Consider the following 68,104-nt stretch of genomic DNA (forward strand, 5'->3'; position numbering starts at 1 on the left):
AATTAAAGGCTTTTGTAGGAGATATCGCTGGTACGGAAGCGTATTAGTGCTACCAAACGCAATAAAATAATTCTATTTGCCTACATATAATCTTGGAAAAACCAACTTTCATCTTGGTAAAATCAACTTTAATGTTGGAAAAATCAACTTTAATCTTGGTATAATCAACTTTAATGTTGGAAAAATCAACTTTAATCTTGGTATAATCAACTTTAATGTTGAAAAAATCAACTTTAATCTTGGAAAAATCAACAACCTTTAATATATTGATTAACAAACCAAATTTTAGATAGAAATATCAAACAGTGTTTAAATAATACACGTTACATTAATATAATAATTAACAAAATAGTTGCCGTATTATACGCTGTTAGTCAAGGTAATGTCTGCCTCGGCCTGTGTGTCTAACTTAATATCTTCCTTCTAGAAATACAAATGGAATTTGAAATGCATTAATACTTGTATGATCTTGTACAAATAAAATTACATTTTACTTTCGTCATCGTTATCGTTCATCATCACAATCATCATCATCGCCGTCGTCGTCATCATCACAATCATCATCATCATCGTCGTCGTCGTTATCATCACAATCATCGTCGTCGTCGTCATCATCATCATCACAATCATCATCGTCGTCGTCGTCATCATCATCATCACAATCATCGTCGTCGTCGTCATCATCATCATCACAATCATCATCGTCGTCGTCGTCATCATCATCATCACAATCATCATCGTCGTCGTCGTCGTCATCATCATCATCACAATCATCATCATCGTCGTCATCATCATCATCATTATATAAATAAATTTATTATAGTCATCATTATTGCCTTATCTTTGGTTACGAACGTCATTAAAATCGTAATCATCATTATTATTTAATTCATTGGAGACGACTGTTCCGTTTACAACATACTTCGTTTATTTTTAATACCCTAATTGTGTATTATGTGAAAAATCGTGTGCTAGGGTGTCGTTAAACATTCGTTCATTCCTTCAGTTAGCGAGGAGAGTGCCTATCATACATGATTACCAGAGATTTAAGACATAGAGAGAAAAACCACCTCGCTGGTACTCTCTGTCAGGTTCTTAAAGGGCCAGATTTTGTGTCTTAACACTCACGAACGAACGAGAGACTTCGGGCTATTTTTCATCTTTGACAAACCATAAATATTTTTTTCGCTGAAACTTATTTCAACACCAATCTATTTGGACCACAAAGCGATCTCCTTGCGGTGGCAGGGAGTGCAAACTGAGGCCGAAATGTTAGAGTTACGGAGATAAGAAGGTTAAATGTACTGAATTCCGAACAGAAACCAAATATTGCTCGCTCGAAGTGTTGACATAGCGGCGCGAGTAGCCGCGAATCCCCGAGTGCTGATTGCCAAGGAAAGTATTATTGCTATACACATCAACAAAAGACAATGGTGGCCATCCGTCACAAAGTGTAATAAATTTCTCCAGGTGGGATTGAAGTTTACCAGGCCTCGATGGTCTAGTGGTTAAGCCATCGGGACTTAAGGCTGGTAGGTATTGGGTTCGTCACCCAGTACTGGGTCCAATGCAGAGCGAGTTTAACGACTACGTGTGTAGGTGAAAGATAAAATATATAGGTTTACCAGCGTCGATGGTCTAGTGGTTAAGCTATTGCGACTTAAGGCTGGTCGGTACTGGGTTCGTCACCAGGTACCGGGTCTTACGCAGATAGAGTTTAACGACTCAGTGGGTAATGTATAAGGCCCCAACACCGATTTCTCTCTTACTAACCACTACCCCACTGTCTTTGACAGATAGCTGAGATGTGAGTCCATGACAGCGTGCTTGAATCTTAATTGGATGTAAGCAAAAAAATAGTTATAATTGGTATTGAAATTTCATCGGTCTCGATAGACCAATGGATATGTCAACAGCTTTAAAATGAAAACGTTTTAAATTACACTTGAGAGAGAGAGAGAGAGAGAGACAGAGAGAGAGAGAGAGAGAGAGAGAGAGAGAGAGAGAGAGAGAGAGAGAGAGAGAGAGAGAGAGAGAGAGAGAGAGAGAGAGAGAGTTCAAAGTTTGTTTTGTTTAACGACATTTTGTAATTCTGACACGGTCATCAGAAGAAACCCGTTACATTTTTCTTAATGCAGAAAGGGATCTTTTATATCCACTTTCCCACAGATAGGAAAGTACATACCATGGCCTTTGATCAGTTGATGTGCACTGGTTGAAACGAGAAAAAAAACCAATCAGTTTAATAGATCCACCGAGGTGGTTCGATTCTGCGACGCAAGCACCTCAAGCGAGCACTTAACGGACAGCTAAATCCTATCCCCAGCGAGAGAGAGAGAGAGAGAGAGAGAGAGAGAGAGAGAGAGAGAGAGAGAGAGAGAGAGAGAGAGAGAGAGAGAGAGAGAGAGAGAGAGAGAGAGAGAGAGACAGACAGACAGACAGACAGACAGACAGACATGCATGAGAGGCAGAGGTTGCTAAGAGAAATCTGATATGCAGGAGAGGGAGAGGTTGCAAAGAAATCTGCTGTCGCCATATAGGATATTCATATATATATATTAAAAAAAAAAAAAACCCCCAAAGCATCTCTTAATTGATAGCGGTTTACCATTGAGCTACAGTAAAACCCATGTCTACGACGACCTTTGCCGTATACTTTCTAGAAATAGCTCACCTCCACCCCTGGCGATTATCTGGTTTCTTCCATATGGAGTTCGCGAGAGTGAATGAGCGAAGGAAGTTGCTGTCGACACATACGATACTCCTTTCAGTGGGGGTATTTTATAACCACCTAATCTGTACTGGTTAAAATAAGGCATGGCCTTTTTTTTCAAACAGAAGATTAACATCTAGAGTTATTTACTGATTTTTTTATGAATTTTTTTTTTTTGGGGGGGGGGGGGGGGGGTGGGGGTGGTAGGGTTTTTTTTTTTTTTTTTATTGTTTGTGTTTATTTATTTATTTATTTATTATTATTATTATTATTATTATTATTATTATTTTCAATGTTATTTTTAAAACGTTTTTATTAAAAATATTTTGGTGGGTGGGGGTAGAAGTGTGTATTAATTGTAAGGTATATTATGTATTACCTGTACTTGTGTCAAATAAAAAGAAATTGCGCTACCAAAAAAAAATCTAATACAAAATCGAAACCCTACCAAATATTTATATGACACCTTTGAGTTTAAACACTACACGCGATATTGGCTGGCACTCATCACATTTACGGTCAACCTGACCTTGTACTGAAAACAGAAGCTCAGTTCTCGCATCAACGTGAATCCTCGAGATTATAATCTGTGTTTATAATAGTATAATGAGATCGCAAACACAGATCGACGACGTCATAAAGCACACCCCCACGATGAAGCACAGAATAATACATCATCCATGTAATAAAGAATCTTATCAGTCTCAAAAATAGAACTAATTAAACAGAACCTATCCGAAAATAACTAATGGGAGAAAAACCCTCAATGCATTGTAATATACATGCCTAACGGTATCTAGTTAACAGCGCAGTATTTACCTTTAAATAATTAGTCTGGCGTCGGTACGTGTTTGCTGGGGGTTTTTTTTATACGCTAAAACCAAATTGCCGCTATGTCAGCCAGCACCTGTGTATGTAAAAATGAAGGTGAACATACGGTTCGTGGACCAAAAATGTTAACATTACTGCATCAAATCTGTGTATGTTTACCCCCGAAAACGTCATACCATCATAAAAGTCATGTTTACACGTTATTTTGCTATATATTGTATTTATAGGCTCACACCATCAGTTTTATACCATACAAGTAGATTTAAATCACATACATATTTAGATATGACCCCGGGGTGGTGTTACAGTTGCCGCCATCTTGAATTCAAGATGGCCGACATTATTACGATGAAAAAATGCCAACAATAGATTTATTCATGTAAGGTACGCAAAGAAGCTAAAAAATAAATAAATACATTTTACAAAATGTAGCAAAGAATGAGCAAATTATACAAGTCCAGATTAGTGACACTAACTTCCGGCGCAGCACAAATGAAAGGTTTCACATCATATTACTCCGCGTCGAAGTGATATACTGTTTTGTCGTAGGATTTTCGAAACAAAATTCTTAAACGTTAAAAAAAAAAATTCTTTTGAAATAGTCGCAAGGCCGCCTGATTTAACCCCCCCCCCCCCCCCCCCCCCCCCCCCCCCCCCCCCACGCCCTCCTCGAATGCAACAAAATGCATCTATTAAAATATCGATGGAGTTAAAAATGGCCTGGTTTAGGATCGATCGCCGTCGGTGGGCCCATTGGGCTATTTCTCGTTCTAACCAGTGCACCACGACTGGTATATAAAAGGCCGTGGTATGTGCTATCCTGTCTTTAGGATGGTGCATACAAAAGATCCCTTGCTACTAATGGAAAAATGTAGCGGGTTTCCTATGTAAGACTAAGACTATATGTCAGAATTACCAAATGTTTGACATCCAATAGCCGATGATTAATAAATTAATGTGCTCTAGTGGTGTTGTTAAACGAAACTAACTTTAACTATGAAAACAACGGGTCGGCAAAGTGATATTTGCGCATTAAGTGGAATTTCTAGGCTCTAGGTTTGAAGACAGCTGGGCCTATTGTTTCTTGGATGCATTGTCACCGTCGTCATCATTAATATCATCATCATTATTACCTACATCATCACTATCGTCATCATGGAAACAATGGGGATGGAAAGCGATATCTGCTTATCAAGCGGACTTTCTTGTCTCTAGGTTTGAAGGCGGTTGGGCATATTGTTGCTTCGTTGAATCGTCGTCACCACCACACCGTCGTCGTCATAGTCGTCGTCGCCTTCATCATCATCATCGTCACTACCGTAATCATTATCATCGCCATCATGAAAACAGCGGGTCGGCAAAGTGATCTTTGCGCATTCAGCGGAATTTCTAGGCTCTAGGTACGAAGACAGCTTGACGTATTGTTGCTTGTATGCATCGTCATCATCATCATCATCATCATCATCGTCATCATCATCGTCGTCATCATCATCATCGTCACCATCATCATCGTCGTCACCATCACCATCATCGTCATCATCATCATCATCATCATCGTCATCATCACCCCTTAGAGTATAAACACTGTACGCGATATTGGCTGGCAGTCATCACATTTACGGTCAACCTGACCTTGTACTGAAAACAGAAGCTCAGTTCTCGCATCAACGTGAATTCTCGAGATTATAATCTGTGTTTTTATCATTACAACGGGGACTAGTATATGAGATCGCAAACACAGATCGATGACGTTATAAAGCATACCCCCGCGAAGAAGCACAGAATAATACATCATCCATGTAATAAAGAATCTTATCAGTCTCAAAAATAGAACTAATTAAACAGAACCCATCCGAAAATAACTAATGGGGAAAAAACCCTCAATGCATTGTAATATACATGCCTAACGGTATCTAGTTAACAGCGCAGTATTTACCTTTAAATAATTAGTACGTGTTTGCTGGGTTTTTTTTTTTTTACGCTAAAACCAAATTGTCGCTATGTCAGCCAGCACCTGTGTGTGTAAAAATGAAGGTGAACATACGGTTCGTGGACCGACAATTTTAACATTACTGCATCAAATCTGTTTATTTTTACCCCCGAATACATCATACCACCATAAATGTTACACGTTATTTTGCTATATATGGTCTTTATAGGCTCATGCCATCAGTTTTATACCATACAAGTAGATTTAAATCACACACATATTTAGATATGACCCCGGGGTGGTGTTACAATTGCCGCCATCTTGAATTTAAGATGGCCGACATTATTACGATGAAAAAATGCCAACAATGGATTTATTCATATAAGGGATGCAAAGAAGCCAAAACAATATATATTACTCCGCGTCGAGGTGATATACAGTTTTGTTGTAGGATTTTCGAAACAAAATTCTTAAACGTTGAAACTTTTTTATTTCTTTAGAAAACCATTGACTATAGGGAAAATAGTCCCAAGGCCGCCTGATTTAAACTAGAAACAAAAACTAAAAAAAAAAGACTGCATGGTGTCGTTAATCTTGTTCCAAATATAAAATCGACAAATACACATAAACATTTATCATTTTTTCCTTAAAATATCGTCGTCACCACCACATCGTCGTCGTCGTCGTCATCGTCATCGTCGCCTTCATCATCATCATCGTCGTCACTACCGTAATCATTACCATCGCCATCATGAAAACAGTGGGTCGGCAAAGTGATCTTTGCGCATTAAGCGGAATTTCTAGGCTCTAGGTTTGAAGACAGCTTGACGTATTGTTGCTTGTATGCATTGTCACCGTCGTCACAATCATCGTCGTCGTCATCATCATCATCATCATCATCATCATCTTCTTCTTCTTCATCGTCATCATCACCATCATCATCATCGTCATCATAACCATCATCGTCATCATAACCATCATCGTCATCATCATCATCATCATCATCATCGGCATCATCATCATCATTATTACTGACATCATCGCCATCGCCATCGCCATCATGACAACAACGAGATTGGAAAGAAAGATCTAGGCATCAAGTGGAATTTCTAGTCTCTAGGTTCGAAGACAGTTGGGCCTATTGTTGTTTGGTTGCATCGTCACCGTCGTCATCACCACCATGACCATCATCATCGTCGTCATCGTCGTCATCATCGTCAACATCATCACAATCGTTATCATCACCATCACCATCATGGAACTAAATGGGCGGGAAAGCGATCGCTCTGAATCTAGCGGAATTTACAGGTTACAGGTATGAAGACAGTTGGGCCTATTGTTGCCTGGTTGGAATTTGGAACTACAGATTTGTTTGTACAGACAAGAACAATAAGAGGCAAGGATTCTTTGTTGGAAGCACGTTGGAGCCAACAATAGGCTGGAACTGCACGTCTAGCAGCACCGTGAAAGGGATACGCTTTTGCTGCAAGAAACCAATATATCGGAGAATGTCAGTTTTAACGTTGAACTCTTTACATCTTACTCGCAAACGTCAAAACATTTCAACTTTATCACGTCGCAGTGATATGATATTTAACCCCCTGTAGTATGTAAACATAATTTGTATATACACACTGTGCATATACAACGTAACTTGGATGTTCAATGACAGAACAAAGGCTCTCGGATGTCACTTGGTATTTTATATATTTATAGACGTCTGAAGATGCCAGCAACTAAAGGGGAGCAGTAATGTATTAATTTGTCTTGCAGCTGGGTGTATGGATAACCTTTAGAGTTAGACACACACAGCCCTCAGGGGCCGAGGGTGGAGTAATAAAAACAAATAGGGGTACAGTAACGAAGGTCTTCTCGTATTAGATACAATGAGGACTTTTGAAATAATTATAAAATGTATTTTGGGCTACCCTTTCTGATCCCCTATCTTCTAGACACTGCCATGGATATCTTACTTTAATTTATTACACACCAGTGTAAGATATTGCTCATGTCATAACAATCACTCAATATCTAATTAGTGTAATATTGGCGTGACGTGAGCGTGACGTAGATCACTTGCTGACCCAATTCTTAGAAAAATAACGTACAGGAGGTTTTCTGAACATTTAATATATTCATGTAGGAGAATTACTGAACATTTAATATATTCATGTCGCAGTATTCCTGAACATTTAATATATTCATGTAGGAGCATTCCTGAACACTTAATATATTCATGTAGCAGTATTCCTGAACATTTAATATATTCATGTAGCAGCATTCCTGAACATTTAATATATTCATGTATGAGCATTCCTGAACATTTAATATATTCATATAGGAGCATTCCTGAACATTTAATATATTCATGTAGGAGAATTACTGAACATTTAATATATTCATGTAGGAGCATTTCTGAACATTTAATATATTCATGTGGGAGCATTCCTGTTTGACGTCATTTTTCTTATCATTGAACTCTAAAACTATTCTATGGATTCTCATCACTCAAAAAAACATTATTCTTAGGGGTCTAATCGTCATCAGTGTGATCCCACCCCTCCAAGAAAATTAACGTCTAAGGACGATGGGTATCATTGAGGCTAGAATGGCACAAACATTGTTGCTAGTCATTTTGGTGTTCATTGGTATTCATCAGAAAACTAAGCAGTGTCTGCGGAGATGTTCTCGATAGTTTAGGGATACTAGGGATCTTCCATATTTAGGGAGTTGCCGCGGGACGTCACGTTAACAAATCGTCAATATCAAGCGGGTACACATATGGAATCATTTGGAAATTCCAAGTTTAACATCCCAATACATATTTGAGTTAAGGCCAATCAGTGGAAGAACTATGCACAACCAATTAGGCGTTAACAAAGTACGACCATGACCGTGCATCAATACGCTGTTCTGTTACATCATGACAGACAGCGCACCAAGCATTGTGTAGACCTTACATCAGGTTCAGAAGGCAGGAGAGGATCACTATACTTTTAACAGATAAACAGTACATCTATGTGAAACACAATATTTTTAAATTTTAAAAATATACGTCTCACTGACATTTTAAAGATGCACAGGAACTTTATATATATATATATATATATAGTATTTGTGGTTCACCTTATTATTGTATAGTGCTCATCATATTAAAATGGAGCATAGTATATATACACACAGGTGATTATCGCTACTTCAAGTTTCACGCTAAACGGCGATCTTCAGGCGTGAAACTTGAAGTAGCGATACTCACCTAATATATATATATATATATATATATATATATATATATATATATATATATATATATACAACATTTGACATAAAGTTAGTCAAATATATATATATATATATATATGAAAAACAAAACAAAACCAAATTAAAAAATCAAACATTTTGCCATCTGGAATTTGAAATATTACCACTATTTACTTCGAGAGGGTCCTTTTACCTTAGTTGATAGGCAACACAATATGTCATTCAGTTCTAGTTAATAGGCAACACAATATGTCATTCAGTTCTAGTTGATAGGCAACACAATATGTCATTCAATTCTGGTTGCAAGAATCAACCCTGTTTTTACACCATTATTATGGAAGATGAACCTCGTTTCAACGTTGCATAATATAACCTAACAGTGAGATCGGTTCTGGTTTCAACAAAATAATATATAGAAAAGGGTATCCTTTTTCAGTGAAACTATTTTCGTATGAGACCCTCAGGTGCGATGATTCGTGAACTCCGTGTTTGTTCAAAAGACATCACATAAAAGGAAAATGAGCTCAACACTGACATAAATCGTGACGGAAGTGGCGGCTAATTTCCAAAGGAAAACACATCATGCTTTTACGGTGTAATTGCCACATACGTTAAGATAATTATATCCAAACAAAGCGCAACATAGCATAATTAGGTTATGGGGTGCTTATTATGGGAAACGGTCAAAGATCCGTGTTCTATTTAATGTTACGTCATTGTTGCTTCTTTTTCTTTTTTTTCTAATTAACCTTCCTCTTTTAACATTCATAAACAATTGTACATAGTGTAAAGCTGATTCTTTAATAATGTTTTATTTAACGACACACCCAACACATTTTATTTACGGTCATATGGCGTCGGACATATGGGTAAGGACCACACAGATATTGAGGGAGAAAACCCGCTGTCGCCACGTCATGGGCTACTCTTTTCGATTAGCAGCAAGGGATCTTTTATATGCACCACCCCACAGACAGGATAGCACATACCACGGTCTTTGATGTACCAGTCGTGGTGCACTGGCTCTGATTCTTTAGGTCAGGACTATAATTATGTATACGACATAAATCTAAAGATGTTATCGGAATTAATGACTGAAAGGATCATAGATGGATTGTTGGACGGATGGACGGACGGTTACATGGGTATCTAGCATGATTTTATAAGCTGAAATTTTAAATAGAAAGCAGTACACGGTATAGAAGTTTGCTTCAGGTAATACGAACGAAGACTGTCGTGAATTTCAAAATAATTGATCAACTTTTGTTTTCTTTTCTTTTTTGGTAAAGGTACATTGGATTAAAAAAAACAATGTTTTAAAGGACAAGGAAAAAACCCACTTCTGAGCCAGTATAAAAACTTTGTAATGTTAAACCATCTGATTATTGGAGTATTCTGATATATTTTAATGATAAAGTATCATAAAGAGCACGTGTGGGGAAAAAAAGAAATTTAATATTTTGATGTGACCTGAGCTACGCATTTTTTAAAGACCTATTTGTCATTCCAGATAGTGTTCCAAAAATTGTTTGGTTTCACTTGCTTAGAATAGAAAATAGTTTTTACTCACCCATTGCGAAGAACACCGTGGGTTTTTATTTTTTTTTTTTTTTTTTTTTTTGGGGGGGGGGGGTGTTTCGTGTTATCACACAGCATTATCATACATATATTTGGAGATCGATTTATTTAAAGAGGCTGATTGGCTGTTACATGGAGATGACTTAGATATCAAAGCCAAACAGTCCACTGCAATTTACACTACCAAAATAGATTTCTGCCTGTGGTGCACAAGAGCCGTAAATAAGGTTTAGCTGAAGCAGACCTGAGTTTCGAGTATGGTGGAAAAAACCCACCAACAGAATACTACACTTGTGACCATCGTTTTTCATTTCTCATACAACTCGTTTTCTCTTTTTAGATACGTTTCAAAACAACACGTAAGAAAACTATAGTAACTAATGGTGACTCATGTACTATCCTTAAACATAATACATAATAATATATACTAATATCTATTACTAGATGTCATACGTGCTTCGTATGGGAAAGTTTGGGTGAGGTGTGATGGACGTACGCTAGGTTTTCCTAAAATTTAGTTCAGGATATATATGGCCACCGTGTATAAAGCCACTTCTATGTTAACTGACAAAGATGCCGGCTTCCATTGAGGTTGTATTTATGGAATTCATCTTTGTACGCAATATTTAGCACGATGTGTGTACGATAGTCGACTGGACATGAAAAAATATATATATATCATTTCGAATTGTTGCATATGGGTAAGTATAAAAGAAGGCTATCAGCAGAGCAGATCAAAACCGAAGACGCCATCAGAACGATCAGAAACTGTTGAAAAAAGCCTTGCGTATTAGGCCTATATTATAGATAGTGGAAGATGGCACATTTAAATTATCTGTTGTCTTGCTAATTAGAAGAAAGTAATTGATGTAGAGGGATCGTGTTCGTCAGTTGTTTTTGTTTTTTTATACCGTGTTGGAATGCAGTATCATACATAACTGTTGATTTAACAAAATTGCTGAGGTGTCATTGAACAAACATTCCTTTCCTCTGTGAAATGTGCTGAACTATCTTGTTTGGAATAAGCACTATTGCAGCAGATCTCCAGCCGATCTACAGCCGATCTAGATAAACCCAACATCTGTATAAATAGCCAATTTCCGATTCTTTTTTCACTCAGAACTTGCCCCCAGGCAATCTAGAGGGGAGGTATTATGATTCCCAGTTCCATTTTTGTTGGCTATGAAGCCAACTCGGTTACCGCCCCTTTATTATTATGAATATGACTAAGTGTTATATAAGACAATCACCTGTCAATCACTATAGATTTACTGTTATACATGTATATATAAACTGCAGAATTGGGATTTTTTGTGTGTTGCAAGTAGAAAACCTGAGATAACAGATAGTGTGGTGGGATATGGGAAACTTTGAAGACTGACGTCTGCCAATCTAACGCAGACACAGTGCGAACAAGAGCATCAAGTTAGTGATAATAGAGAGAGAGGGAGAGAGAGATATATCGGAAATCGTCTGCTCGTGTGGACAGAGATCGTCTGCGTGTGAAAGCGGTTCGCGGGAATCATGGGGATCCGAGCCGAGCTTCATCTGAAGAACTTCGGGTTGGACTACGATCAGCCCGTCAAGTTTGTCACTTCACAGGTAAGAGGAAGCGGGTTTCTTCTCCAGGCATGTGGGAACCGGGGTCAGATGGCAGGGACGTCTCTAGTGGGGACGGAGAGATATTACACGAAGGCGTGTGGGAAACGGAGTCAGTTGGTAGGGACGTATCTAGTGGGGACGGAAAAATATTACACAAACCACCCACCCACCCAGGCGTGTGGGAACCGGGGTCAGTTGGCAGGGATGTATCTAGTGGGGACGGAGAAATATTACATGTAATTCACTGATTTTTTTTTTTCTTCTCTTAATTAAAGAAAGAAAAAGAGATAGTTTAGTGTAAAACTCAAGTTTATTACTTCACATGTAAGAGGTAGCGGGTTTCTTCTCCAGATGTGTGGGAACCGGGGTCAGTTGGAAGGGACGTATCTAGTGGGGACGGAGAGATATTACCCCCGCCCCTTCCAATTAATTTTTTTTTAAATTTAAAAACGAAAACAGAAAGGGATATTTTAGTGCTAGAGAAGACCATGTGTGGAGGGTTTTGAGTCGGGGACAGGGGGTCATTCACACCACCATTTTCAAGAGTTCATTTACAACTGTCAAAAATACATTTAAAAGCACCTGCGATTAAACAGTAGTCTATCACTGCATGGGGAATGTAGCTCAGTGGTAGAACGCTCGCCTGAGATGCGATAGGTTTTAGGATCGATCGCCATCGGTGGAGTATTTTATTCCCGTTCCAGCCAGTGCCTCGTCATATGTACATCAAATGTTGCAGTGTGTACTGTCTATGGTCTATAGTCTTCTAATTTATTTGGGGGAGGGGGGTGGGACGTAGCTCAGTGGTACAGCTCTCGCTCGATGCGCGGTCGGCCTGGGATCGATCCCCGTCGGTGGGCCCATTGGGCTATTTCTCGTCACAGCCAATACACCACGACTGGTATATCAAAGGCCGTGGTATGTGCTATCCTATCTGTGGGATGGTGCATATAAAAGATCCCTTGCTGCTAATCGGAAAGAGTAGCCCATGAAGTGGCGACAGCGGGGTTCCTCTCTCAATATCTGTGTGGTCCTTAACCATATGTCTGACGCCATATAACCATATAATACAATGTGTTGAGTACGTCGTTAAATAAAACATTTATTTCTTTTTAATTTATTTTAGAAATTTGGGCTAGAAAAACCCCCCACGAAAAAAAAGACTGCTGTTGTATCGCAACGTTAATAGTTCTCTCGTATGAAATACGTACTAATCTGAATGGATCGATGGATGAATGAATGAATGAATGGATGTTTAACAACAATACATGCGAATGTTTAAAAACAATACATGCATATGTACTCTTGTATACCGGTATGTATGTTTAACATTTTATTTTATTATTTTTATTTGGGGACTATTCTTTTGTCGTCGGTGGTCTCATTGGGCTATTTCTTGTTCCAGCCAGTGCACCATGACTAGTATATCAAAGGTTGTGGTATGTGCTACCCTGTCTGTGGGATGGTGCATATAAAAGGTCCCTTTCTACTAATGGAAAAATGTAGCGGGTTTCCTGTCTAAGACTATATGTCAAAATGACCATGTTTGACACCCAATAGCCGATGATTAATATATCAATGTGCTCTAGTGGTGTCGTTAAACAAAACAAACAAACTACATATATGTTATTTCATAGAGATTATATGCATAGGGACATCGCAAGTACTACTAATAGCTGATGTCTGAGACAGAGATTTGTTTTTAATAATTAAAACTGACAATAGGTAATAAATACAAAGTGGTACAATAATGTAAACCATCGATCATCAAAGCCTTGAGTTGATAACGCTAATTCATTCCAGAAAGAATCTCCAAACTTTTCGTACCAGAGGCGGATCCTGAAATTTTAAAAGGGGAAGGGTTGGATGCAAGTGATAAGATCCAATATTAAATGGATTACCTAGTACAGAAGTTGCTGCAGTTCGTATTTTCTTGGGTGGGTGGGTGGGGGGGTGGGGGGGGGGCGGAGGCGGAGTCCCCCCTCTCTGTGTGTGTGTGTGTGTGTGTTTGTGTGTGTGTGTGTGTGTGTGTGGTAAATTGGAATTATTTAGATACTGTTCAGCACAAGAAAAATAAGAATACCTGTCTGCCCGTTTGTCTGTCTGTCTGACTGCCCCCCCCCCCCCCCCGGTCTCTCTCTCTCTCTCTCTCTCTCTCTCTCTCTCTCTCTCTCTCTCTCTCTCTCTCTCTCTCTCTCTCTCTCTCTCTCTCTCTCTCTCTCTCTCTCTCTCTCTCTCTCTCTCTCTCTCTCTGATAAATTATTGGAATTGTGTAATTACCGTTCAGCACATTTTACGTGACTTTGTATTTAATTTATTAATGGTGATTTTTATCGCTGCCGACAGCTTAGCGCACTAAATAAAACATTCTTTCCATATTTATGCTATCAAACAATGGGTATTTCGAGATGTTTTTTTTTTATCGAAACCTGCAGTGTTTACTTTGTTCCTTGTGGCAATAATTCACATGTCAAGTTGCTCTCGTCGAGTACATAGCTGACTGTGAAATCACGTTCGTTCATAGTGGTCTCATTTACGTGTAATCCGTGGACTAATGCTGTCAACGAATTTATAAACACAAGGAAAAGATAACCGGCCTCGGTGGCGTCGTGGTTAGGCCATCGGTCTACAGGCTGGTAGGTACTGGGTTCGGATCCCAGTCGAGGCATGGGAAGCGCAAATAAATTATCCCTTGCTGCCTGTCGTAAAAGAGTAGCCTATGTGGCGACAGCGAATTTCCTCTAAAAACCCCAGTGTCAGAATGACCATATGTTTGACGTCCAATAGCCGATGATAAGATAAAAATCAATGTGCTCTAGTGGCGTCGTTAAATAAAACAAACTTTACTTTACAAGAAAAAGATAATACATATATACATAATAATTTATGTAGGAAGCGAGGGGGTGGAGGTGGTGGTGGTGACAAGGGGGCATGTGCCTTCCCCCCCCCCCACACACACACACTTTGTAGCAGCAGCGATGGGTTTTTTTATATTTATTCATGCATACACCCACACATACACACACACACACACACACACACACACACACGTGCGTGCCCTCCCCCTTTTTGGCACCTTCCTATGCCCGTGTATGATATTATTACCTTTTCAATCCACGATCGAATACTAGTATATGTACCCAACGAAATATCGGTGTGTGTGTGTGTGTGTGTGTGTGTGTGTGTGTGTGTGTTTTGTTTGTTTTGTTTTTGTTTGTTTGTTGTTGTTGTTGGTGTTGTTTTCTTTGTGGGGTGTTTTTTGTTTGTTTGTTGTTTTTTGGAGTGGGGGTAATCTTTATAAAGCAAAGACTCGAAAATTTAAACCCAATAAACTAAAGACTTTTAGTGCCTCAAGACTAATATACAAACGGCCGTGGTATGTGGTGTCCTGTCTGTGTGAAAAGTGCATATAAAAGATACCTTACTGCAGATTTCCTCTAAGACTACATGTCAGAATTATCACGTTTCACATCCAATACAAGGAGGGGCGGGACGTAGCCCAGTGGTAAAGCGTTGGTGCGCGGTCGGATCAGGATCGATCCCCGTCGGTGGACCCATTGGGCTATTTCTCGTTTCAGCCAGTGCTCCACAACTAGTGTAACAAAGGCCGTGGTATGTACTACCCTGTCTGGGATGGTGCATATAAAAGATCCCTTACTGCTAATCGAAAAATTGGCGACAGCGGGTTTCCTCTCTCAATATCTGTGTGGTCCTTAACCATATGTCTGACGCCATATAATCGTAACTAAAATGTGTTGAGTGCGTCGTTAAATAAAACATTTCCTTCCTTCCTTCCAATACAGGGCACAAAATTTCACGCGAACTGCCGTTTTGTTCGCATGTCCGTTACGCAAAATTAAATTTACGCGAACCGCAAATTGGTTACGTCATGACCTGTAAACGTTCAGAAATTAAAACTTGCAACCTTCACGATTACAGGAAGTTTATTCATCCAGACATACTACTACTAGTACTAGTATTCCGACAAATGTTTTAGGCTGAATTTTAGATACTTGATGCGCAGCAAACCAGTAAACGACGTCATATTGCAACAGTTGTAACTTGCGACCAGTCTAAACTTTTTAAAACGTTTTAAAGAAATGTTTATGGACCGCAAGGGATGGCTAAATTATCTGCTGCTAGTTTATCTCTAAAGGAATATATGTAGACATAATATTGGATTGCCTATAATTTTACATATGTTAAAAACCGTTTTAACTTAAACAGGATTCCAAAAGTGTCACATAACAGGCCCGTACGCAGGGGTGGGGAGGGGGGGGGGGTGCGACGGGTGGGGGTGCGACGGGTGTGTACGCACCCCCCCCCCCACACACCGCCCCAAATTACTAAAGGTCCACTTTTTTCTCTATTAAATCTAAATAACGTTACGTCATTGTTGTTGTTTTGAGGGGTTACTTTTATGTTGAGTCATAGCCCACGGCCGTTGTTGGTTCCATCACGAGCAATTCGCACCCACCCATTAAAAATCCTGCGTACGGGCCTGCAAAAATTGGAATTATTTAGATACTGTTCAGCACAAGAAAAATAAGAATACCTGTCTGCCCGTTTGTCTGTCTGTCTGACTGCCCCCCCCCCCCCCCGCTCTCTCTCTCTCTCTCTCTCTCTCTCTCTCTCTCTCTCTCTCTCTCTCTCTCTCTCTCTCTCTCTCTCTCTCTCGCTCTGTGGTAAATTATTGGAATTGTGTAATTACCGTTCAGCACATTTTACGTGACTTTGTATTTAATTTATTAATGGTGATTTTTATCGCTGCCGACAGCTTAGCGCACTAAATAAAACATTCTTTCCATATTTATGCTATCAAACAATGGGTATTTCGAGATGTTTTTTTTTTTATCGAAACCTGCAGTGTTTACATTGTTCCTTGTGGCAATAATTCACATGTCAAGTTGCTCTCGTCGAGTACATAGCTGACTGTGAAATCACGTTCGTTCATGGTGGTCTCATTTACGTGTAATCCGTGGACTAATGCTGTCAACGAATTTATAAACACAAGGAAAAGATAACCGGCCTCGGTGGCGTCGTGGTTAGGCCATCGGTCTACAGGCTGGTAGGTACTGGGTTCGGATCCCAGTCGAGGCATGGGAAGCGCAAATAAATGATCCCTTGCTGCCTGTCGTAAAAGAGTAGCCTATGTGGCGACAGCGAATTTCCTCTAAAAACCCCAGCGTCAGAATGACCATATGTTTGACGTCCAATAGCCGATGATAAGATAAAAATCAATGTGCTCTAGTGGCGTCGTTAAATAAAACAAACTTTACTTTACAAGAAAAAGATAATACATGTATACATAATAATTTATGTAGGAAGCGAGGGGGTGGAGGTGGTGGTGGTGACAAGGGGGCATGTGCCTTCCCCCCCCCCCCCACACACACACTTTGTAGCAGCAGCGATGGTTTTTTTTAATATTTATTCATGCATACACCCACCCACACACACACACACACACACACACACACACACATGCGTGCCCTCCCCCTTTTTGGCACCTTCCTATGCCCGTGTATGATATTATTACCTTTTCAATCCACGATCGAATACTAGTATATGTACCCAACGAAATATCGGTGTGTGTGTGTGTGTGTGTGTGTGTGTGTGTGTGTGTGTGTGTGTGTGTGTGTGTGTGTGCGTTTTGTTTGTTTTGTTTTTGTTTGTTTGTTGTTGTTGTTGGTGTTGTTTTCTTTGTGGGGTGTTTTTTGTTTGTTTGTTGTTTTTTGGAGTAGGGTAATCTTTATAAAGCAAAGACTCGAAAATTTAAACCCAATAAACTAAAGACTTTTAGTGCCTCAAGACTAGTATACAAACGGCCGTGGTATGTGGTGTCCTGTCTGTGTGAAAAGTGCATATAAAAGATACCTTACTGCAGATTTCCTCTAAGACTACATGTCAGAATTATCACGTTTCACATCCAATACAAGGAGGGGCGGGACGTAGCCCAGTGGTAAAGCGTTGGTGCGCGGTCGGACCAGGATCGATCCCCGTCGGTGGACCCATTGGGCTATTTCTCGTTTCAGCCAGTGCTCCACAACTAGTGTAACAAAGGCCGTGGTATGTACTACCCTGTCTGGGATGGTGCATATAAAAGATCCCTTGCTGCTAATCGAAAAAGTGGCGACAGCGGGTTTCCTCTCTCAATATCTGTGTGGTCCTTAACCATATGTCTGACGCCATATAATCGTAACTAAAATGTGTTGAGTGCGTCGTTAAATAAAACATTTCCTTCCTTCCTTCCAATACAGGGCACAAAATTTCACGCGAACTGCCGTTTTGTTCGCATGTCCGTTACGCAAAATTAAATTTACGCGAACCGCAAATTGGTTACGTCATGACCTGTAAACGTTCAGAAATTAAAACTTGCAACCTTCACGATTACAGGAAGTTTATTTATCCATACATACTACTACTAGTACTAGTATTCCGACAAATGTTTTAGGCTGAATTTTAGATACTTGATGCGCAGCAAACCAGTAAACGACGTCATATTGCAACAGTTGTAACTTGCGACCAGTCTAAACTTTTTAAAACGTTTTAAAGAAATGTTTATGGACCGCAAGGGATGGCTAAATTATCTGCTGCTAGTTTATCTCTAAAGGAATATATGTAGACATAATATTGGATTGCCTATAATTTTACATATGTTAAAAAAACAGTTTTAACTTAAACAGGATTCCAAAAGTGTCACATAACAGGCCCGTACGCAGGGGTGGGGAGGGGGGGGGGGTGCGACGGGTGGGGGTGCGACGGGTGTGTACGCACCCCCCCCCACACACACCGCCCCAAATTACTAAAGGTCCACTTTTTTCTCTATTAAATCTAAATAACGTTACGTCATTGTTGTTGTTTTGAGGGGTTACTTTTATGTTGAGTCATAGCCCACGGCCGTTGTTGGTTCCATCACGAGCAATTCGCACCCACCCATTAAAAATCCTGCGTACGGGCCTGCAAAAATTGGAATTATTTAGATACTGTTCAGCACAAGAAAAATAAGAATACCTGTCTGCCCGTTTGTCTGTCTGTCTGACTGCCCCCCCCCCCCCCCCGCTCTCTCTCTCTCTCTCTCTCTCTCTCTCTCGCTCTGTGGTAAATTATTGGAATTGTGTAATTACCGTTCAGCACATTTTACGTTGACTTTGTATTTAATTTATTAATGGTGATTTTTATCGCTGCCGACAGCTTAGCGCACTAAATAAAACATTCTTTCCATATTTATGCTATCAAACAATGGGTATTTCGAGATGTTTTTTTTTTTATCGAAACCTGCAGTGTTTACATTGTTCCTTGTGGCAATAATTCACATGTCAAGTTGCTCTCGTCGAGTACATAGCTGACTGTGAAATCACGTTCGTTCATGGTGGTCTCATTTACGTGTAATCCGTGGACTAATGCTGTCAACGAATTTATAAACACAAGGAAAAGATAACCGGCCTCGGTGGCGTCGTGGTTAGGCCATCGGTCTACAGGCTGGTAGGTACTGGGTTCGGATCCCAGTCGAGGCATGGGAAGCGCAAATAAATGATCCCTTGCTGCCTGTCGTAAAAGAGTAGCCTATGTGGCGACAGCGAATTTCCTCTAAAAACCCCAGCGTCAGAATGACCATATGTTTGACGTCCAATAGCCGATGATAAGATAAAAATCAATGTGCTCTAGTGGCGTCGTTAAATAAAACAAACTTTACTTTACAAGAAAAAGATAATACATGTATACATAATAATTTATGTAGGAAGCGAGGGGGTGGAGGTGGTGGTGGTGACAAGGGGGCATGTGCCTTCCCCCCCCCCCCCCCCACACACACACTTTGTAGCAGCAGCGATGGTTTTTTTAATATTTATTCATGCATACACCCACCCACACACACACACACACACACACACACACACACATGCGTGCCCTCCCCCTTTTTGGCACCTTCCTATGCCCGTGTATGATATTATTACCTTTTCAATCCACGATCGAATACTAGTATATGTACCCAACGAAATATCGGTGTGTGTGTGTGTGTGTGTGTGTGTGTGTGTGTGTGTGTGTGTGTGTGTGTGTGTGTGTGCGTTTTGTTTGTTTTGTTTTTGTTTGTTTGTTGTTGTTGTTGGTGTTGTTTTCTTTGTGGGGTGTTTTTTGTTTGTTTGTTGTTTTTTGGAGTAGGGTAATCTTTATAAAGCAAAGACTCGAAAATTTAAACCCAATAAACTAAAGACTTTTAGTGCCTCAAGACTAGTATACAAACGGCCGTGGTATGTGGTGTCCTGTCTGTGTGAAAAGTGCATATAAAAGATACCTTACTGCAGATTTCCTCTAAGACTACATGTCAGAATTATCACGTTTCACATCCAGTACAAGGAGGGGCGGGACGTAGCCCAGTGGTAAAGCGTTGGTGCGCGGTCGGACCAGGATCGATCCCCGTCGGTGGACCCATTGGGCTATTTCTCGTTTCAGCCAGTGCTCCACAACTAGTGTAACAAAGGCCGTGGTATGTACTACCCTGTCTGGGATGGTGCATATAAAAGATCCCTTGCTGCTAATCGAAAAAGTGGCGACAGCGGGTTTCCTCTCTCAATATCTGTGTGGTCCTTAACCATATGTCTGACGCCATATAATCGTAACTAAAATGTGTTGAGTGCGTCGTTAAATAAAACATTTCCTTCCTTCCTTCCAATACAGGGCACAAAATTTCACGCGAACTGCCGTTTTGTTCGCATGTCCGTTACGCAAAATTAAATTTACGCGAACCGCAAATTGGTTACGTCATGACCTGTAAACGTTCAGAAATTAAAACTTGCAACCTTCACGATTACAGGAAGTTTATTTATCCATACATACTACTACTAGTACTAGTATTCCGACAAATGTTTTAGGCTGAATTTTAGATACTTGATGCGCAGCAAACCAGTAAACGACGTCATATTGCAACAGTTGTAACTTGCGACCAGTCTAAACTTTTTAAAACGTTTTAAAGAAATGTTTATGGACCGCAAGGGATGGCTAAATTATCTGCTGCTAGTTTATCTCTAAAGGAATATATGTAGACATAATATTGGATTGCCTATAATTTTACATATGTTAAAAACAGTTTTAACTTAAACAGGATTCCAAAAGTGTCACATAACAGGCCCGTACGCAGGGGTGGGGAGGGGGGGGGGTGCGACGGGTGGGGGTGCGACGGGTGGGGGTGCGACGGGTGTGTACGCACCCCCCCCCCCCCACCGCCCCAAATTACTAAAGGTCCACTTTTTTCTCTATTAAATCTAAATAACGTTACGTCATTGTTGTTGTTTTGAGGGGTTACTTTTATGTTGAGTCATAGCCCACGGCCGTTGTTGGTTCCATCACGAGCAATTCGCACCCACCCATTAAAAATCCTGCGTACGGGCCTGCAAAAGTTGAAAAATACTAACTTCGCATAATGAGCTTTAAAAAAACTAACATTTGGAACGTCACTGTAGTATAGAAGTACCATCGATAAAGTGAAGGTAACATAACCACTGCAAAACGAAACGAAGAATCCCTCCAAATGATTATGAATCTATTTCAAAGGCGTAGCGCCCATTACACACAGTACGCATGTGCGTAATGCAATTTTTTTTTTTTTAAATTCGGGAATAGGTCGAGGCTGTCTGTAATTGGTCAATAAAATATCCACTTAAAATTGACTCGACAAAAAGATAGAAAAAAATGCATCCGGAAAGGCTCAGAATGCATCTACAGGCGTCCTGAGTTTCAAAATTTCCACAGGGGGAGGTCCCCCGAACCCCCCCCCCCCCTTCGGGCACGTCTTTGACGTGCGTAATGCTAAAAAAACAAAACAATTCTGGCTACGCCCCTGTATTTTGTTTTAGTACTGGGGCTGATATTCAGTTCTTTTATAATATTGTTAACTTTAGCAAACATTAAAGACAATTTTTTTTTTTTTTTAAATGTTTTCTTTTGTATTTGTTTTAACTTTATGTTTGAGCTAAAAATTATGTATTTAAAATATAATTTCAACGTAATTTTGAGGTAACCGATCAGATGACCCACGGGTTACGCAAATATAATTTACGTAACCGAACAATTGGTTATCTACGTAAAAACCACGTGAACCGACTTCCGATTACCTCAGATTTCGAAATATTGTCCCCTGCAATAGTCGATGATTAATAAATCGATTTGCTTTAGTGGTGTCTCATTCTCCGTCTCTAGGTCTTATTTTAAAGGGACATACCCTAGTTTCAACCCGTGAAAATTAACACTAAGTTTACTTAATCTACAAACCTGTAACACATTTGGGTAAAGATACAACTGAGTGAAACATGAGTCTGTGACTTTGAAAAGTTGAAATACCCTCTAAAAACTCGACTCCATAACTGTTACTTCTCAGATATTTAAAAATATAAGAAATACATTTTGTGATATTAAAAACACCAGGGTGACCAAAAACACTTCGGATGTATGGAAATTGATACTATAAACAATAAAATCTAAGTAAAGTGTGATTTAAGTTATCAAAAACGGTTATAATAATCAAAAATATGCGTTAGTGTTTAAAAACTAGGGTATGTCCCTTTAACACGGCAAAAATGTCTAGCAAAAATAAAATCTACGGCATTTTCTGCGCAGTTTTGTGGTTAAGAGATGGGTTTGTCGTTATTACAAAAATAAATATCTAAGAAAAGTGAGATAGAAAACTGAAAGTTCTTTGGTAATAAATCCCAACGAAAACGGAAAACACTACGGCAATATCCTCGGCATTGCCGATTGCGGTGGTTAATTGGCAGGGTTGCCTCTCTCTCTCTCTCTCTCTCTCTCTCTCTCTCTCTCTCTCTCTCTCTCTCTCTCTCTCTCTCTCTCTCTCTCTCTCTCTCTCTCGGAGTCACTGCCCGTTTATGTGTCTCACTTCTCACGATTATATTTATAGATGTGTATTACAACCCTGTTGAAAATAAGGGACAGCAAAATGTAAATACACTCTATCTTTACTTCCTCGCTGACGCATTTTATACTTATCATCATTTTTCAGAACAGTGTTACAGACGTTAGTTACGTTTGCAGCTGCATGCTTGCCGATGTAACCTGCCAACAGTTAGGAAGACACTTTGAGTAATTAGCAATGATAGCTGGATCATGTCTGTGAATAACCCGGCTGCTAGAGACATTACCATTCATCAGCAGGATTTACGAAATAATAAGAAAACGAAAACGCGAAAAACAGCCAAACACGTTGAAAAGTCAAAACATATCAGTTAGCGAAACACGAAGGGCGGTGTCGCACTTTTTTTTCCTCCCCGTTACGAATAGTGTCGCAGTCGCTTACATCATGAATACATATGCATGGCTTTGAGGGTTTTAAATTACACGCATGACACATTGCTGTACAATTACAGTCGAGTGTAACCGGGCTCTTGAGCTTCAACATGCCAACTCATGCTGTTGATTACCCTTTTCAACATTCAACATCCGGTTATTGAAACCTCAGAAGACCCCATGCCGTTGGGGTTTTTTTTCTTCTTTCTGTTCAAACAAGTGTTCTATACGAACTGCATATTAACAGGCTGTGGGAAAAGGATTTTGTCACTCAGTGGGGATTAGTTTGATACCGTGCAACCTTTTAAGCGTGTCTCGCACTTCATCACGCTAATGGATAGTTTCGACCTTTTTAAAAAAAAACACCTCTTTTTGAACGGAAAAAAATATTTCTTTAAAAAAAACCCATCTTTTAAATACTACCCATCTCTTTGAATAAGACCAGTAGCTGAGGCGTGTGCCCAAACCTCCATGATCAGTGGCGAGGAAGGTGTCAAAAAAAGGTGGAAGGGCGCGCGCGCGCACACACACACACCACACACACACCACTCACACCACACACACACACACACACACACACATATATATATATATGTATGTATGTATATATGAACCATCACTACTGGATCAAGAAAATGGGGGAGCACATTCCCTCTTGTCAAATCTCCCAACCCCCACCCCCGCTTCCTACGCCAGTGGTGATTGAACCTTGACTAGATGGGCGGATGGATGGATGGATGGATGGATGGAAAGAAGTATGGGTGGGTGGGTGGATGGATGGATGGAAGGGTGGTTTCATGGATGGATGGATGGAAAGAAGTGTGGATGGATGGAAGTGTGGATGAATGGATGGAAGGAAGTGTGAGTGGATGGATGGATGGATGGATGGATGGATGGAAGTGTGGGTGGGTGGGCGCGCGCGCACACACACCACACACACACACCACTCACACCGCACACACACACACACACACACACACACAAACAAACACACACACACACACACACACACACACATACACACACACATATATATATATACATATATATATATGTATGTATGTATGTATATATGAACCATCACTACTGGATCAAGAAAATGGGGGAGCACATTCCCTCTTCTCAAATCTCCCAACCCCAACCCCCGCTTCCTACGCCAGTGGTGATTGAACCTTGACTAGATGGGTGGATGGATGGATGGATGGATGGATGGATGGATGGATGGGACGGACGGAAAGAAGTATGGGTGGGTGGATGGATAGATGGATGGAAGGGTGGTTTGATGGATGGATAGATGGAAAGAAGTGTGGATGGATGGAAGTGTGGATGAATGGATGGAAGGAAGTGTGAGTGGATGGATGGATGGATGGATGGATGGATGGATGGATGGAAGTGTGGGTGGGTGGATGGATGGATGGATGGATTGATGGATCGATGGATGGAAGTGTGGATGGATCGATGGATGGAAGTGTGGATGGATCGATGGATAATAAATTTAATCAGAATCTGGAGTGAGTGGAAAAGGGTAAAAACAAACCTGGATGGCCTATATATTTTACTATAAAAAAACTTAAAGGGACTTTTAAAATATATTTAAAGTGTTTCAGGTTAACGGATTTTAGCGATTATAATTACATATTAATTAAATCTCTTTAACATAACATGTCAATGATAAATAAAATATGTACATCCAATGTGTTTTCGATCACTTAATATTCGTGGTAGCTAAAAATGGAATGCACCTTCTAATACTATCTTTTACGTAATTAATGGGAGGTAAACTCCCTTTGAAGCTAACATAAACGTTAGTCTGACTTGAAACATATCGGATAATGTACAGATATTGCTATTTTAAACAATAAAACGCAATTAATAGCCCTGTATAAGTTTTAAATCGCTTTAAAAAGCGATGTTAACTGCACCTTTACGTGTTACAGCAGCCACGAAGTCATGAATGTCCTTTTACCGTTTCCACAGAGCAGCCTTATCTGAATTCTTTTTTCATAAATGCAAAATGTATGATACAACAGACGTGGAGTCTCAGAGTTCATTATGAATTCATTGGCTACGGGTGGCTACATCTCACCTGTCACAGGTTACGTGCCATTAGCTGGAACCACGAAAGAGCAGGAGAGAATGCAATTAGCATCGTGTGCAGTAACCGCGTAATTTACTGGCTCCATCGCTCCATTCGCATAACGTCGTGCGTGTTCGGAACTCCTACGGTTATTATTATTATTTGTATTTTTTTTAGGTTTTGTGCACGCGCTTCTAATTTGCACTAGTCGTGTTCGTCTTATTGTTGATTCTCCCGCGCACCATTCATTGTAGCACCAGGGGCGGATCCAGGATTTTATAAAGGGGTGACACCAAATTCTAAAAAGGGCAATTTGAGTTTGTTGAAGGCAAATTTATTATCTGAGCTCTTAAAGGGAGCGAGATTTGTTCAGGGTTTGGGGGCATGCTCTCAGGAAAATGTACAAATAAAGATGTCCAGAGACGCGTTTTGAGGACAATTTAGTGTTGTATATCCTGCCGGGGTGTGTAGGAGTGGGGGTCAGGGTGGGGGTGGGGGTGGGGGGGGGGGGGGGGGTGATTGGTATTTTTTAAACAAAAGCTAAAAAAGAGTTACTTAAAGGGCACTTTAAACGAGTGGGGGGTGGGTAAGTGTCACGAGACCCTTGTGACCCAACTGGGTCCACCAATGACCACGACTGGTGTATTTGTATTTAATTTCATTGTAAGTTTATTTTCGTGCTGATTTCCAGTACAGGTTCAAACACGCTGTCCTAGGCATACATTTATGTTTATCTGGGCTGTCTGTCATGGACTGGGGTTGATGGTTAGTTGTTAGTGGTTAGTGTTAGTTGTTCGTGAGTGAAAAGCACATGGACCTGTAGTGGTTTTACATAAATATCCCCATTGAGCTCTGGATGGGAACCGGTACAGGGATGCGAACCCAGTGCCTACCATCCTTAAAGGTGCTATCTCAAAGTTGCAAAGATGTGTGTGTGTGTGCGTGCGTGTGTGTGTGTGTGTGTGTGTGTGTGTGTGTGTGTGTGTGTGTGTGTGTGTGTGTGTGTGTGTCTGTCTGTCTGGCTGTCTTTTAGCCTGTCTATCTGTTTCTCTGTGTGTGTCCATTAAAATAATTACAACAGTAATTTAACTTAAGGAAAAAAGAAAAAATTCAGTGAACGACCGACAAAAACGCGCGTGTTCAGTTGAGGCGAAAACTTTGTAACGCTATGTGAGGCGAAAGTAGCCGAGAAATTTGCTGCGCATCTTATTTGTCTCTTGCCAGTTTCTTGGAATCGCCGATTTCATATTTGTTACGATGTGATAAGACGGAAATCTAGTCGTACTGAACGCGACTCAACTTATCTTCGTGCTTATATCCAATTAAGGTTCAAGCACGCTGTCCTGGGTACACCTCAGCTATCTGGGCTGTCTGTCGAGGACAGTGGGTTAGTTGTTAGTGAGAGAGAAGAGGGTGTAGTGGCCTTACACCTACCCACTGAGTCGTTAAAACGCGCTCTGGGTGAGAACCAGTACCGGGATGCGAACCCAATACCTACCAGTCTTATGTCCGATGGTTTAATTACGACACCACCGAGGCTGGTACGACTCTATTAACACGGTATGTAAACACAATTACAGTTTCGATATTACAGCTTATTTATGCGAACATTAGGCGCAGGGTCAATTACTTTATACTTATTTATTACAAATAAATGTAAAAATAGCCAAATATGGCACGTAACTTTGGTATAGCTCCTTTAAAAAGAAGACTTGGTTACTATGCCACCATCATCACCCCTGCCACCCCACTCCCCACCCACACCCGTATCTAAAATAGTGTAGTTAATGCATATAACCCTTTCTTATTATGTGATTGCTACGATAACAAAATTGGCTGAAAATGAATGAATGAATGTTTAACAACACCCCAGCACGAAAAATACATCGGCTATTGGGTGTCAAACTTTGGTAATACAAACAAATAAAGTGATGATCAACATCAATACAAAAATTCAAGATGTAAATTAAACCACAGTGTAAAGAACTGTGCAAAAACACAAATATCACAAATAGATACTGACTTTTACTCAAAATTTCAATTTGGCCATTCTCAAAGAGAATGTTACACCCCTGCACCACGGTGAGGTTACAGCATGCGCAGGGGAAATTGGCTGAAAATAACCTTTCTTAATAGTATTATGCGATTGTCACGATGATAAAATTGGCTGTATATAACATTTCTTATTAATATTATGCCATTGCCACGATAACAAAATGAGCAATTGAAAAAACTAATGAATGACTGAATGTTTAACGACACCCCAGCACAAAAATACATATCGGCTATTAGGTGTCACAAAAGGTAAGTATATGGAAATATTATTTACACTCAGAATAAGATATATATATATATATATATATAGAGAGAGAGAGAGAGAGAGAGAGAGAGAGAGAGAGAGAGAGAGAGAGAGAGAGAGAGAGAGAGAGAGAGAGAGAGAGAGAGAGAGAGAGAATAGAGTGTGATATGATTGCAAACTTCACGAGATGAGAAACATGAAATTTTCTATTTATTATTTAACTTTTGGCAATTTACCTTTATTTTTAAAATGCCAGCAGCAAAATAGTTTCTTTCTACAGTGACGATAACACATTAGAGAGTGAAATAGTGAAATTTTCACTCTAAAATGTGTTATCGTCACTGAGTGACTAATAACACTTTTATTTTATTGATATTTTAAGATATTTAACTAAATGTTATATATTAAATATAATTATGTAATACCACAGTGTAAAGAGCTGTGAGTAAAAAAAGATAATACAATACAATATTAAGGTAAGTATATTCGAAAACATTCTATAGAAATCAGTGTTTTTAAACCTTTCAACTTAATTCTGTGTGGAATTTAAAAGATTCTAAAACATTCACTCCACCAAAATGTGGCACACAGTCAGTGAACACTGACAATGTTCACACAGAGGAGGAGGGTCCTGTTTCAAAATAAACGAATGCGTCAAATATGTATGGCCGACACCGGCACGGTACAAAACTACTTCATCCTTCCTGAACCGCCTGAGGCAACTGAAAAGCACAAAGAAGAAAATACACAAGGAAACTATATTACTTTTTTTTAGGTTTTTTTACTACACCCATAAAGGAATTTAAAGATATAAACACTGATTATAAACGCGTGACGTTTTGGGTGTAACAAAACTGCGGTGCTGTTGTATGAAACTGAAAACGTCTCAACATTGGTTTAACACATTTTTTTTTTTTTTTTAAAGATGGTTTTGACCAGTCGAGAAACATTTAGGGGCTACTTTACAAAGGATGTTTTTCTCTTAGATGCGTTTAAGTACATAATCACTGTGCTTAAACACTTGTTGTTTTGGAGAAAAATAGGCTTCGTGAATTTGGTTCATGTGAACACTTTTTTCCGAAACGCAGTTTTAATCTCCTTTTCTTTTTCTTTTCTTTTTTTCTTTTTTTTTTTCTTTTTCTTTTTTCCCCCGCCCATTTATTATTAGCTTCAAATAGAACATTTATCGCTTATGCACTCAAGAACTATTAGTAGAATGTAATTTGTTTTACGTTTTTGTTGAAATGCGAATGTTGTCATAGCAAATCACATTAACACTTGGGTTATCTCGACCTCGCTTATCTCGAGCGAGTTCTCATTGTACCTGTATTTATAGCTGTATGTGTATTTTATATTTAAATATAACACTACAGATCGAAGTGAATATGTTCAAAGGCGTCTGAAGCGATGGGAGGGAGTGGTGTAGGGGTACTGGCCCCTAACTCTGGCACTGGAGGGGCTAGTGTATACTTTGAACCCCGATCAATTGAAACGCAACCCATTTATGGATTTGAATGACTATATTGTTGTTTTTACTCCGAGAGGTCACAAGAATGTAGCTCATAATTCATACTGTTAGAAAATACGACCAGAATTGTTTTGCAATATAATATTATATTATATTATATTATATTATATTAAATTATATTATATATGAACTTGCCCTCCAGTTTGCCCCCACTCCTCCCCTCTCTCACCAACATCTCCCGACGCCTATGATGTGAAATCATATTAACACTTGGGTTGTCTCGACAAACCCTTTTCCTGAAAGCAGTTTTAATCTCTTTTTTTTTTTTTTTTTTTTTTTTTTTTTTTTTTTTTGCTTTCTTGGAGTTTTTTTCTTCTTCTTCTTCTGTTTTTTACATTTATTATTAGCTTCAAATAGATCTCCATCTTTTAAGCAACCCAGAATTATTAATACCATGTAATTTGTTTTACGGTTTTTTGTTGAAATGTAATCGTAATGATACGAAATCAAATTAACACTTGGGTTATCTCGAATTCGCATATCTCGAGCGGTGGTATAAACACCGACCGAATTAATTACATACGTATGAAATCAGCATGCCGGTAATGTGTGAAAAACTATCATGGAGTGGTTTCATTGTGTATTAAGTGGGCGGTATGGTATTGCTTAACACAAGAAATACAAACACTGCCAAAAGATTATTTTTGAATTATTCCGCAGATGTCAGCACCATGAACTGTTATAATAAACAAAACTTTTGGTATTTTATCGTGGTACAAGAAAGGAAAGAAATATTTGGTTAACGACACCTCTGCATATTTCAAACTACAGTAGAACCTTTCAAAACTGGACCCTCAGTAAACCGGAATTCATTTAAAACAGGACTTTTTTAAATAGCAGCACAGAACAAAAACCTCAGTAAACTGGATACCTCTTAAAACTAGACTTTTTACTTGGTCCTATCAGTATCCAGTTTAGAGGGTTTTGCTGTATTATATATGGTTATTTGTTTACAGGTGCGTGTTCAAGGGGAGGGTTTTGGGGCCTCGGAAAATGTTTTCATTTTTGTTTTTAGTATATTTTCTGGGGAAGCATTTCATTTCATTTCATTTCACTTCAAGTTATTTTCGTGCTTATATCCAATTAAGGTTCAAACACGCTCTCCTGGGCAAACACCTCAGCTATCTGGGCTGTCTGTCCAGGACAGAGGGTTAGTTGTTAGTGGTTAGTGAGAGAGAAGAGGGTGTAGTGATCTTATACCTACCCACTGAGTTGTTAAAGCTCGCTCTGGGAGCCGGTACAGGGCTGCGAACCCAGTACCTACCAGCCTTATGTCCGATAGCTTAACCACGACACCACGGAGGCCGGTGCTCGGGGAGCGTGATTCGACCTCCTATAAACTTCCCTCGCCACAGTCTAGACCTCATCCCCTCCCTCCCTACTAAAATCCCTGGACACGCGTCTGGTTTAACAAGGGATTTTTTCAGACGAGAGAGAGAGAGAGAGAGAGAGAGAGAGAGAGAGAGAGAGAGAGAGAGAGAGAGAGAGAGAGAGAGAGAGAGAGAGAGAGAGAGAGAGAGAGAGACAGACAGACAGACAGACATACAGACAGAGCAAGAGTTAAATAAATACATACAGAGGCAGATGACAGTGTTAAGGCCACATAAACTACTCCTACTGAAAAAGCCGGGGATATTATTTTATAAATGCACTTTTATATATTTACTGCAAGGCCCCCACCCCCTCCCCATTTCTATGAGTTATTTTAAGCACTGGACATTCATCATCTCCGTGGGAGTTCGACAATATTATGTGATGCCAGTGATAGATTTCTGGTGGGGCACTATCAAGTCTTGATCGATGATGCATGGATTGGATCATTTCTCAGTTGGCGGTCGGAGCTAGTTAGTACACGTTCTCGCAATATCGGATTCCATTCGTCTTTTTGACAATGCCAGTTTCTGCTGATAAAGAAATGTTTTATTTAACGACGCACTCAACACATTTTATTTACGATTATATGGCGTCAGACATATGGTTAAGGACTACACAGATTTTGAGAGGAAACCCGCTGTCGCCAATATATGGGATACTCTTCCGATTAGCAGCAAGGGATCTTTTATTTGCGCTTCCCACAGGCAGGATAGCACAAACCATGGCCTTTGTTGAACCAGTTATGGATCACTGGTCGGTGCAAGTGGTTTTCACCTACCCATTGAGCCTTGCGGAGCACTCACTCAGGGTTTGGAGTCGGTATCTGGATTAAAAATCCCATGCCTCGACTGGGATCCGAACCCAGTACCTACCAGCCTGTAGACCGATGGCCTGCCACGACGCCACCGAGGCAGGTCTTTCTGCCGATAAAGTTGTTAAACAGGACGCAAACACGAACAGCTGCTTGTAAATAAAAGAGATCTTAAAACAACTGCTGACATGTAATGCTTTATTTTGAAAGATAAATCGCCAAGCATAATGATGACGATGATATTGATGATGACGATGATGATGATGATGGGGTTTGTGGTTGTGGTGTTGTTGTTGCTAATGGTGATGGTGGTGGTGGTGGTCATGATGATGATGATGATGATGGTGGTGGTGGTGGTTGTGATTCTGGTTGTCAGGATGATGATGATAATGATGATGATGGTGATGATAATGATAAAAATTAACAAAAGCACCAATAAAACAAAAAACATCTATTAAATCTATCTGGAGGGAAACTGTGATCACGTTAAGCAAAATCACGTGGTATTTGTAACACATAATATATAACCATATATAAGTTGATTCACAGCGTGGACGTACAATAGTATACATGAGTATTTGCTCTCTCTCTCTCTCTCTCTCTCTCTCTCTCTCTCTCTCTCTCTCTCGTCTCTCCCCCTCTTCTCTCTCTCTCATCTCTCTCCTCTCTCCTCTCTCTCTCTCTCTCTCTCTCTCTCTCTCTCTCTCTCTCTCTCTCTCTCTCTCTCTCTCTCTCTCTCTCTCTCTCTTTTATATTTTGATTGACAGCAGATAATCCCGAGGGCGACAGAACAAATGTTTATCTACTGTGAATCAAAACATCGAAAATGTGCAAATAACCATGCATATCAGCAAGTGTATACGGTAACTGACTTGTGCCACGCCCCTAAGTGATAACAAAGTTTCGCTTAGTGTTTAAAAAATGTGCGGTTATACAGATTTACCACAATTTTTATCAATGAAAAACAAATAATTCAAGCGTGATTCAATATTGCATATCACCAATCAACGCTTCAGTCCCAGGTTACCGCGAGGTAATCTCCCCATTGAACTACGACCCGGAAGCGTTCGATTTTGATGTGCTGCAACCCATAAAAAGCCAGCACGTGGACGTTTAATGATGGGCTGTTTAATGATCTACGGAGTTATTGTGTGACCTTTCATCTGTGCAGCCACGTGCTGTATCTCATTCTGCCCTCAAGTGTAATGGTTAACATCGTCCGGGGCATTCCCTTTAATAATTACATAGCCATGTTGAATGTCTTGAGTTCCGTCCTGGTTAAGTAGCGGTGTATAACATATACACGAGTTATATACATACTGTAATGTAGTGGGCAGGTGGTAACGGACATCGTCGTGGTGTTTAGGTACCTGGTAATAGTATGGGTCTCACCGCATAGTTGGTCGTCAGCTGGTTGGCAAAGGCGTACAGGATCTCATTCTGGTAATGGGGATGGGAGGCGGGTGAGGCCGATTCCCCCCCCACCCTCCCCCCAATTTTTTTTTTTAATGAAAACGCCCGAATCAGGATAATGGGGGTGGAAGGCGGGAGAGGCCGATTTTGCTCGACCACCCCCCCCCCCCCCTCCCCCATATTAAATGAAAAAGCCCGAATCTAGACAACAACGTTTGATAATAATTGCATTAAAACCAAACAGCTATATATTAGGATTCCAATCATTACGCATATTTACATGGATTACATAGGGAGTAGAATGATGGAAATACATGGTACAATGTTTTTTGTTGGCATAAGCGTACGAGACGGGGGAGAGCTGGAGTAAATCTTCAAATTCGGACAAAAACGGTAGAGATATTCGGGGAAAATGTGCTAACCTGAGACCTTTTTGCCATGTATTTCCATCATTACACCTGTAAAATTTTGCAACCCTATATAACCGTTTGGCAGTGATGATGTATGAATAAATGTTTAAAAAAACCCAGTTTGCCCCCTACAAAAATGGGAACCCGTACGCCTATGTGTGCCTGCGTGTTAATATTTGTATATACTCCCACCACCCCCACCCCCATGTCGTAGACGTATGGCCTGGTGCAAATAAGGTGTGATATTTGACTCTTTTTTTTTTCTTCTTTAAACATGCACAAATCACCTATTTTTGGATGGGGTACATGTTTTATTTTAGCAATGTTTTTAATTTGCATGCCATCAAGCTTACCGTTGAAAAAAAAACATGCATTTATACCACTACATTGAGTTCCTTTTTCAATTTGAATGTAAAACTTTGGACAGCTATAAAGATAAGTGTGTGGACAAATATATTAAATGTTTGTACTTCAAGACTATGGTTTGATCCCATGCAAACATTTCAACAGAAATACACCAGTGTATTGTCCATATATGCATTGTACTGGCGTAATTAATAAGAAAAAGCTATACATTCTGAATCAATGTTTTAATACATTTCTGTAAAAAGACCTTAAATAGAGTTTTGAACAGGAAAAACAGTTGAACTCCCTTGAAAGTTTTGTGACGATACACCTTACGGTTATATATAGATCTTAACTACAAGAATATTCACACAATATATCATCTGACCGTTATGGTTGGGACATTTTCCGATTTCACACTAATTAGACATAAAACAACTATTCAAACAACCTAATTGCTCCAAGTACATTCTAATAGTTAAAATTAAAAGTAAATATTGCCAATAATAAAGCTTTAGAGAAATTCAGAACATTTATCCAAAATACTTGCTATTCACATCACATTTGTATACATGTTAATTGGTCTCAGATTTTACATTCACATTGGAAGCATTTGAAATCACCTCAGTGACCTGACTGACAGATGAGTTGAATTAAGTTTTATACAACAATAGCTTCTCGTTATACGATTGTGTTAACACAAACTTAGTAGCCAGTTGTCCGTTATGGTTGGGACATTTTTCTATTCCATACTAATTAGACATAAAACAACTATTAAGACAACTAACTTTATGTCAAATGTTGTATATATATATATATATATATATATACACACACACAATTTGATATATTGTGAAGATAAAGAAGTGACCAATCTAATTAAAATTAGCTCCACTATTACATGTGGATCTAACACCAGCCAGTTGGAGCTCATGTCCACCAATCAAAACCTTACTTGCAGAATCCTGCCAGTGATTTAAAAATAATTTGAAAACATTCCGAATTATCCTGAGGGTATACGACATATTTCGTGTGAATTACGAATGCCTTAAAACATGTTTTATTTTATAAAATAAATAATTTGTAATGTAAAACTGAAGACTGATTTGGGTTTTTTTTTTAATAAATAAATAAATAACTTTTAATGTAAAATTGAAGACTAATAACCCACCCCGTATGTATTGGTATGGTTCGCTGTACTGCGGCCACTAAAATAGACTCGCCCGATATTTTTAGAATTTGTATGCTCCCAAATAACGTTATAAAAGGCGAAGTGTGATTGGTCAATATTTAAATTATTATTTACAGACGAAATGTTACCTGGATATTGGGGACTACGCAGCGTTGTTAGTTTTAACTCACTGGCAGGATTCTGCAAGTAAGGTTTTGATTGGTGGACATGAGCTCCAACTGGCTGGTGTTAGATCCACATGTAATAGTGGAGCTAATTTTAATTAGATTGAGAAGTGACCTTCTGATAATAAGGTTCTTTTTTTTGCTTAAATTCCACAAATAATGTTTTTAAATATTTTTGTCCAATCACACAACACGTCTTTTGCAAATTTCTATTCCAAATCATGTAAAAATCATGAACAGACAAAGCTCTGTAATTAATATATACATTGTTATTACCAAACTAATATTTGACAAACATTAGAGTATTATTATATGATAAATATCGATGTTTATTAGTAATATATTGCCGTTATGGTTGGGACATATTTCGTTATGGTTGGGACATGTAGATTTCGGCATGCTCTACGAGTAATATCGAGAAAGCTGAGTCTCTGAAATAAAAAGATGGTAACATGCATTAAGGAAAGCTGAGAAATTAACATGAACACATATAGCCACATAATATTGCATGCAGGAGGCATAATGCAGATTGGAAACTGTACCGTTATGGTTGGGACACATTTAGCAGCTGCAATTTAGGATACAAGTGCAGGTGTTGTGTACAGAAGATGGTTAGTAATGTTTGGGAACTGTAGTCTATGACCAGTATTATCTAATAAAGTCTTATTCTTTATTATATCTTCTCAATTCTCAAGTACCGATCCATAAATGTTAGAAATAAGCAATTTAGTGAATTTTGGCTTCATTTGACCATTTTAACTGAAAATACTGTCAAAATATCCCTTTATAGCTGTTATCATGGTAACAAAACATTTGTTCAAGTTAGGTATGTCATTTATATCATGAATATTTGTATTCTATTGTTTTATAAAGGAAAACACTAATATTAGTAATAATCTTTTATGCATTATAAGTGTGTTACGCAAAAATAGTTATATTTGGTGCAGTTTATGAAGATGTTCATGTTGATAATTCTGCTAGTTGTTGACCGATTCTTCTGAAATTTTAAACATGTTTAGTCTGTAGTTTTGGGATGTAGATAATATCAAGAAAAATTATATATTTTCATCACTCATATTTTTATCAGTGCCCCAGTACTGGCTTCAAGTATTATTCATCTTATTTGCACCAGGCCGTATGTTGGTCGGTCCTTCTCTACGTGAATGCTTGATTCAGTTTGACGACATGTATATCGGACTAGGTCTCTAAATGTTAAAACATCGCGTTTAGTGTTATTAGTTTGTGTTTTTGTTTTTAAATCGCGGTGGAATGTCCCCGCACCCATTTAAATAACAACCTACCAGTTAAAATAAGTGTCATTCCTACTGTATTGTGGCATTCCTATTTTATGATGAATTTGAAAATCTGGAACTGTTATTTAATCATGGTGTAGTTGTTAAGCTATCGGACGTAAGGCTGGTAGGTACTGGGTTCGCATCACATTATCGGGGCCTACCCAGAGCGAGTTTAACGACTCGATGGGTAGATGCAAGTCCACTAGACCTACGTAACACACACACACCCCGCCTCTCTCTCTCTCTCTCTCTCTCTCTCTCTCTCTCTCTCTCTCTCTCTCTCTCTCTCTCTCTCTCTCTAACTACTAATAACTTACTACTAACCCGCTGTTCTGCTCAGATAGCTGAGGTGTGTTCCCAGGACACCATGCTTCAAACTTAATTGGATATAAACATGAAAATAAGTATGAATGAATGAATGAACGAACGAATGAATAGATGAATGATCGATGGATGAATGAATGAATGAATGAATGAATATTTAATCATGAACTTAAACAGCAACACTAAAAATCTTCACCATTGCATCGCCATTGCCTCATTTCAATAAAACTATTCGATAAAACCATAAATCATTGTATCTAAAGTATGATCTCTCTCATAAAAAAAACCCAACATTCTATCTGTTAATGTATTTTGGATCTACCTCGATGTTTTCAATCCTTTCTTGTAATGTGTTTGCATTTCCCCGTTCAGACGAACCTCCAATGGGCTACAATCTTGGTGGCATTTGGTACAGGAAGTTTGATAAATGGCCATCATCCAGTGAAATGACAGTGATACGTAAGAAAGAAGCTGTTAAGGGCGTTAAATTAAATGAAACCTTCAACCCAGATGTGGCACCCCCTCCATCTCGAGGCGGCGGCAGACGATAAAAACAATATTCCGCTATCAGACTTCTGCAGATTTATGTGCAACAATGATATTTATGGTGCTCTTAAAGGCGCTCCATTTTACATAAATCATATTTTAACATCCTGTATGCGAGGGAGACAAAGCAACTTTAAATACAAGATTTGCAGATCGTATGTTTATCTTTGCGGAAATTATTCCAGTCGATACTGTTCTAATATTGCAGAAAAAAGGAGGTTTTTTTTAGTTTAACGATACTTTAACGACACTTTTTCCATTAGTAGGAAAGGATATTTTATATTCACCATCGCACAAGATATGATAGTCCTAATATTGCAGAATGGCTCATAGATTATAGTGTTTATTATTTCTTTTTTCATAGGGGGGGGGGGGGGGGGTAGCTCAGTGGTAGAGCATTTCCTTGATTTCCAATGAGTAGTACGATCTAGTGATGTTGCAATGATCGATTATAATCGAAAACGGGTCTGTTGGATTCTTCCGATGTGATTATCGATTATTTTTTATGTGTAATGAAATCAAATTGATGTATCCTGTCTATGGGGAAAATGAATTAACAAAATCCCTTGCTGCTTTTGGCAGTAAACTATTTTGCGGCACACTGTTTAGACTGGAGCCAGCTGGTATCAATTCAGTTGGGCGGGGGAGTGGGGTCAGTTTTTAAAGGAGTGCATATTTAATTAAGGTGTGCATACAGTAGTAGATTCCAACACGTTTTTAGGGAAAGGGGATGTCACACACACACCCACACACAAAAAAGGAGATAGAAGTTCACCAACAAATTACAGACCTATATCATTAATAAGTTGTGTCGGAAAAATATTTGAGAGAATAGTGTTTAAACACCTGTATAATAATTTCACATTCAATAATCTACTTTATAAGTATCAGTGTGCATACCGACCCAACCACAGGACCGTGTACCAATTAATTGAATTGTATAATAAAATTTGTAAATCACTGGACAATAAAGAATATTTCTGTGCAGTTTTCTGTGACATGTCCAAGGCCTTTGATCGGGTATGGCACAGGGGTTTAATCTATAAACTTAAACACTATGGCATCAGAGGCAATCTCTTAAAATGGATTAATAATTATATTTCTAATAGGAAACAAAGAGTGTATATAAATGGAACGTTATCAAATTATGGAACTTTAAAAGCTGGAGTACCTCAAGGATCCGTTTTAGGTCCCTTACTATTTTTGATCTATGTTAACGATATTGCTGATGAACTACACTGTGTAACAAGGCTATTTGCTGATGATACAAGTATTGGAATATCGTCAAATGACATTTCAATTATAGAACGCGATCTAAACATTAATTTGTTGAAACTTTATGAATGGTCAAACAAATGGTTAGTTACCTGGGATGGCTGTTCCCAAATAAAACGAATGTATTATTGTTTTCTCTAACCAAATTAATTAATGAACCATGTCTCGTATTTGGTGACACAACTTTAAACAAATCAAAAACGCATAAACATTTAGGTTTAACTTCAGCAGATGATGCAAAATGGTCTGGGATGGCTGTTCCCAATTAAACGCAAATAATTTAGAAAAGGTACATCTAGAAGCTGCAAGGGTAATCACTGGCATGCCTAAATTTGCTTCACGTAATTCGCTATATATTGAAACCGGTCTTACAACACTTAGTGAAAGGAGAAAAACAAAACATCTGTGTTTAAAATAATGAAAGAAATGACTCCCGATTTCTTAGCTAATTGTATTCCATAAAGATTAGAACAAAGGGTTCCTTATATGTTAAGAAATCGGGAGGACATATCTACACCTTTTGCTAGAACCTGCTTATTAAAATCATCATTTATTTATTCAGCAATTGATTTATGGAATAATTTAAGCCCAGCAATTAAAAAGTGTGAAACAATATCGTCTTTCAAAAAAGCAGTAACACCAGTGGTAAATAAAGTTCCATATTATTTTTCCTGTGGGAAAAAGAATAGAAAATATATTGCATACTAGATTACGACATGGATGTAGCCCTTTAAATGCCGATTTATACAGATGTGAAAACAATATCCATTTTTTCTTACAATGTAAACAATATGAACAACAGAGACTGATTCTATGTAATTCCTTCCACCTTTTTCAACCAATAGAAAGACATGTTTTATTTAACGACGCACTCAACACATTTTATTTACGGTTATATGGCGTCAGACATGGTTAAGGACCACACAGATTTTGAGAGGAAACCCGCTGTCGCCACTACATCGGCTACTCTTCCGATTGGCAGCAAGGGATCTTTTATTTGCGCTTCCCACAGGCAGGATAGCACAAACCATGGCCTTTGTTGAACCAGTTATGGATCACTGGTCGGTGCAAGTGGTTTACACCTACCCATTGAGCCTTGCGGAGCACTCACTCAGGGTTTGGAGTCGGTATCTGGATTAAAAATCTCATGCCTCGACTGGGATCCGAACCCAGTACCTACCAGCCTGTAGACCGATGGCCTGCCACGACGCCACCGAGGCCGGTTAACCAATAGATTTACAGTTACTGTTATATGGTAGATGCCAATAATAAAGAAATATTTACTTATGTTCAAATATATGTAAAAAAAAACCTCATCGTTTTGATTAATAAAGTATTATTTAAATTACCAAAAGGATTATTTGTAAATGTGATAGCGAATTTAACTGCACGTGATGTACTATTTGTGTAATCTTTTGTATCATATTTGTTTTTCTTTCCTTTACATTCTTTTGTATACAATACATTTCCTTACACTGGTTATCATTGAATGTATACATGTAGTTTATATTTACAGCTATGCAATATAGGTCGCCATGTATATTGTATGAATATAGGAGAGGGCCTCGTAAGTTGTCAAACTTGTGCCTAATTCTTTTGTTCTTGGTACAATAAAATATGTTTTCAATCAAACCTACACACACATACACACACACCTCGACTGCGGGCCTAATGGTGTTTCCTCTCTCTAGAACAAGTGTGAATAATGGCAGAAAATCCATTTGGGGGTGGGGGCAATGACATGAGGCGGAATGCCAATGGAACTTTGGTGGAGGTTTGGATGGAATCGTAATTTAATATTAAAATTAATATCTAATAAAATTATAACGGTCGCAGTGTAAACGTGCTGAGAAGTCGTTTAGTTAAATGTTCCTTTCATTTTTTTTCTCTGCAGTGGGGCCATGGTACATTTTACACACTGTGGCGAGTGTTCTGGGCGATATTCCACTCGGTCTGGGTCGTGGCCAGTCTCTGGGTGACGTCAGACGTGACGACAACATCATCAGACGCAGCCAAGTGGTTCATCTACCTCAGCAACTGGACATATCTGACCTTGACCTTGGAAACATGCACGGAAGCGGTAGTTCTGATTTGGACTATGACTAAAAGGAAAGATATAATTTCAGGTATAATTTTAAATTTTAATTGTTGCCTTTATATCAAATTAATGTTCAGGCCTTTGAAAATTGCGAGAACGATCTTGTTTCGTTTGCGCTTCGCTCATGCAAATCTAAGTTTGCGTAAATTATTTATATCAAAAAGGAAATGGGTTATATTAATTTATTTTTGCGTAACCCGTAAATACGTTATACAAATTTCGAACTCTCGGAGACCTGAGGTTTAAGCACGCTATCCTGGGCATATACACCGTGGCTATCTGAGTAGCTTACGAGCAGGATAGAAATTAGTGATTAATGTTTTAGTGAGAAAGGAAGGAAATGTGGGTTTTTAACGACGCACTCATCACATTTTATTTACGGTTATATGGCGTCAGACATATGGTTAAGGACCACATATATATTGAGAGAGGAAACCCGCTGTCGCCACTTCATGGGCTACTCTTTTCTAGTAAGAAAGGAGTCGGTGTGGAAACCATGTACCACCCCACTGAAATGTGGGTTAATTTCGAGTAGGAATCGATGCCTAGGATGCAAACCCAGTTCCTGTTGGTCATCAGGACAATGGCTTAATCACGCAAGCCATGCAATTGCCCACGGCAATTGGTAATGCCGTGGAGTTTGCCGCGGAGAAATTTTTTTCTGTGTATTATATTCAATTGGTCTTTTACGGCATCTTTTTTTTTGCCGTAGACATTTTCTTAATTGCAGGGGTTGAAACTGCGTCATCCACGACGGTTCAGTCAGGTATAATGATATAATTTGATGTGCTCTTCCATCGTTGTCAGATTTAATTCAGTAATTACCGACGACCCGGCGTGACGGTAATTTACGTTAGTTAATGGCGGATGTGGTAGCGTATGCAATATTGACATACACTGAAATGTCGAGTCGTCGTGTTCTTGTTGATGTTTTTTAACCTCACTGATTAAAAAGCACATGAGGGGAGCGCCTTGACACTGACCTTTCAGAAAGAACGAAAGGAATATGTGTTTATTTAAAAACATCTTGGAACATTTTAAGCTTGAGCCTACAGTACTTTTTATAATAGACGGTTTTATAGATAAGACACTTAGGCTGAGTTCAGCCAGACTGAGAAGAATTTAGTTTTTTCGCCAGGCTGGTATATGCGCTTCGCGTTAAACCAAATGACCACATCGAGGACCAGTCAAATAGTTTGCGAACGTTATATACAGACTGGATGCTTCGCGTGCGTGTTGATCTCATTGTTGCGTCTGATCTGTCTGCGACTTGGGTTTTGAGCATAGTATTAAACCATATACGATTATTCCATTGCGGCTGGCCGCATGCGTTTTGCATCCAGTCTAGACGCTCTCTCTGAATCTAATGTATTTTGATTTTAAAATTGTTTACTCGAACCGCACGCACGCGCCGCATCCAGTCTATATGAGCCTTTAGCGTCGAGATATGTAGCTGAACACGGGGCGGATCTAACGTATGTGAGGAAACCCGCTGTCACCACATAGATTCTCCTACCAGATAACAACAAGGGATCTTTTGTATGACCTTTTCCACAGACAGGAAAAAAAACATGCCACGGTATACTGAAGTTGGGTCGATCCTCAAGTCAGTTCAGGTCATAGGTTTTAAGGTGCACATTCAGAGCAAGCTGTTGTAGCACACGTCTGTCATGGGCGCAGATGTCGACATTCGCCGGCGCCTCCGTCCAGGACAAGAAAAGATTTGGGGTGGGTGGGAGAGGGGGTCGCTCGCGCTGGCATGTGCAAAGGCACACAAGCAGCCCGACTAAGGTCGGTAGCGGGCAATCTTATTAAAATTAGCTCTACTGGTCTACCAGTAGATCTAACAGCATTGCGTGGACGCCCATGTTCAGGTGACATTTCATCTATAAATAACAATTTAAATATCGACCAATTACACTTCGCCTTCTATAGCGTTATTCCGGCGAGACTATTTATGCAATAGGCAAACTTGTTGGTCTATTTCAACATTAAAAAAACAGGGGGAAAAGTGCAGTAATAAACTCTGGATTGTATACTAGTATAAACAGATGTTATGGCTATACCATCACGGTTTTTTTTTTTTTCGTCTTGAAACTAATTTAATATAAAATTTTATATTGAAATTAGTTTCCGGCATACTTCGTAATTCACCCGAATCATGTCGTATACACTCAGCATAATCCCGAATGTTTTCAAATTCTTTTCAAATCACTGGCATGATTTTGCAAGTGAGGTTTTGATTAGTCGAATGAAAGTCAACTGGACATGAGCTCCAACGGGGTGCTGTTAGATTCACATGTAATAGTAATTAACCAGTGGAGCTAATTTTAATTAGATTGGGTAGCGGGCGACAATCGCAATTCACAGTCGTCATCATAAGGCGAGCTGAAGATCACTCTCCTGAAATAGTGTTATGTGCGTAATAAACGTTGTCTTCAGAACTTTCCAAGTGAATGTGGAGAGCAGCTCGTGTTATGTGGAGAGGAGCACGGGTGATCACTGCTTGGGATGGGCGGGGGGGGGGGGGGGGGGGTGCTGTCGCAGAGATGCATCCCCAAATGATTTTGCAAGCATGGCAGATAATGCAATTGTTGTCTATTTGTAACTTACATTGACTTACACTGACAGGTTGTGCACACACCTACTAAATGACGATCACTTTAACAGTCGGATTGCTTTATTTGAAAGGAAAAGCGATAACTCTTTTCTAATGACTGTACACTATTCTATTTTAGGAACCGCGAACGACATGCCCTGGTATTTTAAAATGCAGTGGCTCCTGTACACTATCGTCACATCCGGGAGTTTCCACATCAGCGCTTTTTATTGGCTCATTATTTTTAAAGGTAAATACATTATTTTGATTTATTTGCTTTATTTTAGCAATATTTTAATTATATTATTATTGGTTGGTCAAATTTTGAAACGTCTTGCAGTATTGCCTTTGTTGATCTGTGATTTGTGGCTAGTTGAATTTCAATTTTTTTTTATTTTTTTTTTATTATTTTTTTTTATAGCAAATTAAAAGAAAAGAAAAAAGACAGTAATACAAACAGACAAAGCTAGTGAGAGAGAATAGACGATTGGTTGTGGTGGTGAGGGGTGGTGATGGTTGGGGAGAGGTGAGGAGCAGTTGTTTTCCCTTAAAGGTTATTGTCGGTTTTTAAAAAGAGGGGGGAGGTCCGGATCCACTACTGAACATACCTTTTCTTTTCATTTTGTACGATGTCAGAGACAGACAACACAGTTTCTTTCCCCCCCCCCCCCCTTTTTTTTTTTTTAGCGTAATTACTGTATTCCAGAAGGAATTCCAGTTAATATGATCAATTAATTCTAATATAACTTGTTATAGCAGCATTCTTAATCTTGCACATAATGTTCGTTTAATTTTTCACTACAGTTAGCCTTCAGAATTCTTATAATATTACCCGATATATTTTTATTTTTTAGATCAAACCCTCACACCTGTACGGGTTGCCATCCACGGAATCAACTCCATCTACGTGTTCCTTAATATACTGATAACCGCAACGCCGTTACGCCTCTATCACTTTATCTACCCGGTCGCGTATGGAACGGTCTACACGCTGTTCACCGTCGTCTACTTCTGCGCTGACGGAACCAACTTGGCGGGGGAGCCTTACATATACCGCGTGCTAAAGTGGGATCATCTTAAATCAACATTGCCAATAGTATGCATCAGCACCTTTGTTGTTTTGCCATTCGAACATTGTTTCGTGTTTTTACTCTACAAGCTAAGGACGTTCTGTCATAAGAAACAGAGAACAAAGGAAGGCAAGGAGAAACACGTTGAAGCAAATTGCAATGCGCAGTCACAGGTATTGGAGAAGGATACGGAAGATGTTTAGTGTTCGGTTTGATCATAACTGACTTTACAGCCTGTGTAACAAAACGTAATTAGTCTGTGAGATGGGGTGTGTCAAAGAATTGCTTTCTTTCTATACACATTGTTAGTTTTGATTCGTTTGAGTACTTGATAGAGTCGTATACAAATGCTTGTACATTAGTATCGTTGATCCTTCGTCGTAGCTACAATGTACATTCAGAACACCTTGGGAACATTTGTAGTAATAGGCCTCGGTGGCGTTGTGGTCCAACCTTCGTCTTCAGCTGTTGGGTTCCTGTTACATTACCGGCTCCAATCTAAGTCGGGGTGTAACAGTTTAAAGTTTAAAGTCTATTTTGTTTAACAACACCTCTAGAACGCATTGGATAATGATAACTCGTCGGCTATTAGAAGGAAGGAAGAAAGGAAGACAATGTTTTATTTAACGACGCACTCAACACATTTTATTTACGGTTATATGGCGTCGGACCTATTGTTATGGACCACACAGATATTGAGAGGAAACTCGCTGTCGCCACTTCATGGGCTACTACTTTTTTCGATTAGCAGCAAGGGTTCTTTTATATGCACCATCCCACAGACAGGATAGTACATATCATGGCCTTTGTTACACCAGTTGTGAAGCACTGGCTGGACGGCTATTGGATGTCAAACATTGATAATTCTGACATGTAGGTTTCAGAAAAAACCCGTAAATTTTTTCAATTAGCTGCAATGGATCGTTAATATGCACTTTCCATCAGACAAGACATACCATGGCCTTTGATGCACTGATTGGGACAGCAAAACCCCAATGGGTCCGTCGATGAGGATCAACCCTATAACCGAAGCACTTCAGTCTAGCGCTCTACTGACTGAGTTAAATCCCACCACTTAACGGTTCATTGAGAAAGTGTACAACTTCTACACCGACTTTACCCTCACTAAGCACTAACAGCTAAGCATTAACCCATAGTCCCTGACAGACAGCCCAGATAACTGAGGTGTGTCTGTGTGCCCATAACAGGGCTATTAAACCTAGATTGGGTACTAGTATAGCACTAAAAGCAAGTTGAAATAATGAGTATTTGTAATTTTACTTCAAGCGGCAAGACACGTATACACCGGAAGTTCGCGTCACTTACTGTCAAATAATGGCGAAGATCGTTTTTTTATGCGAACAGGCAAATGAGTTCTATTTTTAAATAATTGCAAATACTGACCTCAAAATAAAACTGCTTGAAGGTAATTCCTGAATTGCTAACTTGCAGAAATTGGAGTAAACATTTAGTAGAGTTCTTAAAAGGTCCATAACCCGACGGAAAAGTAATAATGAAAAAAAAGAAGATTGTTCTGGCAACAGATGTTCAGGTTAATTTGAGCAATTTAGACAGGCTACCAATCTAAAATGTTTCGGACTGTTTAGAAATAAATTATCTAGGCAACATTTTTGAAAAGTGGCCAAATAATTTAGAATGAATGAATGTTTAATGACACCCCATCACAAAACAAATACACATTTAGAAACCTAAGTAGTCATTTTCACGGAGGAAAGATTCTCGGAGGTTGGGGCTTCTTTTCTCTGGTGTCAGCCGTAGGTTTATTTTGGAGTTGTTGGAATTGACGCTTGTCTACTCTGTGGCTACTTCTTCCAATGTTATTCCCGGTGACTTGATATGGAAGTGATCGGGGCCGCTGATGTCGGGGCCGCTGTATTATATGTTGTCACTGTTGTACATAAGAAAGCAAATCGCAATAATAAAGCATAGATATTACAGGCCCGTACGAACCGGGAGAGAGAGGCCTGTGCCCCCACCGCCACCCCCACCACCCCTACCCACCACCCCCACCCGCGCACATACATATAATTGAGGAGTGACAATGTACTGGGTTTTTTCTTCTATATAAATTAACATAAAAATCTAAATTGTTCCCCACTCTCCCACTAGGTTTAACACCCCCCCCCCCCCTCCATGTATGGTTCCTCTGGGCCTGTATTATCAATGTGAAGTATGGCGATACACGTATTCTATAGTAAATGTTGTTAGCTGAAGTCCATACTATAAGGCTGCGACGAGCTATGATATTTGAAAGACCTGTACACGAGAATGTATAAATTCTACCTATAACATTTACCTCACATTGACTCTTCAAATGGAAAATTAGCTTAGAGATTCTTTAATTCGTAACTCTTCGGATATATGTGACATACTAACACACGAACAGAGGAGCCGTACTCAGCCAAACATAAATGGGGTGGCAATACAGAAATAATCGGGGCATAGTGGTTACAGGGGCTCTTCTCTAAAATGGACACGTTTCTGCATTTTCGGACCCACTCGTTGCACCCACGCTGGGTACGGCTCTAGACAGACATGCATACCTATTTTCATGGTCATCAATAATGTCATCAGATGAATAGAATACATGTACATTTACACAATTTTAAAAACCCATTAAGATGAATTTTTAATATATTTGTTTTTCATTTTTACAACAAAATAATGGCTAAAACTGTATATAGTTTAGGTTTAATAATGTAATATGTATGTATGTTGTTCCTGTTTCACTTTTGTACACATAAAAAGTATTGAAATTCATCTCCAATATTAGTAAAGGGGAGAGAGAGAGAGAGACAGAGTGAGGGAAGAAAGGATGGGGCAGAGAGATACAGGCAAACGGAGATATACAGGGGGGGGGGGGGCAAGAGACTGTCGGAACGAGGCGGAGATTGAGAGGAGGAGGGAGAGAGACAGATAGGGAGACAGAGAGAGAAAGAAAGAGAATTTATTTATTTATTTAGTTGTCATATTTTGTATAATACATGTACATAAAATTTCTATTTTAGATGTTACATGTGTCATCACATGATACACATTTCATTCAACACAGGAAATGTTTTTTTTTTTACTCTTTTGTTTGTTTATTTCATGGTGACGACGTGACCCAGTCGTCCCCAGTATTGACGTAGTGGTGTGCATAAACCTCACTGTTGTGAATATAAACCTGTGAGGGTTGATACCACAAGTAAAGTCGTAATTAGATCTGTTTCGAATCCTTCAAATTCCCCAAATCTGTCACAGATTTGCATGCGTGTTATCAAACGTAATACAAAGTTGTTTTTTAACGCTGGAAATAAAAGCTAAGAAATACTTCTTTAACATTAGTCCAGCACACATTATATTATGGTTATTTCAGTTTCACAATTTTTTGTTTATTATTTATGATATTTATTCTAGAGTGAGAGGAAAAACTCGTTGCTGCCACATAGGGTATTCTTATTGTTTAGCAGCAAGGGGTCTTTTATAAACACTTTCTCGCAGATAATGTAGAACATACTAAAATATTTTATATACTAGTCGTGGAGCATTGATTGGAACGGGAAAATGCAATGGATCTATCGGTGGACGAAGAATTGATCCAAAGAACCATCGCATCTCAGATGATCGTTCTACCAATATCCTTGACCTTTAATATCTGTATTTACTTAAGAGTAAATAATATGTCCTTACGTTGATATTTTTGACTTGTGGAAAATGGCGGACTGTTAATTTGTATGTGAAAGTGATTATTTCAAGATGGATGCGCATGTGAAAACGCAACAAAGTTTCAAATACGAATCACCTAATGCTATTCATATCAAAATAATGGCACAGATATTTTTTACACGTTCCGTTTTGTTTTGTTTTTTAAAATAAAAGATTGATATTCTATACCATAACTTTGTTGTGTATATAAAATAAACATGGCTTTATGGCTGTATTGAAAAATAAATATTTTTGTTTTTGTCATTATGTTTTCGTGATATATGACATTTTCTAAATAGCCGATAGCAGTAGTAGCCGAATTATTTTGGCTACAGAATTGTGACATGGGTTAAAATATGTTTTGAAGATTATTTAATATTTTGTGATACTGACATGGCAGAAAGCCATAACAATGACGAGAAGACCGTTCGTTCTCGCTACACCTCGACACATTTTGATTCCAATAACAAGAATGAAGAAAGGAATATTTTATTTAACGCGCACTCAGCGGATTTTTATTTGTGGTCACAAAACGTCGGGCAAACTGTTAAAGTTACAAGTTTGTTTTTGTTTAACGACACTACTAGAGCACATTGATGTATTGATCATCACCCATTGGATGTTAGACATTGGGTAATTTTGACATATAGTCTCAAACTTTGCTTTGTTTAACGACAACACTAGAGCACAATGGTGTATGAATCATTAGCTATTGGGTGTCAAACATTTGGTAATTTTGACATATTATAGTCTTATAGAAGAAACCCGCTAAATTGTTTTCATTAGTAGCACGGAACCTTTTATATGCACTATCTCGCAGACAAGATAGCACATACAACGATCTTTGATATACTAGTCGTGGCGTACTGACTGGAGCGAGAAATAGCTCAATGGGCCCATCGACAGGGATCGATCCCAGACCGACCGCACATCAGACGAGCGCTTTTACCACCGGGCTACGTCCCGCCCAGGCAAACGGTAAAGGAGAACACATGGGCTACTCTTTTCGATTAGCAACAAAGGGTATTTTATATACACCTTCAGACAATGAATACAATGAATTTATTTGTGTTTATTGGGGAACATCTAATATCTTCATCCAAGTGTTATTTTATAGGAGAGTTTTGCCATATAATAATAATGCATGTTTACTTTTGATTATTGTTGGTGCCCTTTTTGAAAGCTGCATCCCCTCCCTGACCCATTGGGCTATTTCTCGTCACAGCCAGTGCACCACAACTGGTATATCAAAGGTCGTGGAATGTGCTATCCTGTCTGTGGGACGGCGCATAGAAAAGATCCCTTGCTGCTAATCGGAAAGAGTAGCCCGTGAAGTGACGACAGCGGGTTTCTTCTCTCAATATCTGTGTAGTCCTTAACCATATGTCTGACACCATATAACCGTAATTAAAATGTGTTGATTGCGTCGTTAAATAAAACATTTCCATTTCCCTTCCCTGAAATAAGTCCTGCATCCACCCCAGTTCGTTATCAACTGGGGTGTCCTGAATTATTACACAACATGACCATTCAAGCTGACTCAAAGTATACTGAGAGAGAGAAATAAGGGCTAGAGCTGGGCGGTATTGAAATTTGAGGTTCGGTATCGATATCGGTATTTTAGGGGTGATTTACCTCGGTATCGGTACGGTATTCGGTATTGACATGATACCGATATCGAGCGCTATTTTTGGTATACTCGGCTTTAAATGCATGCCTGTGTTATGGCTCACCCGCTAATTTCATCTAAATACAATTAAATTCCATACACAAGGCTCTCGTCTGATTTATACCACCCCATTTTTCAATACCGAAATTTCGGTATTTTGAAATTTGCTCGGTACGGTAAATCGGTATTGACATAATACCGATACCGAACGGTATATACGGTATACCGCCCAGCTCTAATAAGGGCACATTTGATAATGTTGACAACAGTATAGTCACCATTAGCGTTATAATGTAAATAAAGTTTGTTTTGTATAACGACACCACTAGAGCACATTGATTAATTAATCATCGGCTAATGGATATCAAACATTTGGTACTTCTGACATGTAGTCATCAAAAGAAACCCGCTACATTTTTCTTAATGCAGAAAGGGATCTTTTATATGCACTTTCCCACAGACAGGAAAGCACATACCACAGCCGTTATAATGTTCTGCATAAAGTACAATTAGTATTGTACGATTGAATGTCGGAAAGACGGTTAACCAATCCAGTCTGTGCCTGTGGCCATCCTATTGAGAATTCTGAACTTTTTTTTACTTCAATGCCCAATCTATGACAGTCAACGAAGACAATTTCTGTCTTCCTTGGAAACTCAAATTTCGACGATCAAGAAAATGCTGAGATGCCTCAGCGTCGGCCTCTGTCTGTCTGTCTCTGTCTGTCTGTCTGTTTGTCTCTCTCTCTCTCTCTCTCTCTCTCTCTCTCTCTCTCTCTCTCTCTCTCTCTCTCTCTCTCTCTCTCTCTCTGTGTCTCTCTCTCTCACACAATTTTTGACAACTGTCTGTCCGTCTGTCTGTCTCTCTGTCTCTCTGTCTGTCTCTGTGTGTGTTTGTGTGTGTGTGTGTGTCTCTCTCTCTCTCTCTCTCTCTCTCTCTCTCTCTCTCTCTCTCTCTCTCTCTCTCTCTCTCTCTCTCTCTCTCTCTCTCTCACACACACACACATTCCCACTGACAATTTTCATTTCTTGTTTATCTGTCTACTTGTTGTTTTAAATATGTTTTATTATTTTATCTGCCATGTAGAAATTGTAATTGTTAAATGTATGGAGAGACCTTAATATAGGCATCGCCTGTTGGTTAATCCCCAACATTAATACAAACGTTAACAAATATTACTTAGCTTTCTGACACCATGGATGAGGGTTCTGGTTGCATTTCCTCTTCTTTCTTTTTTTTTGTGCTAGTATTGTGTGATCCTTTTTTCCCTCTATCGCTATAATTGCATTAACATTCTGACGGGCGCCTAAATTGTCTTTCTCAAGGACGGAACGATAAGTTTATAAAGGGCGGTCACAAAATTGTTTAAAAAAAACAAAAACACGAAGGCAAGTTTGAGTTTGCCAAAAGCAAATGAGCCAAGTTTCCAAACTTATTTCTTAACCATAGCTTGTTTCGAATTCCAGGTCTTTTTCATTTCGCGCTAGTATAAATTTAAATTTTTTTTTTTTTTTTTTTTTTTGGTTTGTTTGTTTGTTTGTTTTATTTATTTTATTTATTTATGTATTTATCAATTTATTATTATGTGTTTTACCCATTATATTTTCTTTCGTCTTCTCCTATATTTCCCAGTCTTCCATTCTTTGAGTCATAGCAATTTGTTTAGTTTTTTGCCAATTTTTAATTTATACAGAAACATTACAAATGCTTTTATGTATTAAATTGTTATATATGACTATATAAATAACATTATCCTATAACTTACCCACATGTACATGTATATAAATTATATCACTTTGGTGTAAGGCCATGAATTCAAGGCTCCCTAACCGTGACATGGTCAGAATGGACTGGGGAAAATAAATAACATAACAGTTAAAAAAATATATAAAAAAAAGTTTCCAAAGTGAGATCTTGGATGGATTCTGGGGCATGCTCCCTGGGAATTTTTGAAATAAAGATGCTTAGATACGTGTATTTTTTTAAAGTCATCAAAAGGGCACTTCAAACAGGCAGCGGGGGTGGGTGGGGCCACGTACCAGACCTCTGTGACCCCCTCTGGATCCGCCAAAGTTTCTATAGGCATTATGATAACCAAGAACACACATAATCTGTAGTCCGTTTGCGTTAAAAAGGAACTGATGAATGGCAATGCAACTCGATAATGAATAACGTTAAAATTCGTATATAGACAACATATTATAAAGTTTTAAACCCATACCAACTCAAATATAACTTTTTAAACATATAAATCTTAACAAATTACCATCAAATTATATAGATTAAATATATTTTTAATACGGGGGTGGAAATTAAAATGCTACACTGAGACTAAAGGTAGAAATGAGCGTCCTTTAGTTTGGCTGTTCCATCACTTGGCTTCATGCCTGTAGAGAGAGAGAGAGTGAGAGAGAGAGAGAGAGAGAGAGAGAGAGAGAGAGAGAGAGAGAGAGAGAGAGAGAGAGAGAGAGAGAGAGAGAGAGAGAGAGAGAGAGAGAGAGAGAGAGAGAGAGAGAGAGAGAGAGAGAGAGAGAGAGAGAGAGAGGGAGGGAGGGAGGATTTAACCTATATAATGTTATTGTAATTTGTAAAGAAACTTTTTTTATTGATATTGAATTTTTTTTTTTTTTAAATGTTCTTTGAGTCGGTATGGGTTGAAACTTAATAATACGTAGTTACAGTGAAACCTCTCAAAACCGGACCCTCTGTAAACTGGAATCCCCCCCCCCAAACCGAACATTTTTCACGGTTCTTTTTTAAAAGTTAGTACAGAACTTAACCTCTCTAAACCGGATACGTCTTAAAACCGGACATTTTACTTGGTCCTAAGGGTGTCCGGTTTAGAGGGGTCTCACTGTGTATATGCATTTCAACTTTATTCGTTTTTTAAAGTTAGACGCCAATTCATCGGTTCACTATTGACATAAAATGACTATACATAGATATCTAAGCTTTAACCAGACGTACAGTACAATGTTTTACAAGACCGTGCACCTTTAACTATGGGTGTATTTATGCTCCAAACTCCGTTTAAAATCTTCTTCACGGGTCTGGAATCAGGTCGTATACATTGTAATCTTTGGCACCTATCCTCCTCCTCTCTACGGCGGATCTAGGGAATAATATTGGGGGAGGGCACATGGACCAACTCGCGAAAAGGCCAACCCAATTAACATGTTGTTTAAACCAGAGAAATGGAGGCACTTTTGATACATTTAGGGCGAAAGGGTCCCCTGGTTCCGCCCCCTCCCTTGATGAATCCGCCCTTCCCCCTCTCCCCATCACACTCTCCATCCGTGAGAAAATATGTTAGAGTTATCTGATCCATCAGAAGACGTGATGATATTCCTCACCTGGGAACAATATATTTATTTTGTAGCATATGGGAATCGTCCATTAATAAACTACACACTTGGTAAAACGGTTCATTCGCATGGTATATACGAATCGCATTCCTCGAAAGGTTTCGTAATGAAAAATAACACGTAAAAATGTCGTATATCTTTGGTAGCAGACGGACGAAAACAAAAACAATTTACCACCGTGCAAAACAAAATTCCCCGTAGCAGTGCTGGCATGTTAGAGACGCGATTCCTTTGATGTCTTCTGACCTAACTCAGGCCAAGTCGGCAGTTTAGTACTGCTGAGACTTATATGATGTCATTGCGTCGCCACTGCATCGCTTTGCCCTTTCTAGAACTACAGTTATATAACTATAAGTATAATGAAGTAGTCTTTGTCGACGTCGGCGCTTGTCGAGACTTCAGACAAGAGTATGAGAGAGATGTGTCCACAATGCTGAACACGCACCTACCGACAGGAATATCGCTTCAGCGCTATTGTTCTCTTGATAGTCGGTAGCTATAGGTGTTACAGATGTAACGATATCATATGGGTAGGTTGCGATACAATACGTATTTCGATACGACACCTATCCCGATACGCGAAGTGGATCGCGAACCGATACGTGGGTAGCGACACAATACGCATCCCGATACGTGGGTCGCGATACGATAAGTGGGTCCCGATATGATACGTGCTCGCCATACTATGCATCCCGTAACGTGGGTCGCCATACTATACGAATCGCGATATGTTGTTCGCGATACGATACGTATTCCGATACGTTGGTCGCTATAAAATACGTATCCCGATACGTGGGTCGCGAAACGATACGTATCCCGATACGTAGGTCGCGATAAGATACGAATCCTGATACGTAGGTGGCCATACGATACGTATCCTGATACGTGGGTCGCAGTACGATACGTATCTCAAAACATTGGTAAATGACACTGTCCCTGGTAATTACAATCTCTTTAAAGGGACACACCCTAGTTACGGCTAGTTGTTAACCATTACGGCGTTGTTTTTCGCTATTAAACCCATTTTTTCACAAATAAAATGGCACTTTACTTACCGTTTATTATTTAGAATATACATTTCCATTCACCTGAAGTGTTTTTTGGTAATCCTGGTTTTTGTAATACCACAAAATGCATTTTTCGTATTTCATAAATCGCACGCACGTCTGAGAAAAAACCGTTGAGCAGACGAGGTCTAATCTATTTTTAGAGAGGATATTTCCATTTCAATGTCACAGACGTTGGTATATCACGTGACCGTTATCATTTTGGTTCGGTTTGTTTGTAGATTAACCAAATTATAATTTATTTTCGCTGGATGGAACTAGGGTGTGCGGCTTTAATATTGAATTACTTATCAGTTACAATGTCTGACTTGAGTTACCAATTTTAGCAACTCCAGTGTGTTTGTAGTCGTCCTGGTATTTGTAGTAGGTCAAAATTCAGTTTATTTAAAACGGAAAACTTACGTATGTTGGGAATTAAGAGCAGTGACTTTAAGACATGTGCATCATATGTATCGTAATACAGTTGCCATAAATCGATGTATTATCGTGTAACTCTTATCGCGATACCATACCGTATCTAGTAGGTGTGTGCATTTTTGCCCATATCAGACAGACAGGCAGACAGGTAGTTTATTAAAATTCTACCTCAGTTATAAAACATCCATCATCTCTCTCTCTCTCTCTCTCTCTCTCTCTCTCTCTCTCTCTCTCTCTCTCTCTCTCTCTCTCTCTCTCTCTCTCTCTCTCTCTGCCCCCCCCACCTTCTCCCTTTGACTCTCTCCTACTTTTCCCTTTTCCCGTTTACCTCTCTTCTCTCTCTCATTCCCGCTCTCTACTCTATTCCCCCTACTGTTCTCCCTTTGTACCTCCCTCTCTATCTCTGTCTCTCTGTCTGTCTGTCTGTCTGTCTGTCTGTCTGTCTGTCTCTCTCTCTCTCTCTCTCTCTCTCTCTCTCTCTCTCTCTCTCTCTCTCTATATATATATATATATATATATATATATATATATATATATATATATATATATATTTCTCTCACTCACGCTCTCTCTATATCTCTGTCTCTGTTAATCGAGACTGTAGACAGGTCTCCCAGATTCTTCTTGAAACGAGTGTCTGTGATGATCAAGATGAACATATGCAATGGTTGGCTGGAATTCCTGTCTAAATAGCAGGCTTGTTTTTAAGATGTTTAGGTGTTGACTTATTAGTTTCGTAAAAACCAGTCTGACGTGGCAATCTAAACAACTCATATTGTTGATATCCTTTCGAAAAACATACAACTCAGTACTCGGCCACGTGTTCGTAACACTACATGCGTTTTCACATTATTTTGAGAGGGCTTTTTTTAGAGAATTGACATAGGCCCCTACAGTCGAACCCTTTATAAAGTCCACGATATCTAGTCGGCATAACCCAGATGTTTTATTTTTATATAGAGGACCACCCCCCCCCCCCCCCAAAAAAAAAAGAGAGAGAGTATATATTCGTCCTCAAGTGCCTCCCTCCCCAGTTCCTACGAGCTTGACACCCCCCCCCCCCCCCGCCCCCCCCCGGTTCTTACGAGCACACACACCCCAGGTTCCTATGGACCTGATCCACTGTGTCTGCCTGTAATGAACCTTTCTCAATACAAAAGGCATGTGTGTAACCAGCATGTAGAGGTCACCTGTCCGTTACAGACAGGACCGGTCGTGTATACTGATACGAAATCTTAAAGATAATATAGTATCTATAGGCCCGTAGGAACTTGAGTCCGGGGGTCTTGTGTCTTCCCCCACCCACTTGAGGATAAAAATGTTTTGTTTTTGGTTGTTATTGGGTTGTTGGGTTGGGTTGGGGGTTTTGGTTGTTGTTGGGTGGTTTGTTTCTTGTTGGTTTGGTGGGGGGTTGGGGGGTTGAGGGATTGTCGCATTTTTTAAATTTTTTATCATACGTTTTTTTCCTACTCTGTAAATAAAAAGGGCATGACGTAACCCAGTGGTACAGCTTCGCCTGATGCGCGGTCGATCTAGGATCGATCCCCGTCGACTGGTATATGAAATATTGTGGTATGTGCTATCCTGTCCGTGGGATGGTGCATATAAAAAATCCCTTGCTACTAAAGAAAACAATGTAGTGCGTTTCCTCTCCGAGATTATAATTATGTAAAAATTACCAAATGTTTGACATCCAATAGCCAATGGTTACTAAATCAATGTGCTCTGGTGGTGCCATTAAACAAAACAAACAAAAACTGCATAAATAAAGATAAAATATGACTTGTGCTCTCCACTAGAGACTGTATCCTCTCTACTAGACCCTGCACTGATATGAAAAATAATATCTAAAATCAAGAGGAATGCATTAGCCTCAGCCCCACCGCACCCCGATCCCTTCCTGCGTCTCTCGACAGCCCTGATGTACATAGATTAGAACCAGTATCGCCCTACCCATTGTCGTGTGTGTGTGTGTGTGTGTGTGTGTGTGTGTGTGTGTGTGTTACAAAATATATATTCATTTTAAACTTTGCCACATGTTTGATGTATGAACACGGTTAAAGTAACCGTTTATAACGACAAGACACGAGTTTATTAAAACTGTAGGTGTGCTTGTATTTTGCTGCAGTAACTAACGTTATAATATGGTTAGACAAGATTGCATCTTTAACACTGACTTTATGTTAAATATGTTTTCACGAAATGATGTATAGCTTATACACAAACACACCTGGAATATCGCTTGCACTTTGTTCTGAGAGTTTTTTTTCTTCAAATACCCTAAGTTGTTTAGATGAAAGCCGATTCTCGTAAGAACTGTGTTTGTTTTTCGTTTATTTTCTTTGTTTATGTATATCAAAGAACCGTATAAAGTTGGCGTCGTGGCTGTAAACACGAAAGTAATGTGCTCGTTTATTACCGGACCACCCCGAGTGGTCGCAGTGGGGTCGGCAGATTCCGTAACCTCTGGTGATAGCTTAGTTGTAAAACGACAGATATTACATCAATAATCGCCGGCGAGAGAGATATTTGGATAAACTGTGCGATACTGGTTCTAATCTATGTACATCAGGGCTGTCGAGAGACGTAGGAAGGGATCGGGGGTGCGGTGGGGGTGAGGCTAATGCATTCCTCCTGATTTTAGTTATTATTTTTCATATCACGCATACAGATAGCAGGCGTAAAAAGAGGTTTTTATTGGGACATTTAAATTCAGCTAATAAATGAACTTACTATGTGTTATTTTTGGCTTACCTATTTCTGTCACTTCAAAAGAGATATGGCGGGACGTAACCCAGTGATAAAGCGTTCGCTTGATGTGCCGTCGATCTCGGATCGATCCCCGTCAGCTATCTCTCGTTCCAACCACTGGTATGTGTTATCCTGTCTGTGAAATGGTGCATATAAACGATATCTTGCTAAGACTACATCCAATAGCCGATGATTAAAAAATCAATGTGGTCTAGTGGTATTGTTAAACAAAACAAACTTTAACTTGCATAAGAGGAAAGAATTAAAGGTAACATGAAAATAAAACAGAAATTAACAGAAATAAATATTATATTACAATTCGATAAAATAAAATATTACGTGCTCTTGTTCATGAATATGGTTCAAACTGGTATTGTTGTAGCTGAGGGGCGTTTGTAGTGCCCACAAATGTCGCAACGACCACACATGTCACAACGACCACAAATGTCGCAATGTTACTGCCACAAATGTCCTAATCGACCACAAATGTCACACGAGCGACCACAAATGTTGCAAAGGTCTCAACCACAAATGTCAGAACGCTGAACGCCACAAATGTCACAACGACATATGACGCAACTCATCAACCACAAATGTCATAATTTACATTTGACGTTTTTTAAAATAAATTCTTGTTTTGTCCTTTTGGGGTTATGCCCTTAGCTCAAATATAATGTCCCTTGCTCGGCAGGATTACAGGATCTATTCCCACTGTAGCATCCCCTAAAATATTTCATTATTAGCACCAACTTAGTGGTCTGAAAACTCGATATCAAATCAATATTACACTGTAAAAAAGCACTGTTGAATAAAATGACTCTCGTACCATGTTCAGCACCATATAAGTAATGTTAGTGTGAATAAGACTGTCATGTTCGGTCGAACTGCTATAAAGGCCACCTTTATTTAACAACCACGCATCAATAACGGGCACTTCAAGCGCTACATTACGTATACCAATACATCTATTTTAATCTGTATATAACGACCACATGCTAATAAAGTTGACTTTAAGTTCCTTATTATATAGAGGTTTACCGAAGACCTAGTAAGTTAGAAAAAATATGTGTCTAATCCATTTGTTAAACAATAATATTATGTTTCAATCAATCAAATGCTCAATGTATACAGTGTCCCACGAACTGCGATGTCATAATAGAGAAGAGTGGGACGTAGCTCAGCGAAAGAGCGTCCGACTGCGGTTCGAGTGGTCTAAGGATCGATCCTCCTCATTGGACTCATTTAGATATATCATGTGTTTCAACCAGTGATCAATAATATTGGGAATAGATCCTGTAATCCTGCCAAGCAAGGGACATTATATTTGAGCTAAGGGTATAACCCCAAAAGGACAAAACAAGAAAACATTTTAAAAACGTCAATGAAAATTATGACATTTGTGGCTGATGAGTTGCGTCATTTGTCCATGGGCGTACATAGGGGGGGGGGGGGGGGGGGGGGGGGGGGTGTGTTCGATGGGTTCGACCGAACCCACCCTGAAATCGCTTTTTTTATAATTTAATATATCTGACATTGATATCTGACATTATTATATTTACTCAACATAGAAATATATACCCAATATCTCTGCAATCTATTTTGGAACCCTCCTTTTCAAAATCCTATGTATTGGAACCCCCCTTTTCAAAATCCTATGTACGCCCATGTTGTCGTTGTGACATTTGTGGCTTTCAACGTTGTGACATTCGTTGTTGAGACCTTTGTGACATTTGTGGTCGATCGTGTGACATTTGTGGTCGATTAGGACATTTGTGGCAATAATATTGCGATATTTGTGGTCGTTGTGACATTTGTGGGCACTACAGGCGTTCGCCTGATGCGCGGTCGATCTATGATCGATTCGCGTCGGTGGGCCCATTGAGCTATTTCTCGTTCTAGCCAGTGCTCCACACGACTGGTATATCAAAGGCCGTGACATGTACTATCTTGTACGTGGGATCCTGCATTAAAAAAAAGATTCCTTGCTACTTGCGGGTTTCCTCTCATTATATGTGTGATCATCCATATATCCAACGTCATTCCTTCCTTTCGGATAGCTGTTGTTTCTATGCATGACGTTACAGTCATGACATTATGACGTCATAAATGTTTGCATTTTTTATTACCGGTACCAAGGTAACGCAGGTAACGCAAGACGAGTTGTACTTGGAATACCAATGTGCATATTCTGCTTTTTTATTTACTGTTTTAATGTTGCCTATATAAGAGGTAAGTGTTACAGTGGTTCATATATAAGTTATACTAAGGCCGTGGAAACGGGCAACAAAAAAGGAGAGTGGGAGAGAGAGAGAGAGAGAGAGAGAGAGAGAGAGAGAGAGAGAGAGAGAGAGAGAGAGAGAGAGAGAGAGAGAGAGAGAGAGAGAGAGAGAGAGAGAGAGAGAGAGAGACACACACACACACACACACACAGAGAGAGCTAATTGTCATCATGCAGGTTCATTATGGTAACCAGGAGGCGGGGGCGGGAGGGCCAGTGTTTAAGTTTAATCGGGTTTGTTTGTTAGTTTTTTGTTGTTGTTTTGTTGTTGTTATTGTTGTTGTTGTTGTTGGAGTTTTGTTGGAGGGGGTTGGGGTAGGGTTTTTTGGGGTGGGTTTTTTTTGGTTGTTTTTGTGTTTTGCTTTTTTTGGAGGGGTTGGGGGATTGTTTTGTTTGTTGTTGGGGATTTGTTGAGGGTGTTTTTTTTATTGTTGATTTTTTGGGGGGTGGGTTGTACTTTTGTTTTTGTTTTGTTTGATTTCTTTGGGTTTGTTTGTTTTTTCCTACTAGTAAATTAAATTACACTGGCATAGGAATCGGGAAGGGCACTGACACACACAGACACATACTTTTCTTAATCCAGTAGCAGCAGGTTTATGTGTGTGTGTATGCGTGTGCGTGTGCGTGTGTGTGCGTGTGCACTTTTTGACACCTTCCTACGCGACTGAATTATTAAGATGTAGTTTTTATGGGCAACTTTGATACTACACCCTTAAACCAATTGTTTAGCTCTTACCAGTTCACATCGATCTTTAACTCTGAGGTTAAAGGTATATTGTCACAGACCATTGACCTATTTAATGGTGTAACAAAGTATTACCTGAACAAAAGATAATTTGATTTGTCCCTAAATGTACTTTATTCAACAATCTTCATAACCACCATACTCTATTATTTAATGACATTTTGTAAAAAAATAATTGAATTATGGCAATGAGCCATAATTCAAAAACTAAAATTGCCAATAGGGATGACATGGATTTCACTCCATCATAGTTCATTTAAGGTGATGCAATAACTAGATTTGGTTTCTAACAATTCATGTAATTTTTTATTTATTATCCATTTTCAGAGAAATAAGGTCCTTAAATCCGTGAACGTATGACTTTAATAAAGAAAAAATAAAGGTCGTACTTTATACCACTTGTGTCAAGACAAGTCCGATAACTGCTGCAATTCTAGATCTTGGCATGACCTATAAACGTTCAACATGCCGGTGATGTCAGGAGTCAAGCTGAGAAGCTGCCGAGCTTGAGGCATTAAATGACGTCATCATGTCAGGTCCGTAGCCAGTTAATGTCAATGGGTTGGGAATTCAATTTAAGGAGGGGGGGGGGGGGGGGGGGGGGTACTCAATTTAAGGCACACACTGCAACTAAAGTCCAGCAGATTGTTAAGGAGCGATCATGTTTCGGGATGGAGCGGTGCCCCTTTTGTCACCCTTGGTACAGGTATGCACCTTGTACAAACGGAGATTTCGTCGGATAAATAATTCATTTTAAACAGGGACGGGTGTAGATGTAACTGAAGTTCATTAATATACATATAAATTATTATAAAATGAGTAGTGCTATTAAGTTTCTGAATCATTGATGCTTTTAAGTTGTTCCTGAGCATTTTGAAATGATTTTTTTTTATCTTAAAGATAGTATCGCATGAAACTTGATCTACCAACTGGTCAAAAACTATTGTCTGAAAATATATATACTGTAGTTAATTTACTCTAAAAAGTATTTTATGAAACCAGATACATAAGTAATTTCATCCCACTTATTATCGATATTTTGGTGTATACTAAGTAATTGAATTATGGCTACGTTGCTTTAAATCAGAAACAAAATCCAACATATTCATGTAAGGTTAAGTGTTTTTATGATGTTTGCAGAATGACATTTTAAAATAATTTGCATTTTACTGAATTGCTTCAAAGAATAGTAAGATTGTAAGAGTTGTTTCCCTCTAAAGGGACTATCAGTATCTATAGTTTGAAACCGGCTTCGGTGGTTAAGCCATCGGACTACAGGCTGGTAGGTACAGTGTTCGAATCCCGGTAGCGGCTCCCACCCAGAGCGAGTTCTTAAGGGCTCAATGAGTAGGTGTAAGGCCATTACACCCTCTTCTCTCTCACTAACCACTAACCAAATAACTAACCCACTGTCCTGGGCAGACACTCCAGATAGCTGAGGTATGTGCCCAGGACAGCGTGCTTGAACCTTAATTGGATATAAGCACAAAAATAACTTGAAATAAAATATAGTTTGAAACATTTGTAAGATAAGACTAAAGTTACACGATGAATCAAGCCCTTCAACCTACGTCTCACAGGTTGGTCTAATGTGCGGAAACAAAGGTTTATACCAGTATAAAATGTTAATATGTGCTGAATATATACTTTTTAAACAAAATAATCCGTACATCGAAGACTCAGTGTGATTAGAGTTTTGCGCGTTTTAAAACCTTTTCATTAAATGCCTTGTTAGTTTAATACCTTTTATTTATTAATTTTATTAACTCCTTCGTATTACTCGTTCCAGCCAGTGCACCACAACTGGTATATCAAAAGGCCGTGGTATGTACTATCCTGTCTGTGGGATGGTGCATATAAAAGATCCCTTGCTGCTAATCGAAAAGAGTAGCCCATGAAGTGGCGACAGCGGGTTTCCTCTCTTAACATCTGTGTGGTCCGTAACCATATGCCTGACGCCATATAACCGTAAATAACATGTGTTGAGTGCGTCGTTAAATAAAACATTTCTTTCTTTCTTTCTTTTTCTTCGTGTTAAACATTGGCGTATCCAGAATTTGGTTGGGTAGAGGAGCACTTGGTCTCATATTGAAAATTCGGGAACCACCTAGTGCACGAGGCACGTTATGTCAATACTTTTCTTAACGTTTACGGCGAGTTGCTTCCCTCTGTGTAGCATATTTAAAATGGCGGGGGACTTTTGACGGTTGTCATTGGAAGATTTATTTTGTTAATAATGACACAAGTACTTCAATCGGGATTTAGTGAGTACGGTAGGTTCTACATTTTTGGTTTGTGTGTCCATCTGTTGCACTATTTCGGCTGTGAAAAGTTTGAAACATGGTGCCACAAGTTTTGAATACCAGCTACATATAGGTATTCGAACACCCCTGTTCCGAGTCCCGCCTCCGATAGGATCGGGGGTCTGACTCGGGACAGGGATAACCTAACAAATAGGGTCAATTTTGAAATTTTGAATATTAACGCCAAAAGTATAAAAAGGGGAAAATTGGGGTTAATAAGTTTTGGCTGCGCCCTTAAAGAAAAATATCAACATTCCTAACCTATATAAATTATTAATATAATATAATTTTGGCGCAAATTTAAATGGGCTGGTCTAAAATCAATAATAATTCTTAAACAATATTCATTAAGCCCATGGGAAGTTAAGAGGAAAGGGTCTGCCAATTATATTTTAAACATTGGTGTGACCAGGTGAGGGTTGGGAGGGCGGGGAGGCCGGTCCTACACAAAACCTAAGGCCGCATATAGCCCCAAAGAATGCCCTAACTCCCGGCATACTATCACCCCCCCCCACACACACACACACACACACACACACACACACACACACACACCGTGTCCAACCGCAGTTTAGTCCAATCCTGGCAGCCTACTAGTTGTTTAGGAAGTTGAAGAGTGACGCCAAAGGGTTTAAGAATTTAATCGCTGGTGTCACTAGGGGAGTGGCGCAAAAAATCCAGCGATGGTTAATTTAGTATTTCGTTTTGGGTACCAAACCTGCCAGAAGGAGAGAGATGAACCCGGCCGATCCATGGAAAAATAGGCGACTCCTCAGTTGTTCTCTAAAACAACACGATTAAGTCATTTAGAAGACGCGGCGAACACTTTAATCTATAATACCTAGGGCAGTAGACGAGGTAATATTAACCAAGCCACTACCAAAGGCACAGACCAGATACCTGCCCTGTTAAATTACATTATATTTTATTTATTTTTTATTAAAAATATAAAATAATGATTAAAATATGGATAAAATATATATAAATATGAAACGGCGAGTATGCCGTAAACCTATCAAATTTATTTAAAAAAAAAAAAAAAAAAGCACACAACTAAAGCAAAAATTAAAAGACATACATATTTATAACATGCAAATTTCCGGAAGGGGGAGAGGATTACTGCCAGATAAGCCCCCACCCAATACCGAGCAATACACTTACATTTACACACTTGCATACCACAAACATAATAACATATATACACAGCTAAAAGAAATGTCCCCATCCAGCCACCATAAAAGTTTGGTAGAGCTGGTAGAGACATATAAATTGATTAAAAAGAATAAATATGTTAATAATATCTTTAATTATTCAAAAGCGATTAACCTGGCCCCGGAGAAATGCAGTCACGCGCGACCAACCAACTACCAAACAAATTTTAACATTGCCGGCAGAATCGCACGGACTGCCGAGCCCCGGGGACATAGACAACCACTTATATAAATAAAGATAATCAAAGATTAGATTAATAAAAAAATTTGAGTTGAAATAATTAATTAAAAGCTACATATAGGCTATGTAACAAGGTTCGGACGTAGAAGAACAACACATTCTACGTCCCTTCGGACTAGGGAGCCATTTACACTGTTTATGATTCACGTTTCAGGGACATAAGCAAATATAAAAGGTGGTGTAGAAAACAAACGAGGTTTGGTTTGGGAATCATAGACTCTGCCCCCCCCCCCCCCCACCCCTCTGCCTCCCGCAATGCCAATGTTTTACTTCTCAATATACTTTTATGCCATACACATGTATAGCAATAATATTTTGTCAGTGCAATTTAAAAGTGTTAATGGTTGACAAGTGGAAGTAACTACGATGTCAACGTTACGTCGTTTTACAATAGTTGCGTCCCTTCCTTCGGTTTCTCGCTTGTTTGAAAGTAAAAAGTAAAGTTTGTTTTATTTAACGACGCCGCTAGAGCACATTGATTTTTATCTTATCATCGGCTATTGGACGTCAAACATATGGTCATTCTGACACTGTTTTTCGAGGAAACCCGCTGTCGCCACATAGGCTACTCTTTTTACGACAGGCAGCAAGGGATCTTTTATTTGCGCTTCCCACAGGCAGGATAGCACAAACCATGGCCTTTGTTGAACCAGTTATGGATCACTGGTTCGTGCAAGTGGTTTACACTTACCCATTGAGCCTTGCGGAGCACTCACTCAGGGTTTGGAGTCGGTATCTGGATTAAAAATCCCATGCCTCGACTGGGATCCGAACCCAGTACCTACCAGCCTGTAGACCGATGGCCTGCCACGACGCCACCGAGGCCGAAAAGGCTGGTAGGTATTGAGTTCGCTTCGTATCCCACATCTTCGCCAGCCAATGTACTATTCTCTGTGGTATACACTATGAAATGCTACCTTCGCTTGCGAAGATGTGCACCCCAGTACCAGCTCCTACATCGAGTGAGAGTTAACAGTTGGAGAACGGGGGGGGGGGGGGGGGGGGGGGAGGGAATAAGGCTACAACACCGACTAACCATTAACCCACCTTTTTTTCTCTTTCTGGACAATGGGGAATAAGCTTTGTCTTTATAACACAGCAGTGGGGGGGGGGGGGTTGTTTTGTTTTGTTTTGGGGTGGGGGGTTTTGTGGGGGGTTTCTTGGTTTTTCCTGTTCTATTGAGTCATGGATTCCTAGGTATAGTCGAAAACCCGGACCATAAGCGTACGAGAGACAGGGAGGCCGGGGGAGGGGGGGGCAACTGACACACCCCCCCCCCCCCCCCCCCTTAGTGCTGGAGCAAAACCTCAAATTCGGGCAAAAATGATATACATATTCGGGGGAAATGTGCTAATCTCAGACCTTTTTACCATGTATTTCCATCATTATACCCTCAAAATTAGTTGTAATCCATGTGAAAATGCGTAGTGATTCGTTTGCAACCCTGTATAGCTGTTTGGTAGTAATGCTAATAAGAATAAATGTTGTTATCCAGATTCGGGCATTTTCATTTAATTCGGGCAAAAACCAGCCTGCCCGCTACAAAATGGGAGCCCGTACGCCTACGACCCGGACTGGAAAAACAGTTGTTAAAAAACAAACACCGTCGAGTGTCGACTATTTTACATAAAAGCAACTAAAATAACAACACATGTCTTTGTAATTCAAATTCGAATTTATTTTCAAAACTATAAAAAGGTATGTATATTTGTGGTCCCGCCTTGACAACTTGGTAACAAAACAAAATCTTGACACTATGCTTTTAAAATAACTTTAGACTTCGCTAAATAAATACAATTTCGGTACTGTTTAACCGCACTGTGTGATACCACGCCACGGGGTAACCAGCTCGAAGTCACGTGAGGTTTTCTTTCTGCGTCCCAACTACCCGTGTCTATCAAAGTCTATGGTACGTACTCACCTGTCTGCGGGAAGGCGCGTATAAAAGATCCCTTACTGTTATTCGTAGGCGTAGCCTATATGGTAGCAATATTGGGGTGGGGGGTGGGGTTTTTTTGGGGGGGTTGGGTGCGTGTGGGGTTTTTCCTTGTTTTGTTGCGGGGGGGGGGTTTGCTTGCTTGTTTGTTTTGCGTTTGATTTTTTTTTTTTTTTAATGATTATTCTTATTGCCATTACTATTATTTTTGTTGTTTTCATTATTTTTTTTTTTGTTATTGTTTTGTTTTGTATTGTTTTCTTTCTCTTTTGTGAGGTTTTTTATTGTTCTTTCTTTATTTATTTATTTACTTTTATTTCCCAAGTGTACTAAATAGCTGTAGTCGTTAAAAACACAATTCTTTCAGTTTTACACTACGTTACTTTCGCCGAATGTGTACGTGTGTTTGTGTGTGCGCGCTCGTTTTTTTTATAGTATATATCTACTGGCAAACCTGTGCCAAATAGCCACATGACAGACACTTTCCCACAGACAAGACATCACATACCACGACTTTTGATACACCAGTCGTTGAGCACTGGTTTGAAAAGTGAACAACACTGTCAAATCAGGTAAACTTAGGTGGATCGATTCTACGACCCATCGCATCTAAGACTAGCGTTGTGTGCACCACTGAATTACACTGGTATGCATAACAAAACAATAATACATAAACTTTATAGTGAACATGGGTGTGGTGCACCGTGCTAACAGAAGTTGCATGAACATTCAAGAGATAGTTCGCACAGCTTGCAATACAAAACCATACTAAAATAATTATGGAACGAAAACAAATAAACAATTAGGGAGCAAAAATAGCAATAATAATTATGGAAAAAAATAAATAATAATTAGGAGCAAAACATAATTAAGAAAAAAGAAAACACAGCAATGCAAGGGTCCTCCCTAGTTAAACAAAAACGGTTTTGCTGAACTAGAAGGGCACTTTTTTATATATACACTTAGTCTAGGTGGGTGGGTGGGGGTGTAACTGCCCCCTCCGCCCCTGCACCCTTCCCGTTAATTACGGCCGTGCACTAATATTGGTAATCTATGTTACATTGCAGTTTACAAAGCAATAGTCTAGATTTAGAGACACCGGGTTAGAACAAGCTAACTAATCTATCACAACTTACATTTTAGTATGACTAATGCATTAGTAGTCTTTTTACACCGCTTATAGACGCAGTATAGTCAAATCAGTTCATAGACGTACGAGCCAGGAAGGCAGGGGTGGGGAGCATTAGCCACACCCACGCTTCCTGCTGGTAATGAAATAAACACAGTTGGACTAATGATTTAACAATTTCCATAATTTTAATCAGAAGAAAATGATAACGAACTTTTATTAAGTCTTGGTTCTGAAAAAAAAAAAAAACGTTTGCTGACCCTACTCACCCACCCCCATCTCCTTCCTTGTGAATTAACCTCCATACGTCTACGAACTCTCTACACCTCGTGTAGCCACCACCTATTTAATCAACTACACACATGCATGTACGTGAATTTGTAAACCGTATAGAAAGGCCGCCTGTAAATAACGGAGATATGTAACTCTTCTTTGGCTGATCTTTGTGCAAGGCACATGTATCAAATTGCCCTATTTCTCACAAATGTTTTTTAATAAAATAAAATATGCAAAATAAAAGAGTAAAAAAATCCGATGCGACAAATAAAGAAACTAATTTTTAAAAGAGGACACACCAATGATATAATAGTCGCCTGTTGATGTAAAGTGTATAATGTACATGAAATATAAAATAATTTTAATCACTATTTCGTTGCAGTCAGTGTTCCACAACTGGTGTAACAAAGGCTGTGGTATGTACTATCCTGTCTGTGGGATGGTGCATATAAAAGATCCCTTGCTGCTAATCGAAAAGAGTAGGCCATGGAGTGGCGACAGCGGGTTTCTCTCCCAATATCTGTGTGGTCCTTAACCATATGTCTGACGCCATATAACCGTAAATAAAATGTGTTGAGTGCGTTGTTAAATAAAACATTCCTTCCTTCTTCAATATTTCGTCTTGGTGCAGTAAAACAGTGCCTGGGTTTGGAACAACTGCTTCCCCACACAACTACGCCCATCCCATTTTTACAATATTTCCCCAATTATGATGGGGTTTTTTCATCATTAAAAATAATATTTATGGTAGTACAAAGTAGCAAGGGGGAGAACAGGAGTGCTGATCCCTTCGTCTGAATAGGAGCGTTGATCCCCTCATCTGAATTTAAAACACAATAATAATTAAAATAAATTGAAAATAAAAATATCTTTTTCAGGAAAAGCATTACACCATTTTTAACAACAAACTCACAAACATGTAACACAATGACAAACACTTTTAAGCACATCACAAATATACATGTATATATATATATATAC

At 39.2% G+C, this 68,104-nt stretch overlaps 1 protein-coding gene across 1 annotated transcript; it reads left to right on the forward strand.

Moving 5' to 3' along the window:
- Positions 1 to 11,464: 11,464 nt before the first annotated feature.
- Positions 11,465 to 44,323, forward strand: LOC121392338 (protein rolling stone-like). Its single transcript, XM_041523582.1, has 4 exons — positions 11,465 to 11,915; positions 40,155 to 40,386; positions 43,097 to 43,207; positions 43,812 to 44,323. Exons 1-4 carry the CDS (start codon positions 11,838 to 11,840, stop codon positions 44,228 to 44,230), a joined length of 840 nt encoding a protein of 279 aa, XP_041379516.1. The 5' UTR covers positions 11,465 to 11,837; the 3' UTR covers positions 44,231 to 44,323.
- Positions 44,324 to 68,104: the final 23,781 nt, after the last annotated feature.

This window comes from Gigantopelta aegis, chromosome 3 (assembly GCF_016097555.1).
Source record: "Gigantopelta aegis isolate Gae_Host chromosome 3, Gae_host_genome, whole genome shotgun sequence".
Taxonomy (NCBI): domain Eukaryota; kingdom Metazoa; phylum Mollusca; class Gastropoda; order Neomphalida; family Peltospiridae; genus Gigantopelta; species Gigantopelta aegis.

Coding starts and splice junctions, on each gene's coding strand:
- LOC121392338 (XM_041523582.1), top strand. CDS start 11,838: ATGGGGATCCGAGCCGAGCTTCATCTGAAGAACTTCGGGTTGGACTAC. Junction 40,387..43,096: donor AAGGAAAGATATAATTTCAG/GTATAATTTTAA, acceptor ATTCTATTTTAG/GAACCGCGAACGACATGCCC. Junction 43,208..43,811: donor TTGGCTCATTATTTTTAAAG/GTAAATACATTA, acceptor TTTATTTTTTAG/ATCAAACCCTCACACCTGTA.